Here is a 68,958-nt window from a genome sequence, read left to right as displayed (position 1 = left end):
ATCCATGATCCGAGCCGGTCGATGCTCGATCTGGGTCACATCATATTCTCCTTCTTCAAAAGGATTTGTCCTCAAATCCATTGTACCTATATCCCTCAAATCCATTGTACCTATATCAAAAGGAAAGAAATCAGATACAAAAGAATTAAAATTTAAGGGAAATTCAGTGAATGAAAAGATTGGACAGAAACTTCCTTGGAGTTTTGAAGTCGTTTTCATCAAGTAATTCCAAGTCCTTTGGCGTCCATCATTGCTTGCTCTCCTTGGGAAATGATCATGCTTATCCTGTTCATTCAAAATAACTAGAGAAACCACATCAAATCTGATAAAGAAAAAATCAAAGGGTTTCTCTATCCTCAAGACATCTAAAACAGGATCCAAACTCTTAGGATAATCTTCAAGCACGTGGGCAAGCATCAAGCAAGTAAACTGGTCACCAAAAATTGGTTTATCAATTTTAAAATTAGGCCAAGCTGTGAAACGGTTAGGGAAAGAAATAGACAATGCCAAATCTGAAAAATTCTCATCATGAACGAAATCAAATTGATTCTTTGGCCTAAGTAATTTCGGTTCATGCATTTTTCTACACCAAATCTCTTTCAAAGCACAGCTTAAGTAAAACAATTCACGAAAAGGTTTTAAGCAAAACGTTTTTCAACCAAGTAAAGATGTGTTTTCTTTTGGAAATTCTCGGATTCAAAACGTTTTCATGATGAGCAGAGACAATCAACCCATGATCCTTACAGTGCTTTTGGCTTGGACAGGAGGTTGGCGGAGGAAACACCTTTGGTTCATGGAGGATCGGTTTTGGTTCAGGCCGCTTCTTTCTTGGGCCCGAATCTCCTTTAGAAGTCTGGTACTCGCGGATAGACGGGCTGGAGAACCTCCGGTTTGGAAAATTCATAACCCCTTCCTCCTTGAAGCTTTTCAAGTGATTCAAAGCCTCAGTGAAATCTTGGTGAGTTGTCTTTCCAGGGAAATTGGATTCATGACAAAAGACCTTCTGAATGTTGAGATATCCATTTTGGACTGAACTCCTGTCGCTGGCATCTCCAAGGTAGCCGGTTTGGACCACAAAGCTTCTCCAAATCTCAGGCTGTTGGGCACGATCAATGCTTTCATTTCTCAGAATCTGAACCTCTCTTTCCTAGATACTCAAAACAAACACTAAAAGACCAGGATCAAATGTGAAGGACAAATACTTGTTCAAATCAAAAATCAAGATATCTTTTCCAAGAACAATGATATATGGTGTTTTATACATCTTGTATATATGCTTTTAAATTGGTTTTCAAGTCTTTATCGAGTCTTTCTAGTCCTTTTGGAGTCATTATAGGTCTGGAATTGCATTGGATGGGAGATGGACCAGCTGGAACAAAAGAGGCAGAAAACAATGCAATTTGGTGGTTTTCACGCAGAACAGCCAGATAGCGGAGCAACCCGAGTGACTGTTCCGAGTGAGTGTTTCAGCGGCAGAGATTTTTAAGGAAACTACAATCATTACGGGATTTGCCCTAATTATCCCTATTTTATCTCCCAGCCGCTTGTGTCTTTGATATATCATATTTTCTGTTTCTCTTTATCATTTTACGCTAGTTTACAGAGAGGAACCAGACCCGAAAACTCCATTGTTGGATTTGCTTATTGTAAAGGGAGAAGGATCTCTACACTCTTGAGAAGAATCCTGAATCCTATCTCTTTTATTTTATTGATTCAGGATGTTTTCTTCATCTGTTATCTCTGTGTTCTCTGTAGCTATGGCTGAGTAGTCAGCTTGCTTAGTCTAGGGTGTTGGGGTGTTAGATTCGTGAGCTTGACATAAATAAGTTATAAATCGACTGTCTTCATTCACTGTTGTTCTTAAGGCTTGCATCAAGTTAACCACTTAGTGCCTGATTCTAGGTTTAATCTATTCATCAAAAGTGTTATAGGTTGCTAGACATAACTTGAATGAGCATTGCATCCCTAACCAGCGAAAGTTAGATGTTAGGGTGTTTTGTGAACATATCGGACTTGACCTCTATTGCTTGCTGTCGCATCTTGATCCAAACGAGAGTTTAGGTATCAAGATTGATCAGCATAGGGAGCAGTACCACGACAGTGGACTGTTCTACTTGAGTGATCCGAGTTCTAGACTTGCTCTTAATTAAACTTGAATAATTGTTTGGCTCACACTTGCTTAACACCCGATCAAACCACCCTAGGCTAGCATTTTAGTTATCTGAATACTTTAATTAATCTTGTTACTTGTTTCTCACGAAACCCTCAAATCTTTAAACCCCCATATTGTTTTAGCTTGATATTGATCCCATAAGATAAAGTGTAATAGTTGGTCTCTGTGGATTCGATCCTAAAGTGCTACATCGACATACCATTCGATTGTGGTAGTGTGCACATTAGGTTAATTGGTGTGCGTATACACATAATATCAATTTGGCGCCGTTGCCGGGGACCATCTTTTTACCTTTATTTTTCGGTTATTTATTTAGTCTAAGACCTCTAACTTGCTCTATCCTTTTTGTTGCAGCTAATTTTTCAGGTGCATTACCAGTAGACATACTCGGAGAAACGCACAAGGAGAGTTAGTTACATTTACCAACCAGGAGCTAGCAAGGTTACAAAGAACAAATCGTCAACAGCCAAGGCAAACCGACACTACTATGGGTGATCACGCCAATCAGGATGATCTCACTGCGGCTATGGCACTCATGCAGCAGCAGATGCAACAAATGCAGCAGACCATCCAAGCTCAGCAGGATGCTGCTGAACAGGCTGCTCTCGCGCGGCAGGAACAACAAGCGCAGACTGTTCCAATCGGGCAGAGAAACATTCCTTGCAACATCCCTACTACGCGCTCTGCCATTGTTCCTCCACTCTGCACCAGGCAGGACTTCGAGATCAAGCCTGCTTTGATCGGTCTAGTACAGAGAAAGGTGTTCTCTGGTCTCTCTACAAAAATTCCAATGGAGCATATTGAGAGCTTCGAAAAAGTCTGCAGTTTCACTCGCGTAAATGGTGTTCCACCAGACTACATCACGTATCTCTCTTGATGGAAAAGCTGCACGGTGGTTGAACTCTCTCCCTACCGGCTCTCTCACTTCATGGGAACAGGTCCGATCAGCGTTCCTCAGCCATTTCTACTTTAAGGCGAGAACAGCTGCATTGAGGAACAAGATCACCTCCTTCAGACAGCTCACTGATAAGCCTTTCTGCGACACATGGGAGCGCTTCAATGACTATCGCAGAGAATGTCCTCACCATGGATTAGATGATGATTACCTCCTGGACATTTTCTGTGATGGAGTGGACTGGAAATACCAAGGTGCTCTAAACTCTGTGAGCAATGGAGACTTCATGACTCAAACCACTAATGGAGCGTTTAAGCTGATTGAGAACATGGCTGCTAGCTCAACTAATAAGAAAGAGGAGAGTGATTGCTCCAAGAAAGGGAACAGTTCTGACACCCAGAAAATAGATGAGCTGACTGCCAAGGTTGATCAGCTACTGAAAAACAACCAAGGGCACGTCTTCAACATGGAGCAAGCTACAGCAGGGCATATTCAGAACCAGAACAAGCGACAACCGCAGACCAATCAGCAAGCTGTTCCAGCTAACGGGAACAGTCAACCAGAAGAGCTGAAGGGTCTGGGTATGATGATGCAAGAGCTATTGCAGGGTCAGCAGGTTCAGGCCAAGGCGTTGAATCTGGTAACCACGGAAATAGACACCAAGATGGGCAATATGTTCACTGAGCTGAATAACAAGTATGATAATCTTGCGATCCATATAAGAAAGATCGATGTTCAGCTTGCTCAAACAGTTGAGAGTGTCAAGAGGCAACAAGAGACGCTCCATGAAAGAACTGATAAAAATCCTAAGACTGAGCACTGTAATGCAATAGAGCAGCAGTTCGCTGAGACTGCTCCAGGCGCAGAAGAGAGAGCAGAGCAGTCTGCTAGCTCTGGATTGATTGCTCCTAGCGAACCTGCTGAGACTCCACGATCTCGAGTCTATGTTCTCAAGGTTCCCTATCCAATTCCACCTAGACATCTGATGGATCCCATTAGTGAAGAGCAGCTGATAGGTTTTAACAAGATGGTGAGAAGGCTTCCTAAAGAACTTGCATTTGAAGATGCTCAGCAGATTTGTCCATTGCTCAAGTTTTTTAGAAACTGTAGAGAGACTCAAGAGGAGATCAAGGTCCTCTATGCCAAAGCTCTGTCTACACCAGCACTGAAGGTATTGCCTAAGGTTGATGATCCTGGAAAGTTTGTTTTCCCATGTTCCATCGCAGGAACAACCTTCAAGGATGCTCTTTGTGACTCTGGTTCTTGTGTGAATCTCGTCTCAAAGGCTATTGTAGACGATTTGGGTATTGCTGATGTTGAGCGCTCTCAGCTGACCCTGACCTTTGCAAACTCTTCTAGAGCAGTCCCATATGGAACCATCCGCAGCCTTCATGTTCAAGTAGGGGAATGCATTGTTCCTGCTGAGTTTCAAGTTGTTAAGATGAACAAGGATCATGAGATGCCTTTGATATTTGGAAGGACATTCATGGCTACTGTTGGAGCAACCATCGATATGCCCAACAAGAGAGTCTGCTTCTCCAACATCAACAAGAAAGTTTTCTACAAGGCTGTACCCACCAGATCTTCCTCATCACATGCCTCTCACATCTCAGTGTTTGATGTAGAAAAGCTGAAGGTTGTTCCAGAGAAGGAGCATGGTGATAAGGGTGAGAGCAGGCTGTTATCTGATGAAGATCCTAACACTGATCCTACTAAATTCAGAGAGAATTCAAGGGTGAAACAGAAAATTCAGAAGAAAAGGGTCAAGGGTGATCCTATGATGACTTTGATACCTCGCTTGTGTGATGAGAAATCCATTGAGTATAAGGTAAAGTGCAAGGGTACCTTTAAACCTTTCTCTAAAGTCAGAGTAATGCTCACACATGAGCTGAAAAAGAAAGGAGAAGCTGCTGTGAAAGGGTTGCTGAGCAGGGTTTTGAAGTTGAACATGTCTGATTGTGGAGCTTGTTTTGGAACAAGTCCTCCTGCTCAACCCGACTGATCCCAGTCACCAAGTCAAGCTAGAGACTTAAACCAAGCGCTTGGTGGGAGGCAACCCACTGGTACGTGTAAATATAACTTGGTTTTGTTTTTGTTTACTTATTTTCGTTTTAGTTTAGTCTCAGGTCAAAAAGCAAAAAAAAAATCCGAGATACTTCAAAAATTCTGGGTTGCAGAAACGGAACAACCTACCCCCTGAAAAGAGCGGTTGTTCCAGGCGATCATCTGACGATAGAACACCCAGAATTTTCATGGAGCGCCTGCTCCACTCAGGTAAGTATCTCAACCCAAAAAAAAAAAAATATATATATATATATATATATATTTATTCTTGTTTTCTCCTTCTCTCTGATTTATTTTCACACCAGGGACGTTGTGAAGTAAGTCTGGGGGAGGGTTTTCGTTGTTTACTAACTCGTTTCTTTCTTTTGTTTTTCTTTTGGGTCAATTTGAATCAGTTTTTATTGAGTCAGTCAAAACTTTATGGGAATTAGGACCTTATTCTGTGTTGATCACTGACCACCTTGTGCTTTAGTTATCTTATTCAGTGACCATAGCAGTGGCGCAAGACACACATGTGGACCTGGAACACCCTGACATATCTCACTTGATTCTCCAGAAGTTCTCAGCCGATAAGGTTACACTGGGTAGACTTAACTCCACCTTACTTGAACCTAATCTTAACTAAAATTCTTCTTGTTATGGGCATTAGATCAGGGAAACGAGAACACACTCAGGACTTATTATCCTTTTTATCCATCTTGCTGATTCTGAGTGGCTAGCTCATCATTAGCTAGTTCCCACCCTGCACCTTAGCCTTTATTCCACCTTCATGCATTTGTTTTTCAGTGTCATATGTGCAGATATGTGCAAAAATGTCGGAGAGGAAAGGATCAACGCAGCCTCCTACTCGTTACTGCTCCAGAAATTATGGCAGAAAGGAGAACAAGCAGATTAAGGGAGCAACTGCTCCATAACCAATGAACTGCGCAAGAGCAGGGGTGGAGAACCAGGATGGTTGCGAAATCAGAACCACCAGTGGCACTCAGAACCATCATGTATGACCTCCTTCTTTGTCACATCACCATATCAGTCTTCAAAAAAAAAAAAAAAAAAACCAAAATAAGGTGATGGAGAAGGGGATGAGATCAAAGAAATATGAGCCACTGGAAAGATCGAGCAAAGGAGTGGGTACCAAAAGGAAAGTGGAACGCAGAACAATCAGTTGTCTGTTCCGTCATCAGAACAGTCGCACCAGATAGAGCAAAAACGAGTAGATGCTGTGGACATCAATGGATCTATCCTCTCTTGTCATTTTGTGTGATATCCTGCATCCTCTTCAATGAAATGGTAGCCTCTAAAAAACTTTTAACTCCACCATTAAATAGCCTGTTCCACACCTAGACCGTCTACCCTGAATGATGCCTGTGATGAGAAGCTCACGCTACTCTTAAATGAATGTAGGGAGTTCTGTCTCGATAGTGTTGCTTTTTCAGGTTTGAGATGAAGAGTATGGAGCTGATTTTTGAACAGCAGTCAGTGGGGTTCCGGTAAGGGTGTGTTGTCCTAGTTTTACTGCTTGTATGGTTCAGAGATTCGTGGTTAAAGTATGGTTGCTGAGAATAGGAGAGTTCCCACACTTTCAAACCTTTCTCCCTGTTCTTGATACTTGACATTGTTTGAGGACAAACAAGGATCTAAGTCTGGGGGAATTGATATATGGTGTTTTATACATCTTGTATATATGCTTTTAAATTGTTTTTTCAAGTCTTTATCGAGTCTTTCTAGTCCTTTTGGAGTCATTACAGGTCTGGAGTTGCATTGGATGGGAGATGGACCAGCTGGAACAAAAGAGGCAGAAAACAATGTAATTTGGTGGTTTTCACGCAGAACAGTCAGATAGCGGAGCAACCCGAGTGACTGTTCCGAGTGAGTGTTCCAGCGGCAGAAATTTTTAAGGAAACTACAATCATTACGGGATTTGCCCTAATTATCCATATTTTCTCTCCCAGCCGCCTGTGGCTTTGATATATCATATTTTCTGTTTCTCTTTATCATTCTACGCTAGTTTACAGAGAGGAACCAGACCCAAAAACTCCATTGTTGGATTTGCTTATTGTAAAGGGAGAAGGATCTCTACACTCTTGAGAAGAATCCTGAACCCTATCTCTTTTATTTTATTGATTCATCATGTTTTCTTCATCTGTTATCTCTGTGTTCTCTGTAGCTATGGCTGAGTAGTCAGCTTGCTTAGTCTAGGGTGTTAGGGTGTTAGATCCGTGAGCTTGACATAAATAAGTTATAAATCGATTGTCTTCATTCACTGTTGTTCTAAAGGCTTGCATCAAGTTAACCACTTAGTGCCTGATTCTAGGTTTATAATATATTCATCAAAAGTGTTATAGGTTGCTAGACATAACTTGAATGAGCATTGCATCCCTAACCAGCAAAAGTAGATGTTAGGGTCTTTTGTGAACATATCGGACTTGACCTCTATTGCTTGTTGTCGCATCTTGATCCAAACGAGAGTTTAGGTATCAAGATCGATCAGCATAGGGAGCAGTACCACGACAGTGGACTGTTCTACTTGAGTGATCCGAGTTCTAGACTTTCTCTTAATTAAACTTGAATAATTGTTTGGCTCACACTTGCTTAACACCCGATCAAACCACCCTAGGCTAGCATTTTAGTTATCTGAATACTTTAATTAATCTTGTTACTTGTTTCTCACGAAACCCTCAAATCTTTAAACCCTCATATTGTTTTAACTTGATATTCATCCCATAAAGATAAAGTGTAATAGTTGGTTTCTGTGGATTTGATCCTAAAGTGCTACATCGACATACCATTCGATTGTGGTAGTGTGCACATTAGGTTAATTGGTGTGCGTATACACGTAATATCAAACAAGTAGCACACATTTCAGCTTGTCAAGATGCACATCAAAGTAGATATTACATACCAGAATTTTATCAAGATATGCAACAATAATATTCATTTTCAAGACGTGCATTTCCTGCTCAACATCTGAACACGAAAGCTTGAGTTCAGATTGAGAATCAACTATTAAAGACTCAAGATGTTTTTCAAAGAAAGTGTTTTAAACCACAATATCATCCAGGCTCAAATCAACACAATTATCAAGAATTGATCTAAGAAAATATCATGTTTTATCAGTTTCAGAACACAAGAGATCAGGCTGCAAAACAGAATCACAAAAATCAGTTTCAGTTTCAAGTGATTTATGTTTCAGCATCTTTTTAATCAAGAAATCGTCCAATGCACAAAAGGATGGAAACAAATCATCAGTTATCAGTGCATGTTTAGAAGAACTCAGATCAAAGCCATTATCTTTAAAAACAAACGAATCAAAAGATTTTCTAGCACAAAAATCAGTTTGTTTCAAATCAAGCTCAAGAGATTTTTCAAAACGATCAGTCTTTGCTATGCTTTAAGAACTGATCAAAACTGAAGATAATTCCAGAATTAATGCCATTGTCTTTTTGAAAACGTGGTTGATCAAGAAGTTCATCAGGTTTAAAGATTTTAAAAAAATTAATCATGCTTTCAAAAACAGATTTTGAAACACAAAAATATTTCACCTTTTCAAGACCAAAACGAATCACATCAAGAGAACTGATCTTAAAAATATATCAGGCTGAAAATTAAGAAAATCAGATTGCTCATAGTGCTCTCGAAGTTCAAAAGACAAAGGGGCAGGAGTTGTGCCGGGAACAAAGCAAAGATGGCTCTCCATAGCGATAGATGTGATGTTTGTTGCTCCTTCATCAAAGACTGGACCAGGTTCGTCCTCTTCATCAAAGATAGGATCTAGATCTTCATCAAAAGATATCCTAGTGTCAAGACGTGGTCTTTGATGTGGTAAATCTAGTGGCTGTTCCTCAAAAACCTGTGGAGACAAAGCAAGACTACTCGGATGCTCCGGTTGCAAAATGGTTAGTTCTACAATAGCCTGTTCAATATCAGTTACAAACTCAAGTTCAAGAGAAGGAAGGTCACATTTATTCTCACAAGTCATCAAGCTTTCAATTGGCTCTTCATCAGATTCATCAAAGATGGGTAAAGAATCTGAAAAATCTTTAAACTCTTCAACATGGGTTTCAGATTTACTTTTACGTTTTTCACTGATGAACAATGATGGCTCAGCTACAGGTGCACGTGTGGATGTGCTCTTCTTATGGCTCTTGCTGATGTATTTGAGTGCTTTCATCATTCCCTTCTCAAAGTTGTCACAGATTTCTTGGACATCAAACTGAAGTAATCGCCTTTTTGGATCAGCCACATCTCTGGTCGTTTTGATATGATCCTTGCACCTTATATCTAGCAGTTCCTGCATACTAACAAACTCATCAAAATTATTCAAAGAATATTTAAATGGAAATTGAGAGACAGTTTGTCGTGGGGGTTTCTCCTTGCTACTTTTCCTTTGAAGACCAAACATCATAGCCTGAAAATCTCAACACAAAAGTTAGGAAATAAAACCTCACACTCTCAAGTGTTTAATCTCACCCACTCAAGTGTTTCTCTCAGATTTAGGTGATCACACACAAGTTTCTACTCAATGTTCTAAGAGAACAAATCAAAAAATCCCAATGGGCGAATCCAAGCAAACAAGGGAATTTTCTCAAGATAGAAAGATAAGATTTTTTTTTTTTTGAAATCCGTTTCAACCACCTCAAAGGCTGAATTTCTCCTCAGCCAACAGGCTTTCTCTTCCACCAACAATCCCCAAATGGAATTTTCGTTTTTTTTTTTTTTTGATATGGTAGATGGTAATGAGGAGCCCGGATTTAAGAAAGGTAGAAGAAGAAGTGTTTATAAGAAAATGGAAGATGAGAAAGATGAATGAAAGAGACAATACCGGAAGAGTGGCTCTGATACCACTTGATGCGCCCTGAGGAACGAACACTCGACCGGATTGATAAGGAATGTATATGAACTCCAAAGGAGAACTGGATGGGATGAATGGTGACACAAAAGGCTGCGGAAAGACCTCTTGATACTACCAGGCTTCGATCGTTGCCTGATGTGACACACCGGTCCAACAAAAGAAGGATCGAAACTTGGAGATAACCTCACCAAGAAACTAAGAGATGTTCTAAACAAAGAACAAAGAGATAAACTCATAAAAACGGAAAAACAATCTGTTTTATTTTGTGGCTTATGAGCCATATATATAGAATTTGTAGTCAAAGAAAGCCATAAACAATTATGGGAAATACAAACCTAGGAAAAGACAACATTGACTAGAAAATAATAAAGGGAGTCAAAGTTGGTGAAATTGATGAAGACTGGTCAAAGTGACTTCTCCTTCTGTCCAGGTTCATTCTGGTCGTTCTGGTACTTGGTGTAAGGATCAGGACGTGATCAGGATGATCCACACGGCCTGTCGGGTGATTAACACGAACAGACTGAACTATCGGATGATCTGCTGAACCAAGTTGTGTACTGTTGTGAAACAAGTCCTTGGACAGCTCAAGTATCCATGCCTTAGTGAAATATGAAAGATAGAAATCCATCATAGGGTCGGACACTGAAGCAAGAACTTCAGTACAGCCTTCATGACACGTAGGACGCACCAAAAGGGCCATAAGGGAAAATCTGTGAACATCTTTGGATTCTTCTCGTTCCAAGTGGATTCTGACTTGACGATCAGTCTTAGAATGTTGAAATGGTTGGAAAAGAAGTGATTTGGGTCGATCAATTCCATCTCTAGGTCGTGGTTCAAGACTGAGCTCCATTACGGGCGTCCGTGGGTCGATGCAGTGGACAGCACGTGCAATACGGTCGGGGTGATCGGATGGGACGGTACGGACGATCTGATCAGCACGATCCAATGGGAAATTATGATCAGCATGGACGGAAAGATCAGATGGACTATCACAGGCAGCAAGACTGGCATGATCCGACATGAAAACCTCGGTTTGGTCGAGCTGGTTGACAAGAACGCTACCTTGGGCCGTATCCATGATCTGAGCCGGTCGATGCTCGATCTGGGTCACATCACAACTCGTCCTATATCTACTCAAATCCACCATCCTTCTTTCTTGCCTTAGTCCCGCTTTCAAGATATGTCTTTACCCTTTCGAGTCTGATCCTTATCTGCATCCAAAAAAATGAGACATAAGCAACAAAATCCTTAAAGATAACGGTCATCCCATCCCACTTAGCCAAAGTAAAACAATTGAGTCAATCAGTAAAAAAATAACCAGACATGCTTATCATTCTGTCAAATACTTGGTCGACATAACTGTGCAAAGCGAAAGTGCCATCGAATCTGGACAAGCCCTAGCAGGCCATAAGGCTCTAGGCGCATGATCTGTTCTAGATGCATTGGTGGAAGGAGCCGGTCACTCGATACAAGCCAGAACAATGCAGCTAATTTGAATTAGAAGCAATCAGTACACAGAATAAACTTCTAGCATTCAGATTATGATTCAGTACATTAGACTAACGGTTGCGCACTCACTTTTGTCTTAGAGTCGGTATGTTTCTGTTTGATTCGGTCTTCCTAACACCTCTTGCACAGTTTTCCTCGGATCTTTCAAATGACAGTCAGAATTACCCAACAATCGATCGCACTTGACTCGGACTTGATCGATCCATCCAAATATCGAACTTTCTCTCTTGATCGGACTTTTCTCTCTCTGGTTTTTCTTAAAGTGTTCGTGAAGAAAAAATGAAGAAAAAAGCAAGGAAGACGATTAAATGAGCTGATGAGCAGTTTAGCCCTGCAAAACCGTCCAAATAACTGTTTGCGCACTTTTCCAGGGCAAGTTTTCCCTTTATGTACAATAACCATTCCCGCCCAAAATACTTAGGCGAAAACCCGAGCTCAAGGCTAATTGTACCAGTTGACCAGTCCAACCGTTTTGTCTGATTTCCGACCATAGTTGTCCCAGCCAATAGACTTGAAAAACGACCAACGCTGTATTATTTATTTTTCCTAACGGGTTACCAAGTTGTTAAACCATATCCTCTCTCTCACTTCGTGTCTATTGGGCATTGACCAAACATCGACATTATCTTACCGATACCAAAGAATCTTTTATAGACAAAACAAAACCTTTATTGTGGGAAGCTGACTCACGTCACCACCACATTCACCCAATACACAAAAATGTCTCTAGCGTCAATCATATGCTAGATTCATAACACCCAATCATAAAAAAGCTTCCTTTCCTGAGAAATTGAGTTCCATCGAAAATGGGTCGAATCAGTTTAGTGGTTTCTGATCTTGTTCTGTCGTTTATGTGGATATGGGCAGGAGTTCTGGTCAACATCTTAGTCCACGGAGTACTCGGGTTCAGCCGGAAAGATACGACCGGCGATATCGTCCGTTATCTCTTCTCCGTCATCTCCATGTTCGTCTTCGCTTTCCTTCAGAAACTCACCAAAGGTGGACTTTATAACCCTTTGACCGCTTTGGCTTCTGGTGTCTCCGGTGGCTTCAGCAGTTTCATCTTCTCCGTCGCGGTTCGCATCCCCGTCGAGGTTTGCTTCGTTGACTTTTTCTAGATGTGGAATTATAAAGTGGGGCTTGTGTGTTGATCTTTGTTCTAATGTTTCATAAATACTCTATCTTAGAGATCTTTTGCTGCATGTTTTCACTTTGTGTTGTGTAATAAAGTTGATAACTTGTTGTGATTGGAGCTTCTCTGTTGCTGTAAGAATGTTAAAGTAGCTATTGGGTTCTTCTCAGAAATTCGGATCAAATTTGTTCTGTAATGTTCCATAAAGACTTCATCTTGGAGATCTTGTTTTGCTGTGCATGTCTTCACATTGCGTTGTGTAATAAAGTTGATAACTTGTTGGGATTAGAGCTTCTGTGTTGCTGTAAGAATGTCAAAGTAGTTACCGGGTTCTTCTCAGAATGTCAGATCATTTATGATCTAATTATGCTTCATAAAAGACTTCATCTTGGAGATCTTTTTTGCTTCATGTTTTGACATTGTGTTTTGTAATAAAGCTGTTAAAATTGTTTTGTTATTGCAGGTGTTAGGATCAATCCTTGCGGTTAAACATATCATTCACGTTTTCCCTGAGATTGGAAAAGGACCAAAACTAAACGTAGCAATCCATCACGGCGCTTTAACCGAAGGGATACTAACCTTTTTCATAGTAATGCTCTCGTTGGGACTTACAAGAAAGATACCAGGAAGTTTCTTCATGAAGACTTGGATTGGTAGTATCGCTAAGTTGACTCTCCATGTTCTTGGAGCTGATTTAACCGGTGGATGCATGAACCCAGCTGCTGTATGTACCTCCCATATAAAAATGACTTTGTGATTATGATTTTCAATAAGAACCTTGTTATAAGTGTCGTGTGTTGAAACCTTTGCAGGTGATGGGATGGGCTTATGCACGCGGTGAACATATAACACAAGAGCATTTACTTGTGTATTGGCTTGGACCTGTAAAGGCTACATTGCTAGCTGTTTGGTTCTTCAATGTTGTCTTTAAGCCTCTGACGGAAGAACAACAAGAGAAACCTAAGGCTAAATCTGAATGAGTAATGAGGTCAGCTCTCCTCTACAAACACACACGAAGGGTTAGATTGTTGTATCCAGGGAATGTTGTGTGTTTTTATGTAGCAAACTCAGTTGTATCAATCAGTTCAATAAAATGTTAATTTTGGATAATCCACTGTGCAATGTGATTGATAGATAGATGCAGTAAAAGTATTTGCTTTATTGCAAACAAAAATAGATGTTTCTAAGTTTCCATCATTCAATTACAAGAAACCAAGAACTTGACAATGGCAGCTACTAATAAACAAGATTAGGCTCAAACTCAGCGAAATCAACCGAGCCAGACTCAACAGGAGGCATGAGATAAGCAGCCAAGATCTCAGAGACTAAACCAGCAACGAGAGGAACCTTCTTGAGGTTCTTGACAAAGGAAGGATCATCTGTTTTTCCTACAGCCATCAGCTTCTCATAGATCACAACCATTCTATCCAGTTTCCTCTTGAACTCAGGGTTCTCAACATCCAGCACAGCCGGGAAGATTCTTGCCGTGGTTCGGTTTGTCTGAAACAAAAGTTTCCAACATTTTCAGACACACAGCTTACTTACTACTATTAATCTTCTGGTTTCAAGTTACTTTACCTCAATGATGACGTGCATATCGAACTCCTTGGTGTTTAACCCAATACCCTCGTAGAAATCAGTTCTTTGACAATCATTGAGGTACATTGTCACATAAACCTGCAAAAAAAAAAAAAAAAACAATCCTCTTATTGGTCAGGACAATGTTTTAAAATATATTTGGAAGTAGAGAGTTAATGTTTACTAACCGAGAGGCAGAAGAAACGAGACCAGAGCTTGGCTTGCCAGTCATTGAGGAACTGAGGCTGAGCTTTCATCAAAGCAGAGAAGAAATCTCCATGACGGTTCTCGTCTTGGCACCAGTTCTCAAAGTACTTGAAGATAGGGTAACATTGGAACTCAGGGTTCTGCTTAAGGTGTCTGTAGATTGTGATGTACCTCCAGTACCCGATTTTCTCGGACAAGTAAGTCGCGTAGAAGATGAACTTGGGTTTGAAGAAAGTGTACTTCCTTGCCTTTGTCAGGAAACCCAAGTCAAGAGCCAAGTTGAAATCAGATAAACCCTTGTTCAAGAACCTGCAAGAAAAGTTTGTCATCAGATAAAAATCAAGAAGAGAGTTCTTTTTTTTGTTGAGAGATCTTACCCGGCATGTCTTGCTTCATCTCTGGACATAAGAGAGAAGATCTCAGCCACAACAGGGTTCGTTTTCTGCATTACCAACAGATCAAAAGATTAAGATCAGACCAGTAACAAAATGATCCATGAAACAACTTTCAAGCCTTCAAGCACAATGTAGACAAGAAACACTAAACCAAGAACAACACTTGAAACACACAGAACTTACTAGTTCAAAATAGGCATGGACATTTCTAGTTTAAGTTCGGTTTTTCGGTTTTAGATATATAGAATTCCTTTGTGTATTTACGAAGTTGGTTTTCTGTTCTGATAACAAAGTTAGGAACCAGCTAATATAATATCCGAGATAGTTTCCGAGTTCATAATTGAAATGAAACTATCTTAAAGCAGTTAAAAGTTTCGGATTGAAATCTCAAAGAAAAAGATACCTTGAGCCTTCTACCAAGCTCCTTGTAGAGAAGGAAACCAGAGAACTCAGCAGTACAAGACCGCTCAAGGAACTCAACAAAGATCTGTCGGAGAGGCCCCTGCAACTTGTCAGCAGCTTCTTTAAACTCCTTGTTCCTCACGAAATGTGTCTGATTGTAATCAGTCTTGAACTCTTGAAGCAGAGCAATGAACTCTTCCTCGTTAAGGTTCTTGTTGATCTCCGTGTTGAAAAGCTGTTCCATCTCCTCGAAGTCCGTCGTGTAGAACCTCGGAGTCAGAAGAGACTCCTGAATTTCCTTCTTCGTCCCCTTCTTGGACTTCGCGGTGGCAGTAGCCGGAGGAGGCGGCGAGGAGGTGGCTGACATTCTGATCACGGTGGAGAAACGTTGGCCAGAGAGGTATTTGCTCGGGTTGGAGAGTCTTGGAGATGCAAACTTGGAGATGGGTTTCACTAACGCCATTTCAGCAGCCATAGAGAGAGTTGCAGAAGCTGTAGAGAGAGACGGCAAGGAGCTAGAGGATGAAGATGAGGCTGTGTGGAGTTTTATAAGGCAAACATCTCATCCAGTGAAAATCTGAACTTCTTGTTAGCGACTGACACGTGGAGAAATATTATTGGTTTATCTTGATTGCCTTGTCTTTTTGATAATATTTTTTTTTGTGGTTCATTTAACAAAAATATGTGATAGATGAGACATTAACACATGGACAATGAAAATCAATCAACCAACAAATAAATAAAAAAGAAAATACTTTCCAAGTACAATCGTATACATTACAAATCGTGGCCAAATCATTTTAATAACAAAAATATGTGAATATAAATACAACCAAAATGGAAAAAAAAACTAATACACCTCAAACGCACAAAACCTACAATGTTTCTTATTTCTCTGGATTTTTCTTTCTCCACAATTATATGAAACACAGTTAAAAGAACGACAAAGAACTTTTTTTTTTTTAACTCAAATGCAAGAGGCAACGCTCTAGTTTATAAGATGAAACACAAAACTGAAACGTAAAGAAACAAAGGCCAACACCTAGAAAAGACATCACAAACATTAATAGAAAACAACATAAACTCACCCTAAGGGAAGGCTTTAAGAGTTAACGAACGTAACCTCCGTCTGAATGAGATCATGTAGCCATGACGGGCCACCCAATGCAAGATAAGACTGTAACCGCCCGTCCCTCAGAACACTTTTTGCTATCTCTATTGCCACCTTATTAGAGCCTCTTGATTCTACTTCAAAAGCTATGACTGCAAATTCCGAGCATAATGTAGCAATTTGCTGAAGTAAGCATCGATATCTTGGCCATCGTATAGGAGAACATTTTTTTTTTAAACTGGCTTTCGTATTAAAATTTAACAAAGGAAAAGAAAGGTTACAGAGTTCACAACGACAAAGAACATTCTCCACTTCTCCAGCTTCAAGCCCTTCATTTGTTTTAACAAAGACAGTGTTAGGGCTCAGAAAAACGGTATCTTGTAAAGCAAGGCAACACGGAACAGAGAGGGGTAATCCTTAGTTTTCATTACCTCTATTTACGAAGCATTGGGGAAGTAGATTAAGGAGAGCTTGCTCCATCTTCAGATCCTGCGTTTATGTTCATGACACTGTCCATACTCCATTTTTCTTCATACCCTTCAGCTTTTTCTTCATCATCACTTGAACATCGATCCTCTTGATTCTTGCCCATTTTTTCTCATCCTTGTTAACACCATTGTCATTGGTGAAGAAAGGGTCAAAAGGACGGATGATTTCCTCATTCACATTAGTTAGCTTCCAATAACCGGCGAAATTCCAAACGATCTTCTGTATTTAAGGATTCATATATATGTGCTTCACATAAATCTTTATTTCTCCTCTTTCAAATTTTTTTTTTTTTTTTGATAAACCTTATGAGCTGATCTGGTCGGCCTCGGGAGAAATGCACTTAGTACTACAGAGTAGACTGGCTACCACACTGCTTGGTCCGAGTTTGGAATACCTTCCGACTAATGCCAAGGGGTGAACCGATCATCTATTACGATCCACCATGTAAACCACTTGGGCCGAAGCCCAAATACAGATTAGCCAAGTGATGATAATTTAATTCCCAGGGGAAATCGAACCCAGAACTGATGTGGGTACACACCTTTTTTTGTGTATTATCTCCTTTTTTTTGTCAACTTTCTTTTTTGTCAACAAAATATACTATCTCTTTTCGACATAGATAAATATTTTTTAAAAAAAATTGTTTCACAAAAATATATCTTTTATGTTTTATATAAATTTTGTTGAAAAATGATAATCACAGAAAATGATATATTTATAATTCAAATGTAATTTTTTTAGTGTGTAAACAAATGAAAATTTTATTTTTTGTAGAATGAAAGATATACTAAACAAATAAAAAAATTATAATTAGTTGAGATTAAGCAAATTAAAATAAAAAAGTTAGAATTATGGAGAATTTAACTGTTAAAAAGAACAAAAAAAAGGTTTTCATCAAGTTCCATGCTGCAGTAGCAATACAACATACTCCATCCATTCCTTAATGATAGACTTTTTAGAAAAAAATTTGTTTCAGAAAGATATATTTTTGTGTTTTCAATGAAAAAATTGTAAACTTCAAGAAAATTAATTGATTTTATTGAATTACTATTAGTTAAAAGATTGAAAATTGAAAATTACATAAAATGATACATTTATTATGGTAGTTTAACGTGTTTTTTTAATATGTGTGAAAATACTGAAAAGTATATCTTTTAAGAACAGAGGGAATATTCCTTATCAATGAGTAAATATTTTTGTTGCATGCTGGGACTACTTTCGGATAAAGTGGTGAAACAATTTTTGGTGGGTTTTTCGATGGAGATGTTTGCTAGTATTAAATTTCTAAGGGTGATGCAGATGAAAATGCAGATCAAACATATGAGTATTTAAAATGTATATTAAGTAGATTATGCATGCAGAATAAACATATATATAGTTTTTTTTGTAAAAGATTAAACATATATATAGTTTATCAAAATAACTTACTGTATTATTATATTTGACTGAATATCGTTATTCAAAGAAAAAATATTTGACTGAATATTTAAAATAAAATTATGTAAATATTAAACATAATTGACTGAAAACACTTATTAAAGTGTACCTTTTATTTTGGATGTGAAGATAATTTGAATAATATAAAAACTAATTAAACACAAAATAAAAAATATAGACATGTACTATAATATATATGTAAGAACAAATAAAAATTATGTTCAATATTTCATTATCTAAAAATATTAAATAATTGTAAAATATCTACTTAAATTTCCAACAGGTTAGTTTCTCGAACCAACCGAGATGGAGGAAGAGAGTGAACATGGAAGAATACAGCGTTTTGTGAATGGGAGCTTCTTTTGCGAGAAGGTCCGCTCGAGAGTTCAAACATCGAGAAATAAAACCAAAGGAACAACAAGTGAGCTTAGACACTGGCGAACCTAGGTAGAGGATTTTGGGTGCACTGGCCTAGCATTATAGAAAGCTCTCACAAGGAGCATTTCCCTGGCTGGCTCCAAGGAATAAGGTTAAAGATTTTCATTGCTAGACAAAGGGATTAGATTTTCTTATTTTATATTTTCATTTGCTCAGCAATCGTGCCTTGTCGTCGATTAAGCACATATGCCGATTAGAAGGGGGTGGGAGAGCTTGCGACCAACCGTGGGAGAGCTTGCGACCAACCGACATGGACAAAATTTAGGTCATTCCCTAGGATGAACTTTTAAATTCATCACTACTCTTATAACCAATCAAAGTGTCAGTTAAATTATTAATAAAAATAGAATAAAAATATTAAAATTTCTATAAAAAAATCAAAAATAATTAAAAAAAAATGATGCCACTAACAAAACCCTAAATCTTAAATTCTAAACCCTAAATCTTAAACCCAAATTCTAAACCCTAAATCCTAAATCCAAACTCTACACCCTAAATCTTAAATCCAAACTCTAGATCATAAAACCAAACCCTATACCTAAATCCTAAACCCTAAACCCAAACCCTATATCCTAAACCTGAATAATGGACCATAAACCCAAACCGTAAACCCTAAACCCCAAAGGTTTGAATTTGGGTTTAAGGTTTACAATTTGGTTTAGGGTATAGGATTTGGGTTTAGAGTTTAGGATTTAGGTTTACAGTTTGGGTTTAGGGTTTAGGGTTTAGGATTTGGGTTTATAGTATAGGGTTTGGTTTTAGGATTTACTATTTTTGTTTAGGGTATAGGGTTTGGATTTAGTATTTAGGGGTTTAAAATTTAAGATTTAGGATTTTGTTAGGCATCATCTTTTTTTCAACTATTTTAATTTCTTAAAATAAAATTTAATATTTTTTATTAATTATCTAGTTGGTGAATCTAAAGGTTCACCGTAGAAGGCGAAACTAATTTTTGTTCTTCAACTTAACTAGCTTCCCAATAGTCAATGATACTTATTCTAGTCGATCTTCTGTATTTAAATATTCAGATATGCTTCTTACGTACATGTATAATCTCTTTCATGATTTTTACGTTATGGTTTTAAAAACAGATGAAAAGTACTAATTAATCGAGGTCAAAAATTTTAAAATAATAATGTCAGAGTTTTAGAGAATGCAACTGGTAAAAGAAAAAAAAGGTATTGACCAAGTTTCATGCCGCAGTTACATATATACAACATACTCCTTACCGATAAGTCAATATTTTTGTCCGGCATGCAGACAATCAATCTCAGTCATGCACGAGAGCGGAAACTCTCTCTTACGGTATGTGAAACATTTTGAGTTCAATCATTTGAAGCAAATGCATGGGAGATCTTATGAAGAATTTATGAAAAGCAAGTTGATTCCAATAATTGGAGACATAGGAGAGGACAATCTGGGGATCGGATCTGAAATAGCAGCCAAAGTTAGTGGCGAGATTGATAAGTTTTCTGGTCTTCCAACTTAAAACCAACTAGATCTCGATCCGCGCAACCGCGCGGATTTTTATTTTCATTTATTTTTATATAAATATTTTGTTTTCAATTCTAAATTGGTATATATTATAATATATATGTGTCTATCAATTTTAAAACATAATAAGTTTACGGTATATTTTTTCATTGAATAGATTGTTTCAAACTTTCACATGTATTTGTATCTTCATCTATATATATATTTTTGGATTATTATTTCATTATTAAAATCGTAACTATATATATAAAGATTAGTAAAATATTGTTTTATTGTCATATTCAAAGATATTGTAACATTTCACAAATTTAGAAAGTTTTTTAAAAATTAAATTTTTTCCTTCATAGATTTATATTATCGAGTAAATAATTAAACATTTAGTTTTTGTTTAATGTTTAAAATAAACTATATAGTTTAAAAAAAAAATTCATTGGTTTAAGGTAGTAAAGATTAATCATTGTTAGATAATATGATTTTTTTATTTTAAAAAAACTTTATAATTTTAAAATTTAACATCGACAAATATTTAAATAATTAACATATGGAGATATAATATTACAACATTAAATTATATCTATTTAATTTATACTATCTATAAATCCAATGGATCATCTATTGTTTAAATCCAATTATTGATAGCTCAATAAAAATTTCTGGTAGATCCAAAATTTAAATGATAAGATTAGAGATTAAATTTAACATGACATTTTAGAAATAGGTCTATTAGGTCCATTTTTAAAAAAATCACACATGAATCAAAGTTGTGACTTCTGTTTTAATATATAAGATTGAGATCTTCTATATAGGTCCTTATATATTACTCAAGTCACTTTCACTTTCATATTTCTGATGTGGGATCTTCTTTCCAATACCCTCCCTCGAGATAATGGTGCGTATAACCATTAATCTCGCATAATCCATCATATCCCCTCCGATATCATGCTTTATTTTCTAGCGATCTCAGCAGAACTAAACCTTCTATGGGCCATCAGCTAATGGGATGATCGGACCACTGTCCGGGCCGGATTAATGGATCAGTGTATTGGGCCCGCTCTGATACCATGATAAGTTTCCTAGGCTTCCAACTTAAAACCAATTAGTCATTAGTGGATTGGCCCAAATCTTTATATATTACTCAAGTCCCTTTCATATTTCCAATGTGGGATCTTCTCTCCGACATTTGACGACAGCTGTTTACTATGTTTCTACTTCTTACTCTGTAATTTTCTTTTTTTCTGTTCTACTTGTTTACTTACAAACAAACAAGTTGCTGCTAACCCAAGCAAACTCATACAGATACGACCTTTCTTTAAATGTCAACGCTCTTGGACCTGGTCGGCTCTTGAGCTTTGCCAAAGACTGCAAGAAACTGAAACTCTTTCTCCATATCTCAACTGGTATGAGTTTATGTTTTTCCTATAAAGATTATTCCACATGGTTTATTGGTTCATTTCTTCAAACATTTTCTAAAATAGATGCAACTGATTTACTAAAACTGAATAAATTTTACATTCATTCGAAAAAGATCAGCTCTACCTTCTGATTTCTTGATTCATGTTTTTCTGGTTTCTAAAAATCAGGATGAGTGATCCAATAATCTTGGCCTATGGCGAAGGCCAGATTTCTGGCATCTGGGGAGATTCTCAATCTTTTGCGGACATTATACCTGTTGATATGGTTGTGAACGCAACAATAGCAGCAATGGCAAAGCATGGTTGTGGTTTGTCCGAGTTCAAAGTTTACAATGTCACTTCTTCTCATGCGAATCCCTACGAGTTGGCGAGTTGATGGACCTCTGTTATCAACATCTGTATGACTTTCCATTGACAGTGATAGACTTAGCGCGAATGAAATTCCACAGTTCCTTAGAGCGCTTCACCTCCACTGTATTCGACATAATAGCAAAACAGGAAAGAGAAACTAAGAATGAAGGAAGAGAAGCAGAAGAGTCAAATACCACATTGAGCTTCAGGGGAAGAAGGATACTAAACTATTTTGTGTCCCTAGCAAGAACATATGAGCCTTACACATTTTTTCAAGCTCGGTAAGTAACAAGCTTGGACTTCTTTTTTATTAAACAAAAAGCTATTAGATTACTGAATATTGGTCAATATCCTAGGTTTGTTGACACCAATACAAGGAGTCTTATTCAGGAGATGTCAATGGAAGAGAGAAAAATATTTGAGTTCGATATCAAAAGCATTGATTGGGAGAATTACTTTGTGAACGTTCATCTTCCAAGTCTCAAAAGAGAAATCTGTAAGGAAAAGTCGAGTTGAAAGAGAGTGATCTGATTGGTACAACTGCTTGAGTTCACCAAGTGTATCCCCAATTGTTTATTTATTATTAAATTTTCATGTAAATTCTAAGGGACAATCTGCTTAATAACTATAAAATTAAATATAACTTGAGAAATAATTTCAAATTGCACTAAAACAACTTTTTATCGTAAATAAACTACATAAATTAGAAATTATTTATATAAACTATTATTTTATGGAAACTGAAGTATACTATATGATTTATTCAGTGCTAGTTAGTTATGATATTGTGAACTATCAAAAATATTACCTAGACAATTTTACAGTCGATAATCTTACTTGTTTTCTAAGGATTCACGTCTAATTACAGTCTTTTGAAGATTTTCATGCTTGATGATGATACTCGCACAATGGTGAAGAATTTTTGTAACATTTTCCATTAAACTGCAGAATTCGTTTCATAGCAATCCAACTTTGGTGTATAAGAATTAGTGGACTAGTCAATTCAAAGACTACTTCACATACTAATAGAATCATTTATTAATTACTAGGGTTAAGCGCTGGTTTTTCAAATATTCTTTGAAATGATAATTCAAATACATAATTTTAATATGTTTCTTAAGGGAGTTTTGTAACTCTAAAATATTTTTCAATGACACTTTAGGTAAATATATTTAAAGATACATAAATATATTAATTTATTTAAATTCAACCTTGACAAAAAAAAAGTTTCTAAGTTTATAATTTACACATCATTCTAGTGTAAATATATGTATTTTGTAGCCGTAGATTATAGTTATTCAAGTTGTAGATATGGTACAATGGACATTTTGTATGTTATGATTCTGGCTAGAGAAATTCTTTAGGATTTTTAAGAAAAATGTGCCTATTTCAAGACCCATCATAATTTGCGGGGTCTTGTTACCAAACACTAAATAATTTTTAGTGAGATTATTTAATACTGGTATTGCAAAGGGAATGTAATATTCCTTGGAGAATGTAGACACTGTGATTTTTGACTCAGTACAGTCAACTGCATCTTCGCATTTTTTTGTTTGATAACCATGTTCAGTGAACATATCTTATCTTCCCTTTCTTTTTCATAATTCATAATACTTGTAAGAGCTGTATTGATAATATAACTAAAGGAAACATCAGATATAATCATTGATATAACCCTTACTGGTTTAAGTTCTACATTTTTATACACCATCTTAATTTCATTTAGCTTTCAATTCAAGCATTAGCAACAGTGAAAATACTTGGTACTGATTTTGAAAGTGCAGAGAGAGGAACCTATTAGACAGAGAAATAGAGTAATCTTTTCACCACAGTAGCAACCCAACTCCAATACAAATGGTCTTTGAAGGTGTTGTAACTGAAACAGTCATCATATCATATCGTCAGTCTAGTTCACGACTCTTAACGTTTTGGCTATCTCAACACTTCCCCATTCAGTTTCAAGCCACAATTGATCCTTCCATGCTCGTCACTGCCTTCTGAAACTCATCCAACAACACAGCTCCTACTTAATTCTCCCATACAAACTTCTACTCTCTTCAACGGAAAGCCAACATTTTAAACTGATTTTACGATATTCAATGTACTTCTATGACTAACAACTCAGGAAAAGGATGTCAATGCAGCAGCTGATTGCAGCAGGGCTAGCTTCTATGCTTCACCGGTGTTCTTGGAAGAATTTTCATATTTTTTGAGCTTATAGGAATTACTCGATTGAATTGTAGGAATGGTTGCTTCTCCAGATTCTGGCTTAGGAGCTCACGCCAGTCAGTTGCTTATCCTATGTCGCAATCACTGTCATTTGATTTAGATTCCATTTCAGTGATCATCTTCATGGCTTTATCTTTTGGCTTTTCATCTTTCCTCCGTTTCTTCAATAATCTCTCCTTAGCCTTCAATAGACTCTGTTGCTTAACAGAATTTATGTTGCTTCCCCCTTGATTCTAAATTCAATCAGAATCCACCGAGATTGTCTTGTAGTAAATCTCAGCAAGCAAGCCCTATGCTTGTGAACATTTGCAAGCTCCTAGATAGAGCCTTAAGAACCTTAGCCTGCTACATCGACATAGAGAGAGCATGAAATGGTGTGTTGCAATAGCTTAGTTTAATGCGAAACTAAGTAGTACCTAAGCAGATGAAAGCTGCTTACATCTCTCACTTTGGTGTCTCTGACATACAAATAAGTTGTGACCAATATAAAGTTGACTTATGTATTACTAGTAACCTGCATAAACAGATATAGAAACCGGGAAATCAATGTAATACATTCGTTTTATGCAACACATCAACGATAGATACAGGTTTGCAAAAGGTGAGAGAAAAGCTTATGTGTTTGAAAATTTAAAAAAAAATTATCAATTAAACACTTATGACATAATCCTGAAAATATACAGAAACAAACAAATGAAATTTAGAAACAGGTTCGTAAATGAAAGAACAGATATAGACACGGGAAATCAAATGTAAGAGTTTCGTTTTATGCAATATATCAACGATAGATTCATGTTTGATGTGAAAATTAGCTTATGTGAATGAAATTAAAATTTTTGAGAACTATGCTACTCAGGCAGTGGGAACTTACCGGGTAGATCAGTATTAGTGTTGGCTACTACCATAAGCTGATCATAGTTCCTCAACCTTAAGTGCTCTATGCGGACAGGGTTAGATAACTCCACGAAACTGGTTAGGTCAGTGAACTGAACAGAAAAGGGGCTGTCGCTCAGACGGTAGTTTGGGTTGCTTCTTGAGACATCAAATCCACTAAGCTCATAAACAGCACCTTCCTTCGGTAAGTGTCTGAAGGTGTTCAACTCGTGCACACTGATTGGACCCTTTGAGGCGCCGTAGACTGCAAAGAAGACAATAATAACCTTGTAAGCCTTTTCATGTAATCTTAAGTAGAGCTTATGCTAAAGTGATCAAAATAAACTACCTTGGCATCAAGAAGCAGCATATCAACGCCCATCAACTGATCCCCTTTCTTGACGTTCCTAGCCTCCCCAGTAACAAAGGAGTCTGGTATGAACCACTTCCTTGTAGCGTTCAAGTCGAAGAAATGAAGCTGTTGATTCTCCATAATGTCAAAGCTTATATGAGAGTATAGGAGATCTGAAGCGGTAAAAATAGAGGAATCGGAGAGAAGAATCAGAACCTATATATACACCAAGGAGAAAGCCCTGGAACAAATAATCAAACCTCCATTTAACAGAGAACGTAGGGGTTGTGATTATGAATGCCATAACTCATCGACGTTACTTCGACATCCTTTCGTTTGGTTTTCTTTAGATCAAACCTTAAGCTACTCATCCCATGGCTAGATAGATAGATAGATGTACATTAGAATTTAATGCTAATGTACTCATCAGGGCCGACTCAAAGTATTTTAGGGCAGTTTTGTTTTCGATTTTTAGTATCCTTTAATACCCCAGGATGTGAATGAGCTATATATATCATCCATTTGGACCAAAAATGAAGATATGTTGGATGTTAAAATAATAAATACCAGACGATAAACTGCATGCATGCGCGGGTGAGTTTTTCATATTAATGTTTGTTCATTAAATGGTTTTAACATGTTGCAACACTACAACTTTTATCGATTGTAAAATAACTTTAATCGATTGTAAAATGACAAATACAAATATTTGAAGCGTTAACATATTACAGTTCATTTTAATTATTTTTAAGACTTCATATGCACAAAAAGAAATTAAGTTTTGTGGCCGACACAAATCACCAAAACCAGATACGCAACATCAATTGTAAAATGAGGAAAGTGGATTAGGTTTTCTGCTCTCGATTCGTTAACTATTGACTTTCCATAAGTGATTTCATTTTCTACCTCTATAAAATTGTGCTTTCGTTCTCTTTTATTGTTTCACTTATATGAGTTTTGTTTATTTTTTAACTTTTTATGTGAATTCAGTGAATTACATAAGTATCAATTTAAAAAGATGGACATCTTTAAAAATTAATTTCGCTCTAGATACATATTTAAGAATCAAATTTTTGAAGAAAATCACCGGAAAACTCTATTGACAGGTTAGTGTATAAATCTAATATATCGAACTGTTATAAAATATAAGTAAAAACTCGAAATATAAATGTTTGTCTTGTATATATTCACCAGTCCGGTCTAAAAATAATCTAATTCTATAACAACTAAACAAATTAGTTCTTTTATTAGCCTACGCTTTTTAGGTTTAGCTACTTAAGAGTATACAGATAAAATATATATATACATATATATATATATATATATATATATATATAATAATTTACCATTCTAGTATATGTAAACTATGTATAAACTAAGAATTAACTGTTTGATTTATTAAATGATAAACCATAAAAATTATAATAAATAGTTCAAATCTCTAATTCTTACAATTATAATAGCTAGATAGGGTTTTAGGGAGAAACAAATATTACACGAATAATCAAATCTCTCATTCTTCGAACAAACTCAAAAGGAGGTGACTGGAATTTTGTCATGATATTTCGTTAAAAAACTTTTAGGAATAAAAATCAAGATTAAATTATTTAATCTAAATAAAATAATATATATATATATATATATATATATATATAGTGCTTCCAATATTAAAAATCACTTCGATTTGAGGAAGTGTATTTATGGGATTGTCAGAATCAAATAACATACTAGAAACAACATATTTAAAAAATAATTTGTATACATAAAAGTATATACATTAGAGTAAGCACATAAATCAAAACCAATCTTTTTATTTATTTACCAAGTAACCGATTCTTTCACTGATGACAAAAAATGTCCTTGCCATGCAAGTTTGGTATGAGTCAGACTCAATAGAATTTGATCAATCTTTTTTTCTGCCCTTAAGTTGGAGAACTGAACCAAGAATTCTCTTTCTTTATCATCAATCGAATCACTGTTCGCGACCCAGGATTCTATGTTGCATCCGAGAGTGCTTTTAGTACAGGTGGAGGGATCTTTGATCCATCTCGGAGCTGCCTTACTCACTTCATGATCGAGGTGTTGATGTGTACCGAGCAATGTCTAAAACAAGACATTCGATGTGAGTCAAGAGTGCTTACTAATGCACAAATCTTTAGGATATTGAAGAACCTGAAAATATTGAGAGAAGTATGCATTGTTTTAGTTTTTTTTGTTTCTTAAATCTGTTTCATTATATGATTTGTTTCTTACTTGGTTTTTTCTTTGCACCAGAATATACTACTTTAGTTGGTCTGCCATATATATAAGGTAAAATCTCTCGTCCTTGGTTTAGCAATCGTTTATGCTCTTGGTTTATGGCTTGATTTTATAGCTTTGTTGTTGTCATTATGTTTGGCAGGAGTAGGAGGTTGTCAAATGCTCACTTGGTCGTGCTCTCACAAGATTCTTGTCTCTTTGTTATATTTTGAAACTTTGTTGTGTTTTATTTTGTTATGAAATTTTCAGTGTTTTTTTTCAGTTATGATTGGACTATGGAATATTGTTGTTTCGGCTGTGATTGAACTATGGAATGTTGTTTTTCAGTTCTATTGAACAATGGAGTGTTCTTTTCAGATTTGATGTGTGCCTAGTAGTTTTCATTTCAGATTGAGGATTATGTTTCATATGATTTGTTTCATAAATTTTGTATTTTATTTCAGTATAACCCGAACCTAAAAAACCTGAAACCGATAGATATTTGATTACTTTATGGATTTCAGAATGCAATACAATTTTGAACCGAGCATATTATCCGAAACCGAGCGTTCTAAAATAAAATAAAATGGAACCTTTGACAGTAAGCCTGAAAATCCGAAAACCATATTCGAACGCCAGGCCTAGAAGAGAATCAACACATGGAAAATGAAAACCAATCAACCAACAAATAAATAAAAAGAAAATAATTTCAAGTACAATCGTATACATTACAATTCGTGGTCCAAATCATTTTAATAACAAAAATATGTGAATATAAATACAACTAAATGAAAAAGAAAAAAAAAACTAATACACCTCAAACGCACAAAACCTACAATGTTTCTTATTTCTCTGGATTTTTTTTTTCTCCACAATTATATGAAACACAGTTAAAAGAATGACAGAGAACATTCTCCACTTCTCCAGCTTCAAGCCCTTCACTTTTTAACAAAGACAGTGTTAGGGCTCAGAAAAATGGTATCTTGTAAAACAAGGCAACCCAGAACAGAGAGGGGTAATCCTTAATTTTCATTACCTCTATTTACGAAGCATTGGGGAAGTAGATTGAGGAGAGCTTGCTCCATCTTCAGATCCTGCGTTTATGTTCATGACACTGTCCATACTCCATTTTTCTTCATACCCTTCAGCTTTTTCTTCATCATCAATAGAGACCCCAACATGTTTCCCTGAATCTCCATTATCATTTGAAGATCCTCTTGATTCTTGTCCATTTTTCTCATCCTTGTTAACACCATTGTCATTGGTGAAGAAAGGGTCAAAAGGAGGGATGATTTCCTCATTCTGATGATGATGGTGGTGGTGATGACCCTTGGCCTTCAAGTCATCTTCCTCACAGTCATCCTCAAGGTCTTCATAGTTTAGATTCCTGAGAATCTCAGGGAGTGAGTAAGTCTTTCCACCCTCATCAACTATCCTTCCTCCTCCTCCCATTTCAATATCAATCTTCTCTTTTGAGCTCACTAGACTTTCACCGAGATTTGATGTAGGAGTTTCAACCATCATGTAATCTTCTTCCTTGACAAATGATCTAAACTTGTTCATGGATGGAGGAATCTTAGATAGAAATATTTCTCTTATGTTCCCCGAAACTCCTTTGTTGTATGGATTCTCCTTCTTATCATATCGGTAACGGAAGTTCTCATAAGTAGTCTGCACAAAAACAGATTCAGAATTAGAACACACAAAAAGAGAAAGAGAGAAACACAAAGGATGGATATTTGATATTTCTAATCACCTGGTTGGTGCAGATGAGATAGGAATGAAATATAGTGAGCCCACCAACAAACCAAACGGTAATGAAGCAGTAAACAATGAGAATATCAGACAGAACATCTTTGGATATTGCTTTCCAGATGCTAATCTTCTCATCCATATGTCTTTGGAATAAGTTCAACCAAGAAAACACAAACACATATATGCACAAAGTCGTTGATGTTGATATGAACATGAAGAAGAACCGGTAGTTTCGCTGCAAAAAGAGTCACAACATTTTCAAAACACATAGACAACATAGTACTCGAGAATATGTTTACTGACTTACCACTCCAATGCACTGGCCAACCCAGGGGCAGTGATGGTCGAATCTCTGTACACAGTTGTTGCAGATGGAACAATGAGAAGCTCGAGGTGGACGGTAAAGCAAACAAGTATCACAGAACTTGACTTTTACAGTATGGCCATTAACGGTTACATCTTTGACCCTTGGTAACCTTATATTTGGGGTTCTACCGCTAACCCATTCCATGGAAGGAGTAGTTGAGTCAGGCACATCATCTGATTCAGGAGGTCTTAGACTTCTAGGCACAATCCCAGGATCTCTACCAGATGTCATGAACAGGAAAAATATGTCCTGAAAGAAAACTATTCAAACTTTAGTTTCATTAAGACAATAAAGTCATCATCATCTACGGAGTTGGGAAAGAAGAAGACATACCAAAAGGGTGAGTATCCAAGCGACGGAGAGAATTGGAACACAGAGGTTTCGATTCTTGGTGAGAGGATCAGCCATTTTCAAGTACATTTTTACAAAGAACATCACCGAGGGACCGAGGATCAAGATGGTCGATAGGTATAGAGATGATGCATCTGGACCAAAGATTAACCTCCCTCCACAAAGAAATTTCTGGAAAATTCAAAGTCAAAATCACAAATTAAGAACCATGAACAGCTTACAGTAATCACTAACCATGGCCTGAAGTTTCTATATATGAACCAATCAAGACTCAAAGATACTATGAGTATATGAATCAAACACCAAAGTGACATTAGACAAGAACTTACATTGCTTCCTCTCCAAACTTGATAAAGCCTCTTGAGTTTGGTCTCATTCCAAGCCATAACTAAAGGAGGAGAACAGAACAAACAACAAAGTTAAGAAATTTGGAAGAACCCAGAATCAGAAAACCATCGGAGAATCTATAGACAAAGGTGTCAGAGATGGGATCAAATCAGGACAAAATCCCATAAACGGGACAAATCTCTTGTTTCCTCCGAAGAAAGATTCACAATTTCAATACACTTGAGAGGGAGAGAGACAGAAAGATTGGAGCTGTCCTCTCCTCTCGAAAATCACAAAGAAAAATTATTACAGATGTTTCCAAATTGCGATCCCTTTCTCTCTTCTATCTTCTCTTTCTTTATTTATTTTTTCGAAAAAGAAAATATTTTTTTAATTTGCTTGAGATCATGAGATAATGGTCGGACATGGTATGTAATTAAGAAAACTGATTATGCGACAAGGATGTCTGTAAGAAGGGATCTCAGTTTCTTGTTTAGTTTAAGATTAATTTTAATTAATTGTTTAAAGTCGGCCAACTAAATCTATAAATAATAAATAAATGATGCAAACAATGAGCTGTGAAAGGGCAAGTCAAATCATCCCTCAACTAAACGTGCTTCCACATATTTGTTAGTGGTTCTATCTACCAATGCTTTCTCACAAGAAGTTGTAACTTGTAAGAATGTACCTCATTGTATTAAGACTGTATACATCTATAGCCAAAAATGGAAGTCAATCCCCTTTTTTTATTACACAAAATCAGATGATGATAGTGATTAGTGAGATTTTTTTTTTTTTTGTATGATTATTGAGATATTAGTTATACAGCTTTTGCTCAATTGGTAAAATATTTTGATTTTTGGTAAATCAGAGAATTTACTGTACAAACATCTCAATGAATCTTATTTATCTCTTCACATCCATTTTTTTAGTTATTTTAGTCACGGTGGTACAATACTTCTTCTGCGTTATATTCACAAACTTTCAACCCTTCCAGTCACACAGTTACCATAAGACCCAAGAAACACCACTTGTGAGTTATTACATAAACCCTAATAAAAAAGATGGAGACTATGAAATACATCAAACTGTAAATATACACTTATTCTCCTAACTTCTATTCTAGGTTTTAAAGTCTCTACGACGAGTGAAGACAAAGAGAGAGAGGTGAGACTTAACACCTGTTTCGTCTGATCTTTGCCCTATCTTGAATCTCACATTCCAAGGTTTGAGTTTCTCCTTAAGTTCGATAGTTCTTGGTAAACCAAGCCAATCGATGCCGCGCCTGCCCTTCACTGACATAGTGACATTTATCCTCTTGACAGTTGCGTCACTGTTGTTACCTTACTCCAGCTTCTGTACGCGAAAGTTGAGGCTATCATGATCATGCTTGCCACTGAATCAACAATAAAAGGTGGCCATAAAAGCTAGATAATCCTGCCTAGTGGGTGCAGATTATTAGGTAGTAGTGGAAGACTAAAAGCTCATAATCAAAACTAAACTGGACTAATAAATAAACAATAACGGGGGACTGAACCAAACCAAATTCAATTTTATTTCGACATTTACAAAATAGCAAAATTTGAATCCTTTGATCAAACAAAAGAAGCAAAATTCGAAACCAAACCAAACTGCAAACGAGATTGATCCGGATCAAATCCAATCCGTTGGTTAAGAAGACACAGAGAGAAGGGGAAAAGCTTATCCAGAAACCAAACTTCAAATGAATGTCTGAAGGCTAGATCCTTCAATTCGAGGAAGATGGCTCTTCTCTGTTTCAATTCTCTCGCTCCTTTCTCTTCTCCAAGGCTCCAACTTTCGTCTTTCGCTTCACCAGGTACGCATTTTCACTTGTTTCCCTACTCATATGACGTATTGTGGCTTCGTTATTCCTCGGATGTCGGAATCATATTGTATAATCTCCATTACATACCCAATAAACCAAACTCCAGTTCCTGAGCTACTTCAGTTTTTTTAGTTACTAAAGCAAAAAAGTTTCTTCCTCTTTTTTTTACGCTGAAGAGATAGGATTAGTTCTTCATTGAGTCATTTCATCGAACACTTTGTGCTACTTGTGTTTTACTTGGTGTGAAAGCTCTGATCATTTTGTTGGTTTATTCATATGGGTTTCAGTTTTCATCCTTAAACCCAACACCATCGAGTCAAAGAACAGAGTCTCACTTAGTGGTTACAACTTGAGCAATAGCCATGGAAGAGCAGCAATTGTGAAGGCAGCTTCTTCTGGCGTGGACGGAGCTGAGCCCGAGAGCAATGAGGAGGCACCTAAGACTGTTGTCGCTGCTGTCCCAGTGGACAAACTACCGTTGGAATCAAAAGAAGCCAAAGAGAAGCAACTGCTAGAACAGAGGATGAAGATGAAGCTGGCCAAGAAGATTAGGCTACGCAGGAAACGTCTGGTTCGTAAGCGTAAGTTGAGGAAGAAGGGTCGATGGCCACCTTCCAAGATGAAGAAGCTCAAGCATGTTTAGAGATGATTATCATGACTCTTTGCTCTCTTTTTTATTTAACTTTTTTTTGTAATGTTGTTTGTATAAGCATTGTTTTTTGGATTAAAATCTCAAATTGAGTAAGTTCTTTAAAAGGATCCATTACAGAGAGTGATCAGTGTAGTAGATAGAACAAAAAGTTTGGAACTTGCATTGAACCATTTGGTTATCAAGGAAGAAAATGGGAGCGGAAGCTGAGAGGATCAGTGTTCGATCCAAAAATGGTGTTTATGCTGGTGATGTTTGTTGAATCAATACAATAAAAGAATCTAAGAATGAGAGTTAGATTCTTGAGGCTTAGGAGAAATCTTTAGATGAAATCAAATGGAAAAGAACATAAATGAGATTTTATTGAGTAAAGGTTTCATCACAAGAATGGATATAAATGTAAAGTGAACTTTTTCAATTTACAAATCTCTTATGAAAGTATGTTTATTAATCTAAGAAGTGGAAGATCCCCTTTCTAAGAAGGAGGTAGCTCCTTATATATAGAAGGATGAAGCCTAGGGCTTTCTAGCAATATGGGCCTAATTCATTGTCTAATGGGCCTTGAGGGAAGATGCAAATCCACCCCCAACAATCAGTGCTCGAAGACCAAAACACAACCGCAACCACAACGATTGTAGAAAAGTGAAGTTTGATGCAAATCAACTGACAGAGAGGAAGCGAAAAAAAGAAGAGAAGAGAAGCTGTCTGAAACACGTACATGTTGAGTCTGATGGTTTTCAACAGTGTATTAATTATTACATAAGCAAAACAGTAGCAAAGGCAGAGTAAGACACTACTGAAACACAGATTCGGTTTAATGACTTGCCTCACTGGGTTGTCTTCCTAGTAGCAGTAACAGCCACATCAAATCATTTAAACCCTAACCCCTTCTATAGACACAGAGGAGAGATTTGGGAAGCTTTGGGCTTTGAGGCTACGGAGGATAGTCGGAAAGTTCAAGAATCCGAAAGATTCTTCCCTAATGTCTTTGATAACTACCTTTCGAATACATCTCCTCCCCATGGGTGAGAAAAACAGTTTCTCCAAAACTAATTTTGAACGATTTCAATGGTTAGAACTTCTGAATGTTTCAAGAGAAGCAACTCCTTCCAGCTTTCGTCAAACCTAAGTTTATTGCAATGTAGTAACACTAGTGTTCTCAAACTCGACAAACTAGATATTCCATCGATACTCCGAAGATTCCTCATACCTTCTAGATACAAATGCATTAGCTTCTTCAACTTTCGGAGACAAACATGTAGCTGGGAGATCATTGTTCTTGACAAATCAAGATACTTTACCGAGACTAACCATGACATTTCCTCCGGCAATCTATTAAGACACAAGTTCTGAGATATATCCAGAACAACTAGTTTTGGCATACGCATAAAGAATTTACCTGAGATACTTGCCAATGGCATGTTTCCATGGAGGAATAGAGTTGTTAGTTTCGGACACTTTGGACTACCAGATATCTCTCTAATATTATTAAGGGTTGACGTCAATTGACCCCCTCTACTATACGCACCAACACTCGTTCCACCCAGACTTTATGGCTCATCAATTGGCTTTCTAAACTTTGTTTCATCATCAATTATCCACAATTTTTAACAGATAAAAGAAATCACGTTTAATAACTAAAAGTGCGTTTAATTAAAAACGATTGCCCGATTATAGATCCGATTAAACCTAATGGATATTTCGGACCTCAAACAAAAACCGACACAAATCAAAATCGACAGTTTCAAAAATTGGGGATTAGGGTTCATCGATTCCCATCTCAAAAGAATCAGAGAGATCGTGGGTTAGGAAAGTCGATACTCTAGGGTTCTTCGACGAAAATGGAGAACAAAGAAGGAATAGGAGAAGGTTTGATTCCTTTATCTGTAGATTTGGGGATGCATGATGGAGATAGCTGGGTTCCTGTTCCAGAAGAAGGCGCAAATCAAGAGTGGAGCATTTCTGTCACTGCAGCTTCGCCAATAGAAGAGGAGTCAAATGCAAACTCGACTCTTGTTTCCCAGGAGATAGAAAACGAAGAAGGTGAAGAATATTGGGAGTGTGAAATCGGGCAAAAGCCGAGAAAGCCCAACGAAGAAGACATGGAAAAAGATGAAAATGAAAGAATTGGTAATGGTGAAGAAGAAGAAGAGCTGGAGGATCGGTATGAGCTTGAGATTGAGCAGTCGGTGGCAGATTTTGTGGATGAGGAGTTCATTGGGAGGAACACGATTCCAGAAAGCGAAGATGAGGACGAAGATGAGTTTTATCCGAGAGACAGAAAACGCAAAAGGATAGAAGATAAACTTGATGTGGGAACATCTTTCTTCTCTGGTTTTGAGTTCAAAGAGGCGGTGTTACATTATGCTCTGAGCAAAGGCCGAAATATAGAGCAAAGGAAGTGAGATAAAACGAAGCTGAGCTTTAAGTGTGCGATGAGAGGAAAGTGTAAATGGAGGGTTTATTGTGCTTATGATGAACCCACTCGGAAGTGGTTGGTGAAGACTAGGTACATGTATCATAGCTGTACACCAAATGGAAAGTGCAAAATGCTTAGAAGTCCAGTTATAGCAATGCTGTTCCTTGATAAACTAAGGGAGGATGGTAATTTAATGCCTGAGAAGATTCAAGAGATGATTAAGGAGAAGTGGAAGCTAATACCTTCAAGGAATCAGTGCCAACGAGGAAGAACTTTGGCGTTGAAATGGCTTCACAAGGAGTATGCAGATCAATTTGCACATCTTCGAGGTTATGTGAGCGAGATTCAAAGGACCAATCCAGGTACGAGTGTAGTCCTTGAAACCATCCCTAATGCTGCTGGAGAAGATATGCTTGATCGGTTCTACGTTTGCTTCGAGAAGCTTAAAACGTTGTGGAGTGGAACTTGTAGACCTATTATAGGTCTTGATGGAACATTTCTAAAGCAAGAAGTGAAAGGCATATTACTTACTGCTATAGGACATGACGGAAATAACCAGATTTATCCGTTTGCTTGGGCTCTGGTACAAGGTGAGACATCTGATACATGGCTCTGGTTTATCAAGCAACTCAAACGGGATCTCAATCTTGGAGATGGAGAGAAGTTTGTACTTCTATCTGACAGCTCAAAGGTAAGAATTCAACCTTTAAATGCATTGTTTTATCCTATATTAATCGTGACTGCCTGAAGCTTTATAATTATATAACATTGCAGGGTCTCATAAGCGCTATTGAATCTGAGTTACCAAAGGCTGAGCATAGAAGGTGTGTTAAACACATTGTTGAAAACCTGAAGAAGAAGCACAAGAAGAAAGATCTTTTGAAACTCGTGGTATGGAATCTAGCTTGGAGCTACAATACTACTCAGTACGGCGAGAACCTCACGAAGATGCAGGAGTATAGTATGTCACTATACGATGATGTTATGAAGCTGGAACCGAAGAAGTGGTCCCTGCCTTTCTATAAGCTTGGCAGCTACTGTGAGGATGTTGATAACAACGCCACTGAATCATTCAATGCCACCATTGTCGGAGCTAGAGCTAAGGCGGTTGTACCTATGTTGGAGACCATCTGAAGACAAGCCATGGTTAGAATTGCAAAGAGAAACAAGAAGTCGCTTAGGCGCCAGCAGAGGTTTGCAAAATATGTGGTTGAAATGCTAAAGTCTGAGAAAGAAGATGCTGACAAGTGTATAACGACTCCAGGAACTCATGGTGTGTTTGATGTACGGCTTTCAGGACAGACATATGACGTCAATACTAATAGGATGACTTGTACATGCGGGAAGTGGCAGATAACTGGTATTCCATGTGAGCATGCGTATGGAGCAATGATAGATGTAGGCTTAGATGTTGATGAATATGTTTCTGAGTTCTTCTCAACACATCTATGGCAACAAACTTACAGTGAGTCGATCAACACGGTTAGAGGTCCACGTTTCTGGATGAAAAAGGATAAGTACAAGTTGGTTGTTGAAGCACCTGAGCCTGCACTTCCTGGTAGGAAGAAGAAAAACAAGAAAAAAAAGTTTCCGAGATTCAAAGGCAAAAATGAATCGCTAAAGAAGAAGAAGAAGACAGTAGAGACTCTTGGAAGGAAAGGTCGCACCATGCATTGTTCTAAATGTGAAGAAACTGATCATAATGCAGCAACATGCAAGTTACACCCGAAGAAAAAGATCAAGAAAGAGCCTAAAGAGAAGGTACATTCCTGTCACTTGACTTTACTTGTACTCGTTTTGGTAGTATTTTCTGAGCATTTTATCTTTGTTGCAGGAACAAGGAAGCACTTCGGGTCTCAATGGCACGACACACCAATCTCAAACAATTCAAGACTAAGGAGGAGGATGCAGTCTTTAAGCGGTTATGCTAGTACAAGTTGTTTTTTGTGCTGTTTTTTTCAACTTGTAATAACTCTAGGATGCGGTTTGTAAGGATGTTTTTAACTTGTTAAACAGAATGGTGTTATGTCTTTCAAACTCAATTTATCTTCAATTCAGTGTGTTTTAGAAGCTTCTTTTGTTAAGAGATGATGATCAACATGTGACAAACAAAGATAATAGCTTAAGGTTTGGAAAGATTCATCAGCCTTACATCAGTCTCAGTCACATAATTACAACATTATTCATCAATCTTCTCTATTACAGAGCTTTCCACAAAGCCATCCAATGGTTCCAATGCAGCCAACAGGTGCATCTTCTCTTGTCTTCATCATCTTCCATTTCTCGACATCGTCTTCAAGCCTCCTCTGTTGCACCTGAAGCATATGAATCTCATCAAGAATCGCCTCATCCTCCCATTTGAAAAGATGATCTTCATGTTTTCTCTGCAACAAAACCAAACAAATTGTCATGTTTTCTCTGCAACAAAACCAAACAACTTGGCATCCTACACACATCATCTAGTCATGCACATTTATCATTCTTGTTTACTTTACCTGCCTAGCGACTACACATCGATAGAATCTCCGGTACGGGTTTTCATTCGTTTTAGACACGAAAGTTGCAAGCTTTTTTCCACACCAGCAGCTTGTCGGAATTCCATTAACCTGTCGCCTAGTTGTCGAACCGTGATCACTCATCTCTTCAGACGAAACCCAACTCGATTTCTGCATCTCTCCTCTCAAACTCACTCGATGAACCCTAAGCCCCAAATCGATTTCAGTTTAATTGGATTTAGGTTTTGGTTTGTCGTTTTCTGATTTTAATGTTGCGGGTTAGAGTCGGGTAAGGTTTAATCGGATCTATAATTGGGCAATCGTTTTTAATTAAACGCATTTTTAGTTATTAAACGTGATTTCTTTTATCTGTTAAAAATTGTGGATAATTGATGATGAAACAAAGTTTAGGAAGCCAATTGATGAGCCATAAAGTCTGGGTGGAATGGGTGTTGGTGCGTATAGTAGAGGGGGTCAATTGACGTCAACCCTATTATTAATCATCAGTGACATCTTTTCAACAGCACTCCACTTCTCAACTTTCGGTACCTCACATAACCCAACACCGGCTCGCACGATACAATTTTCTCTGTTTTCTCCAAGATCAGATGATATCCATAGAGCCATATCACGAACCACATCATGCATTTTCACCTTTGATTTGTTGCTTCCTTCCTCCAACAACAAACATGAACGGACAAGGTTACCAATTATATCATAACCTTGGTTAACTGCTCTTTCTCTATCTTTGTTTTCACTTATGAATCCCTCACATATCCAGTAGTCTATCAACTTCTCTTTTTCTATCAAATAATCTTCAGAAAAAAGAGAACAATATAGGAAGCATGACTTGATCTTGTCACCTTTCAAGTTGTCATAGCTATACTTTAGAATAGGAAGGATTGGTCATCCATACCAGAAAAATCTGCAGCATACGAATTTAAAATCTGAACTGCATGATGCCATTCTTGTATAGTCCTCTTGCTTGACATGGTCTCGCCAATGACATTGAGAGCTAACGGTAGGCCACGACATTTTTCAGCAACTTTTCTTACTTGTTCAGGAATGCCTGGGTGGCTTTTTAACGTGAGTGGTCCGACCTTTTTCTCGAACAAGTGTCGTGCCATGCTTCATTGTTTGTTAGACACTGGACTTTCATTGGATCATCAACCCCCATGCGACCACATACTTCCCTAGAACGAGTGGTGAATACTACTTTGCATCCGTTTTCTCTTGTCGGAGATGGGACTCCAATTTCTGTTAAATTCACTTTCCTCCAAATGTCATCTAATAACAAGACAAATCTCTTATTCTGCATACGAGCGTGTATATCAGTGACCTTTTCTATTTTCTCCTTCTGGTTCCACTCCTCTCCGCGAAGGCCTAACTTCTTAGCGATATCATCTTGAATCTTCTCGACCCGTAGATCACTGGACACCACAACCCAAATGACAACCTGGACACCATCAACTGTCTCACGAAACTTATTGTTAATCTGTGTGAGATGAGTTGTTTTCCCTACTCCACCCATACCATAAAGGCCCATAATTGCAGTCTCATTATCCATGAGGCGGTTCCACGCCATTTCCAGCATTGTTTCTTGACCAAATATTACCGGTTGTAGAGGCCTTTCCTCCACCACACATCTCATATCTGGCTTTTCAAGCGCAACAGCTTCAAAAACTCCATTAGATTTAAGATTCTCAACCTCCTTCAACATCTGAGAAATCCGTCTCCCGTAATGGAAGCTATATTTTAAGTTTTTCGTACAAACACCACAAAGACACAACCTTTGGAGTTCCATGGTTCTAGTAATATTTAGATCATCAAAATGGTTTTCGATGGTATGAACACTAGTAAGCCATACCTGAACTTCGTTTAGCCTTTGTTGACCTTTGGCTTCTTCCCTTTGCACCCTTGTTAACACATCATCTCGCCTTGCCTTAAGTACTTCCATGGATTTCTCCAGAGCCACCAAATTCTTCTCAAGGTTACCAATATGATTGCCTTTTCTCCAAAGGCAACTACCAGCTCGGTTCAACACTTGATCGCATGATACTTGGATAGAGATACAACCACCCATCAGCACTTAACTTGACGCACAAAGATAGATACACAATGCAACCAAGGACGTTTAATTTACAGTTTGCCAATAAAGAACTATGTTCAAATCAAGTCGTCGGGACAATAAAAATAAAGCAAGTTGACTCTATCCCTTTAAATACAAAACTTAGGGGGGAAATTTTTCCACCACTTGATGAAGTGACATGGAGATAAGACGGAGAAACAAAACTCTTCGTCTCTCGGGCCATCTCCACCAATGACACCAAATTTAGTGTTTTTGTATCAAATTTTTTTGTCATCTTCAATAATGACACCAAACTTACACCAAAAGTAATATTATATATTATTTGATGTTTTTCAGTTTTAAATTTTTTGTATTTCTATTATTTATAATTGATAAATAATTTTTTGTTACATCTAGATTATATTTATATTTTATTATTTGTAAGTGATAATTGTTTTTGACATCAATTGAGAGTGATAAATAATATTAGTTATTTAATAATTTATTTTGAAAATAAAAATAAAAATAAAATAAAAATAAAAATTTAATTTTTAATTATGTGAAAATAAATTAAAAATACAAATAGTATAATATTATTTATGTTTAATTACAAATTTGATAGTAACTGATCTATATTATTAAATGAAACATATTAAAATGTATTTTAGAGATTTTGTGATGAATATTGTTACACCAAATGTGAAAAAAAATTTAAAATACAAATAATACAATATATTTATGTTTAATTATAAATTTGATAGTAATTAAACTATATTTTTAAATGAAATATATTAAAATATATATTTTAAAGATTTGGTGTGATGAATAGTATTACACATTACACCAAATATAGTGGGATAGTGTCATTTTTGGTGTCTTGCTCTCGAGATAAAATTACGCCAAATTTGGTCAGGGGCAGAGATCAATTTTTCAATTAACTACTACAAAAAAAAAATCAAAGACAGAGAAAGATCATGTGCATTAAGCGTTTGAGATCAGGTGAGCGAGAATTAAAAGGAGATTAACTCCATATACTCCATGCCCATTTAAATGAATTCTCAATGTCTTCTCTCTATTCTTCCTACCTTTTTATTCTTGCATTCTCCTAACTAGTCTTTCATTTATTTCTCCAATTAAATAAACCAACCATAATTCAACTACATACATGGCCCACAAAACAACTTTAACCAATCAGATTTCTCCTGACCCACATGTCTCCTTCTTCATCGTACAACCTCTCATCCTCCATAAGCGATTTTTGAAGCTCAAAACCAGGGAATTCAGGTTCGTTTTCGATGAATTTTTTTATGATATTACATTTAAATATCGTGTATATGAAGGGTAACGTTAAAAAAGTAAGATTTGATGAAAATTTGAGAGATTAAAAATGATTTCAAAAACTGTGTTTAGGGCTTTTGGGACTTTTTTACGTCAATTTTTGATGAATTTTTTACTGAAATGTTATTAAAACAAGTGTATATCTCGGCTAGTGTAAAAAAAAAGAAGATCCAATGAAAATTATGAGAAATTAAAAAAAAAATTGAAAACTGTGTTTATAGATTTTAGGTATATTTTATGTGTGTTTTGATGATTTTCTGTGTGTAATTTCATCTAAGATGAATTACACATCATGGGTAATGTAAAATCGTAACAATATCGTCCTAAAAGCGGATTAGTTAGACAAGGATAAGTTCTGGGTATTACTGGTATAACTAGGTTTACTAAAGCAAAAAAAGTTTTACTAGGATTACTAAATTGATATTTCTTACTAGTATTTCTTGTATTACTATGTATAGTACTGAATTAAATTAGTATTAGTAAGAAAAGATTGTACGATGTGATAATGATAATTCTAATGATATTCTATTTTATTTCAGGAAAATGCAAAATCCGCATTGCACAATTATATGTTTTAATTATGAAGGATATTATATGAAGGATGGAGCTCAAATAAAATGGATCTCGGGAGATGGTGAAGGAGAAGATAAAATTCACACGATTGTGTTGAGGAAATCAATGGAGGAGATCACTTACTCTGGTTTGGTTGAGCGTATTTGCAGAAAGATAAAGGTAGATGAAGCTAAGGTGCAAGTGAAGATTAGTTACTTTCCAATGGTATTGTATTCGTATAAGCCATCATACATCTGGAATGATGAAGACGTTTTTTGTTATCTATTGCAAGTAAATCACGAGATGTGTAGAAATGTTCTACATGTGGAGATCATCAATGAAGAAGTGTAACTTTCAGAAGAGGATGATGAAACTGACGGCTATATCGGTATATCTGATAGAGAGGCTATAGAGGCTGGTGATGAAGATGGGACTGAGAATGATGAAACTGATGTCTATGTCGGTATATCTGATAAAGAGACAACAGAGGCTGGTGATGAAGATGGTAATGGTGGTGTGCTCACTTTTCACGAAGACATTGAGATGCATGATGGTGTTAATCAGAGACGGGATGATGGTATGGATTTGGTCATAGGTCAAGAATTTATAACCAAGGAGACAGCAAAAGTTCTTATTCAAACGGCATCATATCAGAAATCTTTTGAATTTGATATAATTAAGTCGGATACTAAGAGATTTGTGGTTAAATGTCGAGGAGCCAAAGATGGGTGCGAGTGGTTTGTGCGAGTTGCAAAGTTAAAGAATTCAGATATTTGGACGGTTAGAAGTTACATCAAGCAACATACATGTTATGTCGTTACAAGAACACTGCCTGATAGAGAGGCTGGTGATGAAGATGGTACTGAGAATGATGCAACTGGTGGTGTGCTCACTTTTCACGGAGACATTGAGATGCATGAGATGCATGAGAATTTCACGGAAATAGATGAGCATGTGCTTGAAGATACAGAAGTAAGACCACGAGTTGTCTATCAGCCACGGGATGATGGTACAGGTTTGGTTTTAGGTCAAGAATTTAGAACCAATGAGGAAGAAAAGTCCATATTCAGACGGCTTCACATCAGAAATGTTTTGAGTTTGATATGACTAAGTCGGATACTACGAGATTTGTGGTTAAATGCCGAGGAACCAAAGACGGGTGCAAGTGGTTTGTGCGAGTTGCAAAGCTAAAGAATACAGATCTTTGGAAGGTTAGAAGTTACATCAAGCAGCATACATGTTCTGTTGTTACTACAAGAACACTGCCTGATAGAAGGAAAGGCACATCACAAATCGTTGCATCTGTTTTGGCTCAAGATTATCCTGGTACATTTGACACACCAGTTCCCAAAGTTCTGATCGATTTGGTTCATCGAAGGGTTGGTGTGCATGTATCATACAACTCAGCATGGAGAGGAAAAAGAGAAGCTGCTAATGAAGTGCGAGGAAGTCTAAAAGAGAGTTTTACTTTATTATACTGTTATATGCACATGCTGGAGCAGAAAAATATTGGCACAAGAACTCGTGTGGTAGTGGATGAGGCCAACAAATTTAAGTATATGTTTTTTGCCCTGGGAGCTAGCATAGAAGGATTCAGTGCGATGAGGAAAGTCCTCATTGTGGATGGAACACACCTCAAGAATGTTTATGGTGGAGTTCTCCTCGTTGCGACTGCTCAGGATCCTGATCATCACCACTACCCAATTGCGTTTGGTGTAGCAGATGGTGAGAATGATGAAAGATGAATATGGTTTATGGAACAGTTGAAATCAGTGATATCCAATGTCCCGGGATTGTTATTTCTTTTAGATAGAAACAAAAGCTTGATCAAGTCAGTACGCTAGTGTTCCCTGAGGCGGAACATGGGTATTGTATATGGCATTTGTCTCAGAATGTTAAAACCCACGTCCATAACAACAAAGATACTTGTGCGTTCAAGTTTAGAGAATGCGCACACGCTTATACGGAGGCTGAGTTCAAGTACCTTTATCATGCTTTTCGCCGGAAGTATCCTAGTGCAGCAGCGTATCTTGACAAAAGTGTTGAAGAGAAGAAGTGGGCTAGATGTTACTTCAGAGGAGATAGGTACAATGTTGACACCACCAATTTAGTAGAATCTTTTAATGGTGTTATTAAGGAAGCGAGAAAGTATTCCTTACTACCAATGTTTGATGTTATCATTGCGAAAATGTCTGAATGGTTTAACAACCATAGGAAGGAGGCAGCTGAAATACCATACACACTGAAGGTTCTGCCTATTTTGGAAACCGAAATGTCTAAAATATGTGTTGATGCGGGGTTTCTTACAATTGACGAATTAAACAGCTTCCATCTTGAGTACAATGTGCATGGTACTGACGGCAAGTTTTATACTGTTGATATGGCTAGGAATACTTGCAGTTGTGAACAATTTGATAAAGACAAATACCCTTGTGTGCATGGAGTGGCTGCTGCCACATTCATGTCTAAGGCAGCGGGAAGGGAACTCCATCTATCAGAGTATTGTTCAAAATACTATTTGGTGGAGCAATGGGCTTTGGCTTATCACAGGACCATATATCCTGTTCCTCATATGTCTGATTGGGTTATACCAGAAGATGTTAAAGCAAAGAAAATACTTCCTCCAGATTTTGACAAGAAAAAAGTAAAACCACAACAAACAAGATTTCCATCAGTAGGAGAATCCCATGGAAGATGAAAAAGAGGCAGAGGAGGAACTAGAGGAGCCAGAGGAGAAGGTATGGCATCGTATTTTGAATGTCGGAGTGGTTCAGGTACTACCTAAGTTTTGTTTTACTGGAGATTACTGGGCTTATTATGTGAAATTTGGATTACTGGGTTTTACTGGTATTATTATGTGCAATTTGGATTACTGGGTTTTACTGATATTATTATGTGCAATTTGGATTACTGGGTTTTACTGGAATTATTATGTGCAATTTGGATTACTGGGTTTTATTGGTATTATTATGTGCAATTCGAAACCAATATGTATCACCACGTTATGTGTAATTTAGACTATCTTTATATGATTATTTTCAATTCGTAGGTTACGTATATAATAAATATATAGATTAGACTATTTTTGTTAATTATTTTCAATAGTTTAAGAAAATCTTAACGGTTTCTCAAAAACTTTACTTAACTTTCATTGTTAGTATGTGAATGGTTAACAATATAGTAAGTAGAATTTTACAAAATACATATTTCTTGTAAATTGCTTATGTAAATGTCTTCTTTGACGATAATAATAGGGTAAAATCATTGGTTCTACTACCAAACCTTCTTTTTTGAGATGGATTTACTACAAAAACGTAAAAAATGCCAAAGTATTACTATGTGTATGGTGGTATTACTATTACCTTGAAGATTACCATAGGTATTACTAAGTGTTAAAAATAATATTAAAATATTTATGACGGCTGCACGTTTTATATGTGAAATGCATTTTTTAATTCGTTTTTAATAATATATATATATATTTTAGTGTTTTACATGTGTTTACTAATTTTTGGTATATCTTTTATAGTGTTTTTTGGCGTAATAAACCCAGTAAATCTAGTTATCAATCTTACTCATTTTTGGGCATGGTAACACCTGGAAACTTAGTTTTCCAAACCTGTTGCAACACACCAAGATTTAAACATTCAAAAGCATTCTACTACCAAGTTTTAAACATCCAAAATACTTAAAATTCTACTACCAAGTTTTAAACAAGTTTTAAACATAGATTCCTAATAAATACATAAGCCTAAAGTTTTGTTTTACGTTTCTTCCCCTCCGTGAAAGGAGTCTGCACCCACTGTGATTTCCTCTTTGGTCTGCCACTCTTCTTAGGTACAACAACATCGGCATTCTCCTTGCACCTATGCATGATCCAAAGACTCGGTGCTTCCTTGTAAACGACCATGATCCACCTTTGCTTTTCTTCCTCAGTATATTCCTCAACAATTTCCCCAGCCTGTTCCTCGACAACTTCCCCAGCCTGTTCTTCAACAACGTTCACAGCCTCTTCCTCTTTTTTCTCTTCTGCAACTTTCTTCCTGCTTTTTCCTCTGTATCCACAGCCTCTTCCGCAACAACTTCAACACCTTTTTCAGGTTCTCCCTCCATAGGCCTTGTCACTAGTCTCCTCGCAGCCATTGCCTTAGTCCTACCACGTGGTGGTGTGGGAGTTCCCTTCGTCTGATTTCCACGTGGTGGTATTGGAGTTTCATCGGTTCTATTCGTCTCAACTCGAGGCTCATTATGATTATCTTTGGGAGTTTCCTCTGTATGATTCCCACGTGGTGATGTCGGAGTTCCTTTTTCTATCTCTGCCTCCCGAGCCTCATATTCCACCTCATCAGTCTCACTTTTCTCCTTATCTTGCTCCCTGGTTTCAGACTCTTTCCTTTCAACTTCTTCTTCTTGATCCTCTTTCCCTTTAACCTCTGCTTGATCATCTTCGCCTTCAGCCTCAGATTCCACCACTTTTTCTTCAACTTTCTCATCATCCTCACTGTTCTCCTTCTCTTCGTCACTGGTTTCAACCTCTTTCTCTTCACCTTCTTCTTCATCATGTTTCCCTCCAACCTCTTCTTCATCCGCTTCAATTTCTTTCCACAGTTTATCAGCTTGTGCTCTACATATCTCCTTCAATTGCTTCAACTCATCAGTCTCACTCTCACTCTCACTCTCACTGTCTTCCTTGTCTTGCTCATCAGCCTCACTATTTTCCTTCTCTTTCTCATCTTCTTGCTGAGCATTGTCATCAGCCTCTTTCTCTTCCCCTTCTTCATCATTTTTTCTCTCAGCCTCTTGCTCAGTATTCTCGATGTTATCGTTCTCTTTCCCAGCCTCTAGCTCGACATTAGTTTTGTCCTTCTCGGAATTAGCTTTCTCCTTCTCTTCATATGTACCATAGTCCCACTGTCGAAAATCCATGTCTTCACCATGACTCGCCTCCACCTTACTCTCAATAGAAGTTAGCTTGTCTTCCATTTTCTTAGCCCTTCTTTTCAAAATCTGCTGGTTCTTTTCAATATGACTCATCCTTGAGCCTAGAGCCTCTAGCTTTGTCTCCACCGTTACGTGAAGTTCAAAAAATCCTTCTCCCATGAACTCCAAAATCCTCTCTTCCAGACCTTGCAACCTCGAATCTAAACCAGAATTAGAGGATGATCCTTCTGCAAACGTCACCTTTTCTTTGTCTTTATTTTTTGGCAACACTCCTCGTGCAGCTTGATCTAACTCATATAGCTCTTTCCACCAAATATTCTTTCTGCTTCACATTTAACCAGTAGTTTCAAGTATCACTTGGGCTGCCCTAACGGTCATACTCTCGCTCCTCATCAATGATACGAGCCAGCATAGTTTGCTCACCAATAGTTGGAACTAACACACTGTTGATAACCTGAAAATAAAACAATAAGTTAGATCAGTTAAATTTTATGTTCATCTAGCTTCTACTATAACTATATACATGTACCTTTGTGTCTCCAACCGCAACATATATGTCTTCCAAAGGATAACCCTTAAGACTGGACTTTGTAAACCGGCTCTTGCACATCCTTGGACAGTCTTCACTAGAGTCGTCTGAATAGATTCTAAACGTTTTCTCCAAATCCGGAATACACTCAAAAGCCAGAACCTAGTACATCCATTGTCACAGTGTCAGATTTCAATTATATAACAACTAAAAATTTACAAAACTATATGCTTTACCTCTAAAGGGATTATGAATCTAGGAAAGGCGCATGCCTCTTTCACTTCACCCTTCAGATTGTTCATCACGTGCTTAATCTCCTTTATTGCATCCTCAAATGTTAGACGACCACAGGGAAATGATCTGTAAGCATCTAAATCGTCCATCATCCTTAATATGAAGAGGTCTAAATGTCCAGAATCCTTCGGCTTTCCTCTGATAACCCGACCAAGAAAAAACAAGACAGTCATCTTCAATCTATCTGGACAAGGTGGCATAGACAACATCTTCTGCTTCACATCGTTGATGGTGATCTTCTTTCTGTCATGGAAGTAATAATCCACAAACTTATAACCCCCCAACTTCTCGTAGTTTGGTGGATAATCACCACAGTCTAAGCCAGAGATGAGGGCATGTTCCCTCATAGAATAGCGGATGGGTACACCATTAACCGCAAACCATGCAACATCATCTTCTGGAGTACAAATGGTGCGCAGGAGTAACATCCACATCCCCTGGAGCTTCAGGTTATCTTCGTCTGGCATGTGGAAGAAATGTCGAAATTGAGGATGGCTTGTGAACCATTCAGCCTCAGGCTTACCCTTGATGAGCTTTACTGTCTTGGTCACAAAGCATCTAGTTTGTATCTTGGAACTCTTGGGGAACTCACTGCTTTTGAAGTAGAACTCAAGGGGTTGCATTGGTTGCATTTCCTGCAGTCAAAATACATATATACATGTTAGTAATGCTAGTAATACAAGAAGTATTAGTAGTACTACTAATTACTACTCAGCATTTCTCACTAAAAATAACAATGAATAGAAAATATATACCTCTCTTTCGGACCCCTCCTTATCGGACCCCTCCCTTTCGGACTCATCTGAGGCTGAGAGCGATTCTACACTCTGTGCTCTCACTGGCCTACTCTTCTTACTCTTCTTACTCTTCTTACTGCTCTTGTGAACTCTCGGTTCCAGCCTTTTTGCAATTGAGTCCGGTTTTTGGATTCTAAGAGATTGACGACGCCTTTCATTGGGGACTCCCTTTTGATTTTCCTTCATAACTTCCCTGTACAAGACATTACAACACTCAATGAAACTAAATTCAAACCGCAAAACAACAACACAACATCAACTAAGTTCCCCCAATACAATTTTATTAACAAAAATTAAATACAATTTATCACTCAAATCGGAAACACACAAAAAAACGCATCAGTCTACATACAGATTCGATGTAATATATACCTAAACAATAGATTTACCAAGTTCTTATCCAATTTCAAAACCAATATCTAAACATAAGACACATTCAAAGTTTTCCCCAAATTTGTTTTCAAATCTACATACAAATTCGACCAAATAACAACCAAATAAAGGGAAACTAATCACTTACCACAAGGAACAAAGATGGAGCCTCGATTTCGACAAAGAAGGAAGAAGAAACGAAGCGGTCTAGACTTTAGAGTTTTAGACAAGAGAGACAAAGAGATAGTTGAGGCACAAACGAACAAGGAAGAACGAAGATAGATTTTCGAATTAGATGGAGAATGAACAAGGAAGAACGAAGATGGATACTCTCGGGTTTCAATCTCCGATTTCGCAATAGAGAGTGTCGAGAGGGGAGAGACGAGGAGACGACGAAAGGATCGACATTTGGAGAAGGGAATGAGTTGAGTAATTCAAAACGATATCGTTTTGGTTTAGCTGGGTCGGGTTTTAGGGTTTGTTATGTGTGGGTCGGATCTTTCCGGTTGGATCTTGTAAATTCTAATTTATGGTAAGGACGATCCGTCTTTAGCCACTTTTTCTATTTAAAAAAAATTGAAAAAGAAATTATATTATAATAAAGGGATAAACGGAAATTTTTTAGGGGATAGAGGGTATATGGAGTTATCCTCCGAATTAAAAATCAAAGAAGGAGAGTGTGCACGAAACATGTGAGTTCACATCACAAAATCGAAAACCGGATGAATTACGAAGGGTTTCTTATTTACCTGGAAAAGTTTCAACCTTGCAACCTCTCTAAATGCCCTGAAAAGAAAACTAAAAGCTGAATTGATTGAAGTGTCGTCGAGGACATGTAGTTTAGGGAATAAACTCGATACCCACCTTCGTTAAAGTAATCACTAACCACAATTAGTAAACACAAAGCTCTCTTCAAAAGATACGCATTGAAAAGTTGCACAGTCGGGCTTGGAGTGTCACAATCAAAAGGTTTCAACTCTTCTCCCTTGTTCTCTCCTCCGCCAAAAAAAAGAGAAAAAATAACAAGAGAGAGAGTCTCTCTCACTCACGCGCGCACGCACACACACACAGAGACGGGAGTTTAGGTTTGCTTTGTAAATCTCAAAGACAGACTCCCTTGTACAGATCTGATCCTTGTCAAGCTCCAATTCGTAAACCGTTTTCCAAAAGATTGTTCCTTTTCTTTTGGTTATTAAACTTCGTCGCTAGAAAAAGAACCCATATCTTGTGATTCTCAAGTTTAGTAACTGCATGCAGTTCCCAAGACCCTTTCAGATTGCTACAACAACACAGTGACTTCTTCTCATTCCGGTTTACTTATCTGGGTTTCATTGTCTCTCTGCTGCATTCTGGAAAAAGGTTTACTTTCTTCTCGATTCGATGAACTCTTATCGAACTGAGCGTTTCTGGGTTACTGTTACAGTTAGGGTTGTTGGGTTTTGTTATTAGCTACTAAGCTTTATGGATTCTCAGAGGGTTATTGTCGAAGACCCTAAATCTCCGTCCTTGAATAGGCAAGGCTCCTCTCTCTACAGCTTAACACTCGAAACCCACTTGGGGAGTTCTGGTAAATCACTTGGCAGCATGAATCTTGACGGGCTTCTCAAGAGTGTCTGCTCTGTTGAACCTAATCAGCCACCCTCCACGGCTGTCAACGAAGGTCTCTCTCGTCTGGGGAGTCTGACTTTGCCGCGTGATCTCAGCAAGAAGACTGTTGAGGAGGTCTGGAAAGACATTCGGCAGGATAAGAATGGTGGGAGTGCTCACGAGAGGAGAGATAAGCAGCATACGCTTGGGGAGATGACGCTTGAGGACTTGTTGTTGAAAGCAGGTGTTGTGACTGAGACTATCCCTGGTTCGAACCATGACGATCCTGGTGGTGCTGGTTTAGCTCAGGTTGGGCCATGGGTTCTGTATCATCAGCTTCCGTCAATGACACAGCCTCAGCCATTCATGCCATATCCGGTTGCAGACATGCAAGCAATGGTGTCTCAGGCTTCTTTGATGGGTGGTTTGTCAGATACACAAACGCCAGGAAGGAAGAGGGTGGCGTCAGGAGAAGTTGTGGAGAAGACTGTTGAGAGGAAGCAGAAGAGAATGATTAAGAACAGAGAGTCTGCAGCTCGTTCTCGAGCTAGGAAACAGGTGACTGCTACTTTCTTTAATTGAAAATGCGGTGTCGTTTCTTAGTCTTGGTTGTCTAACACTGGGTGTGTTGATGAGCAGGCTTACACTCATGAGCTAGAGATCAAAGTTTCACGGTTAGAAGAAGAAAACGAAAGACTCAGGAGGCAAAAGGTAAAATGTTATGCACCCTTGGCCCTTTTGATTGTGATTGGTATTAAAATTGAACTTGTATAAAGTTATGGATTTGAATTAGAGGGAATGGGTATGGAATTGGGGACAAGCATGGTAGACAATAGACGATTAAGGAATGAAACCATGAACAAAAGAAATGATAAATAGTGTTAGACACAACCTCTGCAAGGTTATGTCTGTGTTGTTTCTTTGATTCTTGTTTGAGTCGTTGGGCTCATAAGACACAACATAACAAACATTATTTTAGTCTTTTTTTTTTCACTTTGCAGGAGGTAGAGAAGATACTCCCAAGTGCACCACCGCCTGATCCCAAGCGGCAGCTCAGACGAACAAGCTCAGCTCCTTTCTGATCTCAAAACTTTTTTACACTTTTGTCGGTTTGCTTATATATAAAAAAAAAAAGAGAGAGGAAAACAGCTTTGTTTCTTTGTACATTCCGTAGAGTTTCTTGGCTTGGAGCAATGCTGTTAAGTTTCTTAAAAACATTCAGAGTTGTTATTGTAGCAGCATCAAATCTTTTTCTTTAGTATCAAATTTAGTGGATGAACAGAAGAAGAAAACTTGAGTTTGTAGAATTTGAATACAACAATACTTTATAAGAATGGATCAGTCAGAAAGGGAAACTGTTTGAATTGGCCAAGCTTTACACTTATGTGCCAGCTTTGTTCTCAAATGTAGAACATTATCTTAAATTTAATCTTAAGAATCTGTTTGCTATATGTTCTGCAACAGCCAAGCTTGACTTTAAACCAGGCGGTGCCAAAGAGATTCACAAGACCAGGAACTTCATTACTCTTCTCACTTTAACAAATAAGCAGAGGCTTGGGAACACAAATGCTTTCATAACAAAAACCAAAATGCCATAGTGAGCTTAAGTAGTTGTAAGGTCCTTATGCCCATCCCTTGCATCAGATTCTTATGGAAGCATTCCCTTTACCACACTTTTAAGAAAACCTTATGCTGAGTCCATCTTTCCAGTATCCAATCAAGTGTGGCTTTTGCATTCTTCAGGAGAATGTCGTGGACAACAAGCAGGAGCTTGGTTGTGGGTGCAGATTAGATTCTCACCATCCTGCTCTTAAAGTAATAAAAGTTCCATACGTACAAGACTAATACAAGCGCTCAGGACTAAGCTTCTAGTGAAAAGTCGGGAGAAACAGAAAGATCTCCCCTGTTTGATCGGAAAACGGTAATAAATAAGATGTGGGTTTAAACAAAGACGTCTTATTAATGGTCGGAGAAAAACGTTTAGTCGGTTACAAGGGAAAAGAAGAGAGTGCGACAGAAAGGAAGCCGGTGGCTCGATGAGCTACCGGAAAAGTACAACTAATGGCGAGATGAAGCAAAGGTGAAAACCATAATCTTGCCGCCAAGTGTTAGTCAGTGATTTCGGATCATTCTCTCATTGTCTCCCATTTCCCTTATATAGACGTGACCTAATTTACGCCATCTTGGTGGGCCTCTTCTGCTGGGCCGAGAAGCCCGTAGGCGTCCGAGCAGCCGCTGAGCCGGATGTACTTCAGGCGATGATGATCGACTAAAAGTACTTAAGAGTCAAGCCGAGAGACCTGACTCTTGAGCCGACCGATCGAGCCGTCGCTCTACCTAATCCGGGCCAGGCCTTTCTATTCTTCGGGCCTTGTGGGATGGTCAAATCCATCCTCTACAGTAAGTCCCCCCCAGTCCATTAGTGAGAGAAGTGCTTTCTGGCTCGTGATGGATTCTAAGGTTTGAAGGTTTGAGGGAATAGAAGGCCTGTCGGAAAGTTGGAGCGGTTGGTCGATGAGTCGCACGGCGTCGTTCTCTCGGAAGCGAGCAGTAGAGGCTTTATCGCTCCTTTTGATCGTTGTGTCGCATGGAGGGTTCTGGAATATTTCCGTTTGAGGCCGATTAGCCGCGGATAATCAGATCCCGATTGACATATCTAGATTAACCGTTGATTTATTCTGATTTTAAGATGACCGACGTCCGATTCAGACGAGAAGCCGAACCGTCGCGAGGGTCCGCTGGATATATGGGAGAGTTTCGAGGCCCATTTAGGCCCGTTCAGGCTTAATGACGACACCTCGAATTCTCCCCCCCCCCCTTTTTTCTCTTTTAAATGCACCGAGAAGTTGAAACGTCGCGAGGGTCCGCTGGATTTTCGGAGAGAGTTTCGAGGCCCATCTAGGCCCGAATAGACCTAATGATGATGCCTCGAGTTCCCCCCTCTCTTTTCCTTATAAATACGCAGACCCCCTCTCATTTCTTCAAGTTTTCTCCGCGATCAAAGGTACTTTCTCTCTCTTCTTCTTTTATCTCTCTAAGTGTTATAGCCTTTATTCGACGCGTTCTTCGCCGCCTTGCTCTACCATGTCGTCGGCTCAGGGGTCATCGAGGCAGCAAAGAGGGAACTCAGTTGTGGCGGCATCAGCTCCGGCAAGGGGTCCAGACGGAGGTTGTATCGGGGATCTCGAGTCGACTCATCACGAGGCGATGATGGACACAGTTGATTTTTCTCGCTCCCAGAGGCTTTTGGTCGCAGATGCTACACGGATTGGGAGGGAAGGGAGCGAGAACGTCGTCGTGGGGGATGCGACGGAGTGTGGGGGATGCGACGGAGTGTGCGAGAGACGGACAGAGTGGGGCAGTGCCCGTTGACTCGATTACCTTGAGGGTTCGCGCCGTGGAAGACGATCCTTCGAAAGACGACGATTCCGAAGCCGAGTTGTTTCCGACGACCTTCTATCCCGAAGGGATTTTCGAGGAGCTTCCACGACTACATCCTGACTTATTGCGCCCTGCTTTCGTGGCTGGTCAAGATTGGGACGGTGTGGAGGAGACTAAGTCGACCCTAAGGAGCGTGAAGAGGGTTCTTCGGGCCAAGAACGCTACAGGCATGACCTTCCTCATCCCTACGAAGGAGCAAAGGCCTTGGTCTCCTCCGATCGGGTACCAAACAGTATACGAGTCTTATTTCCAGGATGACACTCGCTGTTAGTTCCCCATCCCGCGACTGATCACCGCGTACGCTAGGCGGCGAGATATCGCGATTAGTCAGTTACTGAACGGCTCGCTGCGACTAGCCGTCACTCTATCAGTTCTAGCGGAGGAGATTGACACGCCGATGAGCGTCAGGTCGTTCGAGGAGATGACCTCGATAACCGATATGAAGGACGGAACCTACTCGGTGAAGATGCGACCAAACTGCAATGTGTGCGCTGGTCATCCAAACAAAACGCAGAATTGGCAGCGTTCCTACTTCTTCATCAAGTCCGACGACTCGACTTTCGAGGAACCTCCTTGAGAGGACTATCGGGTCCTATGGAACCGTTCTTGTGGTAGAATATCTAGTCGCGAGCTACGTCTGATTTTGTTGATCCTAACAGAACTTTCTTTTGTTGTGCTCGCAGTTGGCCATCCCACGTCTCCAGTCTATGCTGAGGATTTCCTGAAGAGCGTTCGAGCCGTCGCTTTGCTTCGGATCTACCGTTGGTCCGAGATTACTGTCGAGAAGATTCGCGAGCTTAAGGACCGGATCGCTCGAAGTGCGTTCTCTCGCTGTTTCTGGTTATTTTTTTATCGCAAAGTTTATTTGTCGCGTCCTGACCTTTCCGCCTTGTGTTTTCAGGAGAGTGGAGATCTGATCTTCTGACCGTTCTTCCTATTCGCACCAAGCGACTAGACATCTTCCCAAAGGACATCCAGAAGCAAGTCTCTAAAGCAAAGAGGATGGGAACTCTTCCCGATTTGAGCGCGATGTTAGCCTGGGACTGGCCAGCGAGGAAGGACCCTCGGTGACGGTTCCTTGCACTGGTGAGGTTCCCCCTTCTGGCGCTAGAAACACTGGGAAGGGTAAAAAAAGGAAGAGGGGCGGCTCGGGAGTCGAGAGGAGCGCCGAGGAGGCGAGCGACGTTCCTCCTTCTGGCGAACCCCATAAGAGGAAGAAGAAGAAGAAGAAGAGGACAGAGAAGCCCGCTGACGAGCAGTTGGAGAATCCCGAAGAACCGACTGAGAATGAGGAGGGTGATGTTCAAGAAGAAGAACTTCAACCTGAAGAGGAGGCTTCTGAGGCTGAAATCTCGGGAGAGCGGGACGATGCGGTGGAAGTTGGTGAAAGGGAGGAATCTGAAGCTCCTCTTAACGCCGCCCGTCCGGACGGTTCTGAAGAAGACAGCGGAGAGTCGCCGCTTTTGATCAGGAGACGTAACGAAGAGGTTGGCGATGAGGCGCGATCTCCTATTCTGGCGTCTTCTCGCGAGGGAACTCCGGTTCTCATTGGGGAAGGGGTCGCTCAGATCGGCACTTCTTCTCGCGGCTCCGCTATCTTGTGGAGGGTGCCCGGAGTCAACTTTCCAGACAAGGTTTCGTTTCACTACGAGGGACCGGCTCCTCTAGTGTACGTTCCTGAGAAGTGCGGAGAGTTCCTTCGCCAATTAAGGGGGAGGGCGAAACCTTTGCCCACTGTGAAAGACCTCATCTTTGGGGGTGAATACGAGGAAGCCGCGAGGGCCAAGCTGCTGGTAAATGGCTCGCCCCCTTCTATTTTTTTTTGTTTCGTTTTTTGACTTTTTCTTACAATTTTCATCTCCTCGTTATTTAAGGGGATAGCGCGACGAACGTCGTGATCGATAAGTACGACACTGCCCTGAAGGGAGCTTTAGGCGAACTCGAGCTGGCTAAGAAGGAGTACGCGGAGAAAGAGGAAGCTTCTGCTCGCCAGCTGAATGCGTCGAGGGCTGACGTCGAGAGGCTTAACAGGATGGTTGCTCGCATCATCGCTCGGAGAGACGAGCTCAAAGCCGAGTTGGAGGTATCCTGAGGAGTCGTTCGTGAGCTCGAGCGGAAGAACGCCGAACTTGAGAGCGAGAAGGTTTCGCTCGCTGCGTCTCATGAAAGAGAGATGAGGCGCCTTAGAGACTCCAGGATCCTGGAAGTGACGAGGGAAATGGGAAGAGTTGAGGCCGAGCAAGAGAAGAAATACGAGGAGGAAGCCGAGAAGCTTAGGGTGGGCGAGATACCCGAGGAAGATCTCACGCTTTCTCCTCTCGTATTGGACTCTCAATTTGTGGATGCTCGAATCTTGGCGAGTAAAAGTGGCTTTTGAGAAGCTTAGGGTGGGCGAGATACCCGAGGAAGATCTCACGCTTTCTCCTCTCGTCCAACGCCGGCTTGATCGATTCGGAGACTGCAGCGAGTCTTCAGGTTCCGCTTACCCATCCGACTGAAGAGTGGCGCGAAGACCCGACGCTTCTTCTTGAAGGTCCTTTGGCCGATCCAGAGGTCGTCCCGAGATCAGATGAAGTGCATGCTTCTCCGGCTGCTCGTGAGTCAAGCGTCAGGGCTTCGGAGCTCTCCGTCCTCAACGATCGCGAGAGCGATCGGGAAGCTTAGTCTTTTCTTTGTTTGTTGTTTTCTTTTGAGTCCCGGAGGACTTGTGTTGTTGTCTTTTAGACTTTTGCCTTTCGAGGCTTCTACTTTGTTTTTCCTTTGTTATTTCCGACTCTTCGAATCGTATTAACTGTTTATCTTTTATTGTACTTGTCTATTGAATGCATGATTTCTCAAGATTTGAAGTGACTGTTTAGTATAAACGTTATTCGAGATATCGAATCGTTGTGGTGTTAAGCTCGTTATGACTTTGTCTTGGTCGATTTCTTTGACTCGCGATCGTTCGTCATTTGAGTTTAATTATAATCGAGATATCGAATCGTTGTATTGTTAAGCTCGTTATGACTTTTTCTCGGTCGATTTCTTTGACTCGCGATCGTTCGTTGTTTGAGTTTAGTTATAAGTCCTCGACGTTGACGGTTCCAAATCGACCCTAGCGTAATTTTCAAGCGTTCGGTGGGCCAAACTTTACTTTAGTAAATTACAGGGTGAGTTGGAGTCATTGTCTCGGCCGGGTTGGTTTAAATCGCAACACGGTTGACTCCCGTGAATACGTGTCTGATCAGGACATATCCAACGTGGGATGCGAGTACCGATACGCTTGTTCGAGAAGCCGGGGCATGCTCGTGTCGGCATCGCTTAAGTGATCGTCTGCTTCGGAGATCGATTCCTCGGGGAGGAGGTTTGTATTTTTTTTTTTCGGCTGGACCCCCTTTTTCTTTTGGGCTGCCTACGTATCCCTTTGTGGGAATCAAGTCATTCGTAGTTCTTAGATTGCGAGTAAAAGTGGCTTTTGAGGCGCATTTACTCGGCTTTTTTTTTGAGCGAGAGAACGTGACCGTTGGTCGTTCTTTCGCTTTTTTTTTTTTTTTTTTTGAGCTAGAGGCGAGTTAAAGTGGCCTTAGTGGCGCATTTACTCGGTAAGGCGTTCGTCTTGACTAAGGATGGAAGAGGCGGAGATGTTTGGAGTTCCAAGCTCTCGGTATTGCTTCGCCTGTTGACGTCTCGAGGTGGTATACTCCTGGTTTGATGACTTTGACTATCTTGTATGGTCCTTCCCAGTTGGCTCCAAGCTTGCCGGCTTTCCATTCCTTAGTGTTTTCGAATACCTTTCTTAAGACGAGATTGCCCTTTTCGAGGGGACGCGATTTGACCTTTTTGTTGTAGTAGCTCTCGATTTGATGCTGGTAATTCTGGATACGGAGTAGTGCTTGGTCGCGCTTTTCCTCGATGTCGTCGAGTGCGTCGAGCAGCATGTCGCGGTTGAGTTCGATGTTTTGTGGCATTCGCGATCGGCGCAAGCTCGTCACATTCACTTCTGCGGGGGCCATTGCCTCGACGCCGTAGGCCATCGAGAAAGGGGTAGCCTTCGTCGCTCCGCGGGGAGTTGTTCTGTGGGACCACATGACAACGTCTAGTTCATCTGCCCAGCAACCTTTCTTTAAGTCGAGTCGTTTCTTCAGACCGTCGATGATGGTCTTGTTCGTCGACTCGGCTTGGCCGTTACTTTGCGGGTTTCTCGGGGTCGACATGTTGAGTCGAATTCGCCATCTGTCGCAGAATCCCTTGAAGTGATGCGAGATGAATTGTGAACCGTTGTCTGTAATGATCTCGTATGGGAGCCCATGTCGGCAGATTATGTTCCTCCAGACGAAGTTTTGCACCTCCTTGTCGGTGATGCTGGCGTAGGCTTCGGCTTCAACCCATTTGGTGAAGTAATCTGTGAGGACCAGGATGAACTTCTTTTGGCGGGATGCCGGCATCGGACCGATGATGTCCATTCCCCATCGCATGAATGGGTATGGAGCAGTTAGGATATGAAGGAACTCTGTTGGGCTGTGTAAGGTGGAAGCATGACGCTGGCATTTGTCGCACTTGCGCACGTATGTCTCGCAGTCGGCGTTCATGGTTGGCCAGTAGAATCCGAGATTTTTTACTTTTACTGCGAGGGCTCGTCCGCCCGAGTGATTACCTGTTGCTCCTTCATGTGTTTCGGCCATGACTAGTCTCGTTTCTTCGCCGGAGATACATTTGAGTAGCACCTTCGTCGTGGTCCATCGGTGTAGTTCCCCGTCCATGACAACGTAGTGTGCGCTACGTCGCTTCAGTCGCCGCGCGTCCCATTTCTCGGTGGGCAATAAACCTTCAGCGAGGTAATCGATGAGTTCCTTGCGCCAATCTGTTAGCTGATCATCCTGCGAAGGAGGTTCTACTTCGTCGATGTCCATCGCTTCGCTAATCGCTGCTGCGATCGTAGTCTGTTTCACCTTCGTATCGATGCTCGGTTTCTCGATTTTATGGATTGGGATTGTCCTCTTGACTTGATCGTGTAGCTTGCTTCCTAGAGCAGCGAGGGCGTCGGCACATACATTTTCTCCGCGAGGAACTTTCGTGAGTTCGAAGAACTCGAAGTCTCGCATGAGGTCTTGGACGAGTTTGAGGTAGGCGTCCATCCTTTCATTGCGGACGTCGTAATCGCCGAGGTACTGGCTTACAACAAGTTGAGAGTCGCAGTAAGCGCTGATTCTTTTGGCCTTCACTGCCTTGGCGAGACGGAGCCCTGCGATGAGGGACTCGTATTCAGCTTCGTTGTTTGACGCCGCAAAACCAAAACTGAATGACTGCCAGATGAGTTCTCCTGTTGGTGATTGCAGTTGCACTCCTGCCCCCGACCCTTTACTCGTGGATGAACCGTCGACGTGGAGGATCCAGTTTAAACTTGGTAGGATGAGGTCTTGCTCCAGCTCTGGTGTTAACTCGATCAAGAAGTCTGCAAGGACCTGTGACTTTGCTGCTGTGTGATTCTTGTACACGATGTCATGTTCGCTCAGCTCCATCGCCCATTTAGTCAACCGTCCTGACTGGTTAGTATTCTGCGTAACCGTTCGGAGTGGTTGGTTGGAGAGTACTTCAATCGTGTGCGACTAAAAGTAGGGTCGTAGTTTCCTGGCCGAGGTGACGACAACTAAGGCCATCTTTTCGAGTGTTGGGTATCTCGTCTCCGGCTCGGTCATTCTTTTACTTGTGTAAAAGATTGGTTTCTGTTCTCCCCGATCGTCTCGAATGAGCACGCTGCTGACAGCGGAGGATGTGACGGCTATGTAGAGAGACAATGTGTCGCCGGCTTCTGGCTTTGATAGTACTGGGGGGGTTGTGAGGTAGTGCTTGAGTTGATTGAACGCCTCTTCGCACTTTTCGTCCCAGATGAACCTCTTGTTGCCCCTTAGTAGCTCGTAGAAGGGAAGACACTTATCGGTTGATCGCGAGATGAACCTGTTGAGAGCTGCTATGCGTCCGGTTAGTCGCTGTACTTCGCGGCTGTTCTTTGGGCTTGGAAGATCGAGGATCGCCGAGATCTGCTTGGGGTTAGCCTCGATTCCTCGTTGAGTGACAATATAGCCGAGGAATTCTCCCGAAGTGACACCGAAGGTACACTTGGCCGGGTTGAGCTTCATCCCGTAGTCATTCAAGATCTTGAAGCAGTCGCGTAAGTTGTTTAGGTGATCGTCGGCCTTGAGCGATTTGACTAACATGTCGTCGATGTACACTTCCATGGTGTTGCCTAGCTGATCAGCGAACATTCGGTTGACGAGTCGCTGATAAGTCGCGCCGGCGTTCTTTAGCCCGAAGGGCATCACCTTGTAGCAGTAGGTCCCTCTGTCGGTGATGAATGCCGTCTTCTCGCGATTGTCGGGATGCATCAAGATCTGGTTGTATCCCGAGAAAGCGTCCATGAAGGTTAGGAGTTCGTTACCAGCAGTTGATTCGACGAGACGATTGATATGAGGGAGTGGATAACTGTCCTTTGGGCATGCCTTGTTGAGGTCCGTGAAGTCGACGCATATGCGCCATTTGCCGTTTTTCTTTTTGACGACAACCGGGTTAGCCAACCATTCGGGGTATCGGACTTTGGTTATGGAACCCGCGTCGAGGAGCCTGTCGACTTCTTCGTTTACGGCTTTAGATCGTCTGGACCGAGTTTTCGTCGCTTCTGTCGGATGGGTTTTAACGTCGGGTCGACGTGCAGTTCATGAGAGGTAACTGCGGGGTCGATCCCCTTCGTGTCGGAAGTCTTCCAGGCGAACGTCGAGGCGTTGTTTTTGATGAAAGAGATGATCGTTGAACATACGTCGTCGGACAGGTAGACGCCAACTCGGATGATTTTTGTCTGGTCGGATTCATCAATTGCGACTTCGCGAACTTCCTCCTTCTGAGGGTATATCTTGTTGAGTGGTTTACTGACGGAGTTGACAAGGGAAGCTTGTTGCTGCATCTTTACAGTTGCGATCAGTAGTTCTCTCGCGGCTTGTTGATCTCCCCGAATCGTCTGAGTTTTGCCGTCTTTTCTGGGAAATTTAATGCATTGATGATAAGTCGAAGGGACGGCTTTCATGGAATGCAGCCATGGTGTTCCGAGTATGGCATTATAGGGTGCTTTGGCGCGGATGACGGAGAACTTGACGGTGCGGGTTATACCACCTGCGTAACTGGAAGGCGAATTGTCCCGATCATTTGCTCCGAGGCTCCGTTGAAGCCGGTGAGCGTGCGAGAGGAAGGCTTCATATCCCTTAAATCAACTCCCATTTTGTCGAGTGTGTCGCAAAAGATGAGATCGACTGAGCTGCCGGTATCAATAAGGACTTTTGCGACCAGACATTCGCCGATGTCAAGGTCGACGAGGAGAGGATCGTTATGTGGCATGTGGACGCCCTTGGTGTCTTGTGCCGAAAAGGTGATCTGGTGATCATTTCGACTGGAGAAGGCCACTTCTGAGAGGTGGTTGCTTGACGTTTGTAATCTTTGACAGCTCGAACCGAGTCACCGCAAGGTGGTGATCCGCCCATTATGACACTAATGTGTGGGGCTCGGGTAGCTCGCATTAATTCGAGTTACTTCCTCAAATTGCCAGTTGTGTTCTTGAATGTAGGAATTTCTGCGGGCTGTTTCTTTTTTGACTCGAGACGTCGTCGCAGATCGGACCCTTTCGGACGGTTGAGTTGGATTCGCAGGTCGTCGGCCTTCGAATTGAGCTGGTCGCGAAGGTCGCCAGTTTGACCGACTCTCCGAGAGTTGCATTTTGAGATGGTCGCACGGAGGTCGGTGGTTCCTGTGTTTTTGTTCGTGGCGCTTTTTCGCTTCAATAGAATGCGTAGGTCTTTATCTGCTTTCGAGGGAGCGAGAGACTGCTTATCCTTGCTGTCCATTTATCGCGCAGATCTGGTTGCACTGTCGGGATGTCGTCATCGGAGGAGTCGCAAGGGCGAGAGAGTATGACTTTCACTCGTCGCCGGCGACGCGGGTGTTCGTCTTCTGACGAATCGTTTGCGGGGCCGACGTTGTTGACGGGAGTGCGCTCAGGGCTAACTCTTTCCTCGCTCAGGGCCATGTTCTTTTGAGACTTCTGTGCCTTCTTCTCCTTGTTCTTACTCCAGCTTTTAGTGTTTTTCGGTGTCGTAGGAGAAGTGGGCATTTGGATTGTCCCATTAGTGATCCCGTCGAAAAACTGCCCGATGAGGACCTTGCATTCTTTCGTGTCATGGGAATCCCTTTTGTGGTAGAGGCACCATTTTTTCGGCTCCTCGGAGTTTGAACTCGCTGGTTCGGATGAGGTTGATTGCTTCGGAGCGGAGTCTCGATCCCAGTGGTTCCAGCCTTTCTCTCGCGTGATGGCTGCTGATTTTGGAGATTCCTCATCATCGACCAAGCTAACGTAGCCTCGCTTCTGAGTGGTATTTCCACCGGAGGAGTGCTGGCGGGGCTTGGGGCGGGTGTCGTTTGTTCGGGAGGATCGCTGTCTCGCTGCTGCTTCTTTTGCGAACTTTGCTCTGGTGTCTTCTTCCATGCGGATAAAGTTGTGCGAGCGAGTGATGGCGTCAGAGACAGATTTTGTCGGATATCGGTAAAGATCCTGGCGGAATGTGGAGTCGACGTGCAAGGTGTTCATCAAAGATTCGACGGCGATATGGTCAGGAATATCAATCTTCGAGACAATAGCTTTGAATTTCTCCATGAAGTCGCGGAGACTTTGGTCGCTGGCGTGAGTGAGGTTCCACAAATATGACACGGTCGCTTCCTGGTTGGTGAACATGATATAGTTCTTAAGGAAAGCCGTCGAGAGGTCGTGGAAACAGTCGACGGAGTTCTCTCTGAGGCCGGTGAACCAAGTAAGGGCCGGTCCTTCTGGGGTTTCGACGAAGAGTTGGCAAAAGCCGGCGTCTTTGTCTTCGTCGGTCAGGTTTGCGCGTCGCATCGCTATGTTGAAAGACGTGACGTGAGTAGAAGGGTCAGAGAGACCTTTGAAGGTTGGAAGACGGACTTTCTCCATCTTCTGTAGCTGCACGCCGGTAACCTTTTGCGTGAAGGGTGTACGAAGAGATTCCGCGAGTACATGCTCGATTTGGGGCGCGGACGTCGTCACCTGGTGGATCTTCGAATTGATTTCGAGGACCGACTGTTTCAACGCGGCTAGTTCGCTTGCGGTGTGCGCATTGGTGTTGTTATCGGCGCTTTGGTTATCGTTATCCCGCGTAGGTGCTAAGTCGGTGGTTCGTTCTGTGGCGAACAGGTGTCGACGATACTGCGCCGTTGAAGCTTCGGCGTTTGCAGCGAGAGGAGCAAGGATCTTTCCTATCGCCGTGATTTGGTCAACTGCCGCCTTCTGCGCCGCTTCTTGTAGGGCGAGGCGTGCCAGGATAGTTTTCATAGACGCAGGATGGGGAAGTGCAGTTACTGGTGTAGGCGTAGGTGTCACCTCTGGAGCCGGCGTCACCTCGAGAGCTTCGCGCTCCTCGCCTGACGAAGAACTATCTTTGCTAACGACCATAGTTCTGACTTTACTTTGCTAGCCGCCCCACGGTGGGCGCCAACTGTTTGATTGGAAAACGGTAATAAATAAAATGTGGGTTTAAACAAAGACGTCTTATTAATGGTCGGAGAAAAACGTTTAGCGGTTACAAGGGAAAAGAAGAGAGTGCGACAGAAAGGAAGCCGGTGGCTCGATGAGCTACCGGAAAAGTACAACTAACTGCGAGATGAAGCAAAGGTGAAAACCCTAATCTAGCCGCCAAGTGTTAGTCAGTGATTTCGGATCCTTCTCTCGTTGTCTCCCCTTTCCCTTATATAGACGTCCTGATGCCTCGTCCTTGACCTAATTTACGTCATCTTGGTGGGCCTCCTCTGCTGGGCCGAGAAGCCCGTAGGCGTCCGAGCAGCCGCTGAGCCGGATGTACTTCAGTCGATGATGATCGACTAAAAGTACATAAGAGTCGAGCCGAGAGACCTGACTCTTGAACCGACCGATCGAGCCGTCGCTCTACCTAATCCGGGCCAGGCCTTTCTATTCTTCGGGCCTTGTGGGATGGTCAAATCCATCCTCTACATCCCCCCCCCCCATGAAACTGCTCTTTTTCGTGGTGAGATTCTACTCTGCAACTGCATTTTCTACGTTTATAAGAGAAACAGGAGACTCTGGGACGTTCTATCTGCTGCATTGGCTGTAACTGTAGTTGAATACATAGGAGCTTTATTGCATTCCATTACTCAACATGTTTAACTATTGGAAGTCTCCCTTGAACTGTTCCTATACTCATTCAACTATGAATTAAAAAAGAATCATCATCAGTTTTGCAAATCTTTAAGCTTTCGTGATGATCCCAATGGATGCAAACCCTTGGCTGCCTTACAGGTTTTAGCTCAGACCTTGGAAGCGACAACACGGCCGAAACAGTGCTCGAGTCTTGTCTGTATAGCCTTGTATTTGATCTTGACTTGAAAAATTATTGCTTCACTGTAGAGCATTTGGGATCATCTTCAAAATCTGTGACCAGAACCGGATAACCAAACCGATGAAATCAACCCTTCAGGCTAAACCGAAGAAGAAAACAATGGAGGGAGACTCAACCGGCGTTGTATTGCTTGCGTTTCTTATAGTTAAGCAAAGAGATTTTGTTATAAACGTCCCACATCGGTAAGATAGAGAGGCAGTGGTCATAAGCTTGCACTACATAATGAAGCCGAGTCCATCCATACAAATCATACCTTTCTCGCCCTTTTGGCTAAGATCAAGTGTAGTATATGTTCTTATCAGTTTAATATATGATATGTGGTCCATCGGACCACACGATATTAACTCTATTTTTTTAGGGTGAAAGCCCAATAAGATAGCTTGCTATCTGTGCTTTTACGAGTCTAAGCGTTGCACTACTGCATGGGCCTGGCTAAACCCACCAAATCTTTAGTTCAATTTTATTAAGTCAAATAATCTGCCATCGTTTAGATTAACCCCCAAAGTTTTCTACAAGCTAATTACTAACCAGAAGTAATAAAAGAATTAGACTAGCTTCTTTTAACTTAATCCGACATCGTTTCAGGTTAAAACAGGATTGTTGTACAAGCTAATCATCACTGACCAGAAGTGAACTGGATATAGAAGTACGGAGGAAGATTCGAACATGGCGAACGAACCATCGAGGACCAGAGATTGTCATCTCACTCTTCTCAGTTCTCATCCGAGTTTGGATGTAGGTTGGTTTTAGCTTTCATCCTCAAGTGACTGGAGAGTTTATTCAAAGGAATGGATAAGAAGTATGGAACCAATCTACTATATGTTGTTATGAAAGATTTTTATGGAAACTCACTTGTCAATGATGATCTTAGGAGTGACTGACTAATCTTGAAGTTAGATTATTGTGTAGTGTTTTGCCATTCATCATGTTGGTGATCACCAGCTTGGTGAAACCACATACACTCATAGCTGTAATGAAACGTTGGTCATATGAGGAGCCAAGACAAGATTCAGGGTAAGAATCATCATCCATCTCATTGATAGAGCAAATTGGGAGAATTATTGCCTGCTGAGACCTCTAGTAGGAATGAATATCTGATATTTCTGTTTATAATGTATGCAAATATGTCTGGCTAAAGAAGATAGACAGTTTAGAAGTTGCATCATGCCATAACCGGTGTAACTAACTGTGTGTCACATAACATTGGTCTTTTGATGAGTATAAGTAGAGAATTATTGTGACAAAAAAGTAGAGAATTGATCAGATGCAAAGGCAGGCTGGTTGATTTGAGGTTTTGGAAGTGTTTAGAGTCTCTGGAAGAAACCCCACACTACAAGAAAACATCGACATACTGAGGGAAAAAATCGTCGGTATGTCGTCGGAATAACGTTATTCCGACGACATACCGACAAAACAAGTCCTCGGAAATTCTATTTTCCTCGGAAATCCCTCGGAATTTTTGGACGGAATTCCGCGGAAAAAAAATTCCGAGGAAACTCCGAGGACCACCAGTTCGTCGGAAATCTCCTCGGAATATACCGAGGGAGAACGTCCTCGGAATTTACCTCGGAAGTTCCGACGAAATGTTCCTCGGAATTTTCATCAGAAAATTCCGAGGAAATGAACCTTCGGAAAATTCCGAGGAACAAGGGTCCCTCGGTATATTCCGAGGGTTTATTTCCTCGGAATTTGAACCCTCGGAAAATTCCGAGGAACTAGTCCCTCGGTATATTTTGAGGGTTCATTTCCTCGGAATTTTAAAAAAAATTAATTTTTTTTTTTAAAATATTTTTTTTGAAATTTAAATTCGAAAATATAAAATTAAAATTAAAATTGAAAACATATTAGTTAATATTCAAAGTTGTACAAATAAAAATAAAACATTCCGAGTTTTAGAAAAAAAAAACTACGGGTCTGGCACGTCCGGGAACACCTCGTTCGGGTACATCCTCTGCATCATCTCCATCATTTGCTTGTTCAACCTCCTCTGTGCCTCATAGCCCGCCTGTTGAGCCGCCATCTGGGTCTCCAACAAAGATATGCGATCATCCTTGTCCTTCAACTGAGCCGTAAGTACTTCTTGATCAACAAAGGGCGGTGGTGCAGAAGAAGGAGGAACCGATCGGGTGCGACGACCCAAACCGACCAAACGTCCCTACTTCTTTGGAACCGACTGAAATAGAAAATAGCCAAATTTAAATCAAGAAATAAATGAATTAAACTTTAAAAAAAAGAACTTACGGATTCAACGATTTCGTTGATTCGAAACCGGGACAAGTTGGTCGAAGCCGTCGAAGCGTCATCCTCGGTTTGAAGCTGAGACACTTCGTCCTGCACCTGAGTTTGGACCAGGGTGACCACTTCCCTCACAAGACCGTCATCAATCTGGCCGGTCTTCTTGTTGGTATACGCCATCTTCATTAGGGCGAGATCATCAACCGGCTCGCCATCATTTTCTTCCGCCTTGAAAAAAACATAAATTAAAGAAACATTAGAAATTAAAAGAAATGCACAAAAAAATAAAATTTCAAAATTTAAATAATTGAAGAAAAAGCGACTGAACTTACCATGCGATCTCCCAGAGAGGCAATAGATTGAGCACCCAAGTTATGCTTGAAGACGCCCTTCCCTTTACGGTCGCTCCTGCGGTTGGTGGAGTTGGTGGAAGAAGTTTCTTTCGTCTCTTCCTTATCCCAATGCGCACACAACTCCGTCCAGACCGTGTTGTTTATCGACTTTGAGACCTTTTAATAAAAAAAAAGAAAATAGTTAAATAAATTAAAAAATCTTTTAATAAATTTAAAAAATTGTTTAATAAATTAAAAACAAATCTTGTTGATTTCCCACTTCTTCTTCCACTCGTGGATCTGCTTCCCATAGTTGTCCATAACTTTATGGACGAAGTGGTGATAGATAAAGAGCGTCTCATCGGAATTCCAGTTGAACTCTTGCTGGAAAAAAAACACAATTAGTAGAAAATTTATATTAAAGATTAAAAATATAAGTAAAAAATTAAAATACTTACCGCAAACTGAAGAAACCACAGATGCTGCTTGTCGGTAGGGAAGTGAGTGAAAATCGGATGTCCCCTGTCGAGGGCCGAGTACATCATACGGTTGATCCATGCGCTGATCCCGTTCCCGGATCGGTTGAACCTAATAATTAAAAAGAACAAACAGTTAATAATGAATCAAATTTTAAAGAAAAAAAATATGTTTAATTACCATGTTTGACCCCGTCCATGTGGATACGGAGTGAGATAGGGAAGATGGGCACGACCGGGCTGTCGAACCAACTCCGTAACACTCACCACTCCCGGAGGACCCGGAGGAGCAGGAGCGGGTGCAGCAGCGGCAGCGAGAGGAGCAGGAGCGGGTGCAGCAGAGGGAGATGTATGGTAGGAGTTGTGGGGCGAAGGAGAATCCTGAAAATGGATGGAATCCCGAGACTGGCTTCCCGTACCACCACGACCACGACGCTGTCGAGGTCGGGTCTGATCATCATGAGACCTGTAAATTAAAAAAAAAATATTTAATAAATATAGAAATATATAAATTAATTTTGTTTTTAAAAAAAAATCCCAAATAATAGTTTTTAATCACAAAAAAAGTTTTATAGATATTAAAAATGTTTAATAAATATAGAAATTTATATAATATAAATATATATATTTTTTTTAAAAGCACAAAAAATCCCAAATAATAGTTTTTAATCACAAATTTTTTTTATGGATATTAAAAATGTTTAATAAATATATAAAAATAGTTCTAATAAACAAAAAATAGTTTTAATAAATAAAAAATAGTTTAATAATTACAAAAAATAGTTTTAATAAATAAAAAATAGTTTAATAATTACAAAAAATAGTTTTAATAATATTAAAAATGTTTAATAAATATAGAAATTTATAAAATATATATATATATTTTTTTAAATCCCAAATAATAGTTTTTAATCACAAAAAAAGTTTTATAGATATTAAAAATGTTTTATAAAATCCAAAAAATCAAATTTATATAGAAAAAACGTTTTGTAAAATTCAAAAAATCGAATTTATATACAAAAATCGTTTTGTAAAATACAAAAATCGAATTTATACACAAAAATCAAATTTATATACAAAAATCGATTTTATAAATACAAAAAAAAAATAAAAAATTTATAAAAAAATATAAATCAATTCAACAAAACAAATTATTCAACCAAATCACAATTCTAAACCTATTATACAACCAAATCACAATCCTAACCAATCACCCTAACAAAAATCTATCAAATCTACACAAAAACCTAACAAATAGAACCTAAGAGAGTGAGATAAGGTTCTTACATGGTTTGTGTAAGAGAAAGGGGAGATCGCCGGAGATATCGTCGGAATTCAGGGGGAAATCGCCGGAGAGGAGAGAGGAGCCGCGCAGAGGAAGAAGAGAGAAATGGGGAAGAAGAAGCGGCTCGTGGTTATAAAACCTAGGGTCCGACGGATACTATCCATCAGAATTCTAATTTCAATTTTTGCGAAATATTTGCCCGGTTAATTGAAAAAATTCTGAGGAAATTCCGACGGATACTAAAATATCCGTCGGAATTTCGTCGGAATATTCCGAGGAAATACCGAGGAACTAGTGTTTGGGGTTTCAAAACATCATTTTTTTTGCTGTATTTCATTTCTTATACAATTGTAATGCATACCATTGAGTATTCTTTGTATAGATGATCATAAACCATGAAATAACAAATTTCAAAACGAATTGAAAGTA

General features: G+C 39.7%; 8 protein-coding genes, 2 non-coding genes and 1 pseudogene across 15 annotated transcripts; 7 read left to right on the top strand and 4 right to left on the bottom strand.

Moving 5' to 3' along the window:
* Positions 1-3,159: 3,159 nt before the first annotated feature.
* LOC125589451 lies at positions 3,160-3,266 on the bottom strand. Its single transcript, XR_007325638.1, has one exon. It is a non-coding gene; the product is annotated as a small nucleolar RNA R71 (small nucleolar RNA).
* An 8,801-nt stretch (positions 3,267-12,067) lies between these two features.
* LOC106405694 (probable aquaporin SIP2-1) lies at positions 12,068-13,732 on the top strand. Its single transcript, XM_013846224.3, has 3 exons — positions 12,068-12,584; positions 13,086-13,346; positions 13,435-13,732. Exons 1-3 carry the CDS (start codon positions 12,297-12,299, stop codon positions 13,600-13,602), a joined length of 717 nt encoding a protein of 238 aa, XP_013701678.1. The 5' UTR covers positions 12,068-12,296; the 3' UTR covers positions 13,603-13,732.
* A 23-nt stretch (positions 13,733-13,755) lies between these two features.
* Positions 13,756-15,754, bottom strand: LOC106405693 (magnesium-protoporphyrin IX monomethyl ester [oxidative] cyclase, chloroplastic). The gene is made up of 5 exons (XM_013846223.3): positions 15,206-15,754; positions 14,785-14,849; positions 14,389-14,716; positions 14,201-14,299; positions 13,756-14,122 (listed from the first exon to the last, which is right to left on the bottom strand). The coding sequence occupies exons 1-5, from the start codon at positions 15,677-15,679 to the stop codon at positions 13,859-13,861; spliced, it is 1,230 nt and encodes a 409-aa protein (XP_013701677.1). The 5' UTR covers positions 15,680-15,754; the 3' UTR covers positions 13,756-13,858.
* Positions 15,755-15,963: 209 nt separating this feature from the next.
* Positions 15,964-30,836, bottom strand: LOC106406004 (probable protein S-acyltransferase 4). 5 transcript variants are annotated; one of them, XM_048760865.1, is made up of 7 exons: positions 30,431-30,836; positions 30,084-30,272; positions 29,691-29,999; positions 29,385-29,618; positions 28,665-29,299; positions 16,618-16,644; positions 15,964-16,155 (listed from the first exon to the last, which is right to left on the bottom strand). In XM_048760865.1, the coding sequence occupies exons 1-5, from the start codon at positions 30,485-30,487 to the stop codon at positions 28,667-28,669; spliced, it is 1,422 nt and encodes a 473-aa protein (XP_048616822.1). In that variant the 5' UTR covers positions 30,488-30,836; the 3' UTR covers positions 15,964-16,155; positions 16,618-16,644; positions 28,665-28,666. The 5 variants fall into 5 exon arrangements, with proteins under 5 accessions (XP_048616822.1, XP_022560343.1, XP_048616823.1 ...); XM_022704622.2 differs by lacking the exons at positions 15,964-16,155; positions 16,618-16,644 and adding an exon at positions 28,296-28,564 and having other exon boundaries at positions 30,431-30,489; positions 30,739-30,830; XM_048760866.1 differs by lacking the exons at positions 15,964-16,155; positions 16,618-16,644 and adding an exon at positions 28,296-28,564 and having other exon boundaries at positions 29,691-30,010.
* Positions 30,837-31,935: 1,099 nt separating this feature from the next.
* LOC106404576 (50S ribosomal protein 5, chloroplastic) lies at positions 31,936-33,022 on the top strand. Its single transcript, XM_013845290.3, has 2 exons — positions 31,936-32,265; positions 32,562-33,022. Exons 1-2 carry the CDS (start codon positions 32,190-32,192, stop codon positions 32,915-32,917), a joined length of 432 nt encoding a protein of 143 aa, XP_013700744.1. The 5' UTR covers positions 31,936-32,189; the 3' UTR covers positions 32,918-33,022.
* Positions 33,023-35,358: 2,336 nt separating this feature from the next.
* LOC125588444 lies at positions 35,359-36,476 on the top strand. Its single transcript, XM_048759784.1, has 2 exons — positions 35,359-36,033; positions 36,117-36,476. Exons 1-2 carry the CDS (start codon positions 35,359-35,361, stop codon positions 36,474-36,476), a joined length of 1,035 nt encoding a protein of 344 aa, XP_048615741.1.
* A 9-nt stretch (positions 36,477-36,485) lies between these two features.
* LOC125588443 lies at positions 36,486-37,239 on the top strand. Its single transcript, XM_048759783.1, has 2 exons — positions 36,486-37,103; positions 37,177-37,239. Exons 1-2 carry the CDS (start codon positions 36,486-36,488, stop codon positions 37,237-37,239), a joined length of 681 nt encoding a protein of 226 aa, XP_048615740.1.
* A 648-nt stretch (positions 37,240-37,887) lies between these two features.
* LOC106403933 lies at positions 37,888-40,146 on the bottom strand (annotated as a pseudogene).
* Positions 40,147-42,898: 2,752 nt separating this feature from the next.
* LOC106403932 lies at positions 42,899-44,493 on the top strand. The gene is made up of 2 exons (XM_013844709.2): positions 42,899-43,520; positions 43,628-44,493. The coding sequence occupies exons 1-2, from the start codon at positions 42,899-42,901 to the stop codon at positions 44,491-44,493; spliced, it is 1,488 nt and encodes a 495-aa protein (XP_013700163.2).
* Positions 44,494-49,247: 4,754 nt separating this feature from the next.
* LOC106403018 (ABSCISIC ACID-INSENSITIVE 5-like protein 2) lies at positions 49,248-51,599 on the top strand. 2 transcript variants are annotated; one of them, XM_013843856.3, is made up of 3 exons: positions 49,248-50,873; positions 50,955-51,026; positions 51,295-51,599. In XM_013843856.3, exons 1-3 carry the CDS (start codon positions 50,190-50,192, stop codon positions 51,352-51,354), a joined length of 816 nt encoding a protein of 271 aa, XP_013699310.1. In that variant the 5' UTR covers positions 49,248-50,189; the 3' UTR covers positions 51,355-51,599. The 2 variants fall into 2 exon arrangements, with proteins under 2 accessions (XP_013699310.1, XP_013699309.1); XM_013843855.3 differs by having other exon boundaries at positions 49,277-50,873; positions 51,317-51,599.
* Positions 51,600-64,450: 12,851 nt separating this feature from the next.
* Positions 64,451-64,643, top strand: LOC125589388. Its single transcript, XR_007325581.1, has one exon. It is a non-coding gene; the product is annotated as a U2 spliceosomal RNA (small nuclear RNA).
* Positions 64,644-68,958: the final 4,315 nt, after the last annotated feature.

The sequence above is a fragment of the Brassica napus genome, chromosome C6, assembly GCF_020379485.1.
Source record: "Brassica napus cultivar Da-Ae chromosome C6, Da-Ae, whole genome shotgun sequence".
Classification (NCBI taxonomy): domain Eukaryota; kingdom Viridiplantae; phylum Streptophyta; class Magnoliopsida; order Brassicales; family Brassicaceae; genus Brassica; species Brassica napus.
This window is presented reverse-complemented; position numbering and strand designations above follow the sequence as displayed.

What these genes read in the sequence shown, in the direction of transcription:
- LOC106405694 (XM_013846224.3), top strand. Translation starts at nt 12,297, where the DNA reads ATGGGTCGAATCAGTTTAGTGGTTTCTGATCTTGTTCTGTCGTTTATG. An exon ending in CGGTTCGCATCCCCGTCGAG is followed by an intron (nt 12,585 to 13,085) that starts GTTTGCTTCGTT and finishes TTGTTATTGCAG; the next exon opens with GTGTTAGGATCAATCCTTGC. An exon ending in GATGCATGAACCCAGCTGCT is followed by an intron (nt 13,347 to 13,434) that starts GTATGTACCTCC and finishes AAACCTTTGCAG; the next exon opens with GTGATGGGATGGGCTTATGC.
- LOC106405693 (XM_013846223.3), bottom strand. Translation starts at nt 15,679, where the DNA reads ATGGCTGCTGAAATGGCGTTAGTGAAACCCATCTCCAAGTTTGCATCT. An exon ending in GATGAAGCAAGACATGCCGG is followed by an intron (nt 14,717 to 14,784) that starts GTAAGATCTCTC and finishes CTTTTCTTGCAG; the next exon opens with GTTCTTGAACAAGGGTTTAT. An exon ending in ATATGCACGTCATCATTGAG is followed by an intron (nt 14,123 to 14,200) that starts GTAAAGTAACTT and finishes CTTTTGTTTCAG; the next exon opens with ACAAACCGAACCACGGCAAG.
- LOC106406004 (XM_048760865.1), bottom strand. Translation starts at nt 30,487, where the DNA reads ATGGCTTGGAATGAGACCAAACTCAAGAGGCTTTATCAAGTTTGGAGA. An exon ending in CTTGGATACTCACCCTTTTG is followed by an intron (nt 30,000 to 30,083) that starts GTATGTCTTCTT and finishes GTTTTCTTTCAG; the next exon opens with GACATATTTTTCCTGTTCAT. An exon ending in TTGGCCAGTGCATTGGAGTG is followed by an intron (nt 29,619 to 29,690) that starts GTAAGTCAGTAA and finishes CTCTTTTTGCAG; the next exon opens with CGAAACTACCGGTTCTTCTT.
- LOC106404576 (XM_013845290.3), top strand. Translation starts at nt 32,190, where the DNA reads ATGGCTCTTCTCTGTTTCAATTCTCTCGCTCCTTTCTCTTCTCCAAGG. An exon ending in TTCGTCTTTCGCTTCACCAG is followed by an intron (nt 32,266 to 32,561) that starts GTACGCATTTTC and finishes TATGGGTTTCAG; the next exon opens with TTTTCATCCTTAAACCCAAC.
- LOC125588444 (XM_048759784.1), top strand. Translation starts at nt 35,359, where the DNA reads ATGAGAGGAAAGTGTAAATGGAGGGTTTATTGTGCTTATGATGAACCC. An exon ending in TTCTATCTGACAGCTCAAAG is followed by an intron (nt 36,034 to 36,116) that starts GTAAGAATTCAA and finishes ATAACATTGCAG; the next exon opens with GGTCTCATAAGCGCTATTGA.
- LOC125588443 (XM_048759783.1), top strand. Translation starts at nt 36,486, where the DNA reads ATGGTTAGAATTGCAAAGAGAAACAAGAAGTCGCTTAGGCGCCAGCAG. An exon ending in AGAAAGAGCCTAAAGAGAAG is followed by an intron (nt 37,104 to 37,176) that starts GTACATTCCTGT and finishes TCTTTGTTGCAG; the next exon opens with GAACAAGGAAGCACTTCGGG.
- LOC106403932 (XM_013844709.2), top strand. Translation starts at nt 42,899, where the DNA reads ATGACTAAGTCGGATACTACGAGATTTGTGGTTAAATGCCGAGGAACC. An exon ending in TGCGTTTGGTGTAGCAGATG is followed by an intron (nt 43,521 to 43,627) that starts GTGAGAATGATG and finishes AGCTTGATCAAG; the next exon opens with TCAGTACGCTAGTGTTCCCT.
- LOC106403018 (XM_013843855.3), top strand. Translation starts at nt 50,190, where the DNA reads ATGGATTCTCAGAGGGTTATTGTCGAAGACCCTAAATCTCCGTCCTTG. An exon ending in GTTCTCGAGCTAGGAAACAG is followed by an intron (nt 50,874 to 50,954) that starts GTGACTGCTACT and finishes GTTGATGAGCAG; the next exon opens with GCTTACACTCATGAGCTAGA. An exon ending in AAAGACTCAGGAGGCAAAAG is followed by an intron (nt 51,027 to 51,316) that starts GTAAAATGTTAT and finishes TTCACTTTGCAG; the next exon opens with GAGGTAGAGAAGATACTCCC.